This window comes from Myotis lucifugus, unplaced genomic scaffold, assembly GCF_000147115.1.
Source record: "Myotis lucifugus unplaced genomic scaffold, Myoluc2.0 scaffold_202, whole genome shotgun sequence".
Taxonomy (NCBI): domain Eukaryota; kingdom Metazoa; phylum Chordata; class Mammalia; order Chiroptera; family Vespertilionidae; genus Myotis; species Myotis lucifugus.
Genome location: NW_005871250.1, coordinates 659,991 through 714,568, shown reverse-complemented (window position 1 = coordinate 714,568; position 54,578 = coordinate 659,991). Strand labels below are relative to the sequence as shown.

The window sequence follows — 54,578 nt, the reverse complement described above, 5'->3', positions numbered from 1 at the left end:
CCAAATTTTTTAAACTTAAACTATATAGATAGGTACATTGTTATTAACTTAATTAGAGTACTCCTAAGGCTTAGAAAGAGCCACACTCAAGAGGCCAAAGAGCCGCATGTGGCTCGCGAGCCGCAGTTTGCCGACCACTGCCCTAAGAGGAAGGTCCAGAGATGAGACAAGAGAAGATATAAGATAAACAGATAGATTTAGTGAAGAAGGAAGAAATGAAGGAAGGAGAGGGGAGAGGGGAGGGAAGGGAAAGGAAAGGATGGAGGAAGGAAGGAAAGAAGGGAGGAAGGGAGGGAGGGAGGGAGGGAGGGACGGACAGAGGGAGGGAGAAAAGGAAGGAGGGAGGGAAGGAGGACGATGGTAGTTGTCACTCTTAAAAATTTGAAGAAAATGTTGGGTGGCCTCAGACGTATCAGTCAAGTGGGCAGGAGGTGGGGTGGAGTAGGGCAGTGTGAGCTTGGATTGGAGGCTGGAGGAGATTAGAGGACCCGATTTCTGACTAGCTCAGAAGGGATGGCAAGGAGCTCCCAGCTGGTAGACCTGCTGGTCCTCCCATTCCTGACCCCCCATTCCAGGTCTCCAGGCTTCCTGGTGCCAACCCACCCTTGGCTCTCTGGGCCCCAACTCTTTGTTTTCCAGAGCCTCCCTGGGGATGTGAAGGTGAGGGAGGGCAGAGGGTGGGTGGCCTGTGGCTACCGCTACTAACAATGCTGCTTCCGGGTATTTTGTCCCTGGTGGAATAGGATATTTTTGTTGTTGTTGTTAAGGTCTCGGCTTTCTAGAGTATTCTAGTAGTGACTGAAGGCTCTGAGAGCCAAAGTCTTCACACCCCGGGTCGGCTAGGAATCAGCAGACCGTGTGTCTGAGACTGGAACCAGCAACTCGTTAGTATTGATAATTGCATTGTTTCTGAAATCATTCTCAGCAGATGGTACTTGGAGTATGGAAAGGGAGGAAAGGAGCGAAAAGAGGAGGAGAGAAATAAGAACAGGGAAGGAGGAAGTGAGCCGGCAAATCTCAGAAGGAGGGAAGAGGGGTAGGTGCTAAAGCAGAATGTGTGCCCTCCCTGCAGCCCACCTGGAGGGTTGAGGAGCTGGGTGAGGAGATTCAGTTGTTGCCTCTGGGTCAGGAGAAGTGCTAGGAGCCTGCGGTCTCCATGCAGGGACCCATCCTCGTCCTCACATATCTGGAGGCGGGCTCTGGAGGATGAGCGACAAACTCACAGTTTATACTTCATGTCTAAGGTAGACTTGTGGTCAGGAGGAGCATCTGCTCCTTCTTGGGGGAGTGGGTCAGGATAGCCCTGCTGGGCTGGGCTAAGTCAAGGTCTGCTCTTTTGATAATCAGAAGGCTCCAGGCCAACTATAGCAAGAAGAAAAGATCCTGAAGGCACAGTATGTAAGAATGTCAGTACTAGGTCCTGGCTGGGTAGCTCAGTTGGTTAGAACGTCATCCCGATATGCCAAGATTTCAGATTTGACCCCTGGTCAGGGCACATACAAGAATCAACCAATGAATGCATAAGTAAATGGAACAACAAATCAATGTTTCTCTCTCTGTCTTTCTCTCAAATCAATAAATTTTAAAAAAAAATGCCAGTGTTGGAAGGAATCTTAAAGATCTTCCAGACAGAATATATCCCTTCCTCTTCCCTGTCTCTGTGGCACTTCTTGCAGACAACATGCTGTATTATAATTTATTGGCATACATCTATCAAAAACAACAACAACAACAAACACGCTATGTTGCATTGCCAAAGCATGGCCTCTAGCTGGGGTAGAGTTACTGAATGTCCGTGAGTGTTTGTTTCACCTAGTCTTACCCCCTTGTTTACTGATGAGAAAAAATTAGTCCAAAACACTGGAGAAACATACCAAACTTGCTCAGGCTAATAACACACTGGAGGTTTAGCTCCAGGCTGGGGCATTCAGGCCAAGACATGAAGGCTTTCCACAGTGCACAGCGAGAGAACTGAGTTGCAACACACAGTGTATCCTGCACAGGGTAGCTTGGCAGCTACACTGTGGAAACAGCCTTATAAGCAAAGAGATTTACAAGAGTATCTGGTTAAGGAGGCAAGTCCCCCAAAGATGCTCTAACCCTGAGGAAGAGTGTACGAGGTACCAGCTTTCCTCTTTGCATTAAGAAGTGGTCCCTTCTCCTCCATAAGGGAGTTGCCCTTTGAATCCTCTCAGATATGCTCAGAAAGAACCTTAAGTAGAGTCAGGCCTCCAGGTGAGTGGCTGAGTTGGGTATCAGGGACGATAAAGGGTCAATCTTTGAATTAACCCTTTGTATAAACACCCTTTAAACTTTGCTCAGACAAAAAGAGAGAAGGTGAAATACTCCTGGAGGCATTTCCTCTGAACACCAGCCCCCATGTATGTTCTTGAAAAGGAAAACAGGGCTCTGTGACCAAGAAGGATGGATAAAGGCCACTTTCTAAACCTGCCCTGGGGGAATGGCCACATGCATAAGCACACTAAAGGCACTGAGAAATCCTGCAGTGAAGAATCCGGTTGAACTTTGTGCAAACCAGTATTGCACATAATTATGTCGCCAGGGAACACTTTGTTCCCTGTCACCCTCAGGACAATGGCTCTCAGGCCTTTTTGTTCACAGCACACTTTCAGGTTCTGGAATTTGGGGCAGCACACTTGAAATCGGTAATGTGGGCAATGCGCATGGGAGGGGCTAGTATTTACCAAGGTCTCTCCCTGGGGCCAGAACTGGTAGGGTTCACTCAGTGCCCCTTAGCTGGAGGTTGACTTGACCTTGTCTCTGCTTTATATATTCCCAAAACCAAGTCCCCACCTATTCCGGAAAAGTCTTCATTGAAATGCCTTGTTATTGCATTATTCAGCTGACCCCACTCTTCAAAGACGCTTAGCTCTAAGTTCTCCCCACCAGGCATCATTACAACAGTGTGATGTGCAGCTGAAGCAAAAGGAAATTTCTCGCACCCTGAAAAAAGTTTGGTAGCACATCTGTAAATGATTTAAACCACACAGCCTGAGAGCACTGGCCCCGGAAATGGTATTCCAAGAAGTAATCCAGGAGGGCTGTTAAGAGGAGGCATTCCTGCAGAGTTCGCTCGGGCTGGCCCTTGCTTCTCAGAGGCATGGAAGGCTGGTTGGGGCTGCTGGACCCCTGGAAGCCAATGTCTGGCATCCTCTGAAGCACAGAAACAGAAAGTAGCATCAAATCCTGTCAATGAAAGAAACATCCAAATCTGTAGAGAGTTTTTATGAGTTTATTTGAGCCAAACGGATAACAATTCCTGGGAAGCAAAACCGCAACAGATTGAGATGCTCTGGAGAATGGCAGTTTTCCCACTTATTTTGTACATTAGAATCCAAGGAGGAGACGCAATAGGGTTACATGAAATCCACTGGTGTAGAGTAAGGGGGCGGGAGAAAGCAAAGTGGGGAAATCGCTGAGACTGAGTAAAAGTAAAACAGAGAAACACATACACCTTTACATCGGCGGGTACAGGACAGTGAGCATTTCCAGCACATAGAGATGGTATGTGGGCAGCAGATCACACGGAGGTTCTGTGGCCTGCCTCCTGGTGTCTGCTTTTGTACCCTGAGGGGCCAGCAAGGAAGAGTCCCCTGACATCTCAAAGGCATGTTATCCTAGATGCAAAAAGACTAAAGTCAGACACAAGACAAAAGGTTAAGATTGACCTTTGCCAAGGAAGCAACAGGCCTAGGGTGTGACTACGCTGTGACCCCCTCTTAGTGAGCAATTTTTATGTTCAGACCACCCCTATGCGGTTACTGTTGGTTTCTGAGTTTGTAGAACCTGCCATGCTGGCCTCCCCTGAGCCTGCCATGTTTAGTATGTGGGCCCTGTTTTGTCCACAATCCCATTTTCCTCTAATTATTTATTTATTTACTTATTCGTTTGTTTGTTTATTTTCTTTCCAATTCTTTAAATAGCAAATTTCATGGAAAGGGCTTTGGAGTTAATTTACTTAATTACATGCTTGTGATTGGTTATTTTTAAAGCAACCTTCCAGAAAATCACGCTAACCCTTAATGAATTCTCATTAGGGAAATTATGATGCGTAAAAGGACATCCGTCAAGAAGAGCAAAGACCCCTTGCATCCTCTTCCTGGCTCTGCCACTAGATAAGCAAGTGGCTTCAACCCTCTGAGGCTCACTTTCCTTCACAGCAAAAGGCTGAATTGGATTATGAAACTTCTAGACTATTTTCAATTCCGGTATGATTCTGATTTCTAGAAGGTGCGAGAAATAGTTCTAAAATTAATACATAGAAAGTAAATAAAGGATTGTGAACTGTTGGAAGAAAAAAAAAACTGGGCCAAAATGGAGTCACTTTCGCTAAGCCAGTTCACCCAACCAAAACAATAACAATCTAATGAACTATCTTTCAGCCTTTCCCAGGAGTGGAATTTTAAATTCATCCAGCTGGCCCGGCTGGAGTGGCTCACTTGGTTGGAGCATTGTCCCATGCACCGAAAGGTTGCCAATTCGATTCCCAGTTGGGGCACATATCTAGGTTGTAGGTGTGTCCCTGGTAGGAGGTATACAGAAGGCAACCAATTGATGTTTCTCTCTCTCTTTCTTTCTCGCTCCCTTCCTCTCTCTAAGCATGTCCTCGGGTAAGGATTTTTAAAAAATGAATAAATAAATCCATCAGTCTGGAGTCTTCTGATTGATACTGGTGAGGTAATCTACATGATACCACTACAGTGCCCTACCCCCCAAAGATGACCTGGCCTAAAAATAAACCTTTTTTTTTCTTTTGCTAATAACTCCCTTGCCCCACCCTCCTGTCTATAAAAACCTTCCATTTTGTACAACCCCTTGGAGCACCCTCCTAGCTATTAAATAGAATGTGCCATATTCACACATTGCTTAATAAAGCCAATTAGCCGAAACCGGTTTGGCTCAGTGGATAGAGCGTTGGCCTGCGGACTGAAAGGTCCCGGGTTCGATTCCGGTCAGGGGCATGTACCTGGGTTGCGGGCACATCCTCAGTAGGAGATGTGCAGGAGGCAGCTGATCGATGTTTCTCTCTCATCGATGTTTCTAACTCTCTATCTCTCTCCCTTCCTCTCTGTAAAAAATCAATAAAAAATATAAAAAAAAATAAATAAATAAATAAATACGGCACCCCTTCCCTTCCCCCATTATAAAAAAAAAAAAAAATAAAATAAAAATAAAGCCAATTAGATCTTCAGATTTACTCAGCTGAATTTTGTTCTAAGTTCTTCGAGGGCTATTATCTGTGTGGTCTCAGCATGGCTGTGAGCTAGGAGTTGCTATTACCTTCTCTCACAGATAGTAAGATGCGAATCTCTTGCAGAGGTCAAGGGGCTTGACCAGGACAACCAGGAGAGTAAGTAGGAATAAGCACTGGGATTTGAATCCTGACTCTAGAGCTGATGGATTTTCCAAAACATCAGGCTTAAGGGTATAGTGACAGATCTGTGAGTGTATCTTTCAATGACAGGAAATGTGTGTGAAAGAGAAATCTAAGAAAGAAAACACAAATACCTAAAGAGGGAAGATTTCTAAAAGGGGCTGATGCAAGAACAAAACTCAATCGTCCAGCCAGAGCACAGACTGGAAACTGCCTCGCGTAGGCCCCAGCGGTTGGACCGGGGTTGGTATGTTGCCCAGACGGTGGAGGTTCCGGGGCTGGGTTCAGGAAGGAGTGAAGTAAGCTGCAGGGCAATCCCCAGAGGGAGGAAGCTGGCAAGTGTCCAAGGGAAGGTGGTCCGAGCCTGACCATGAAAACTTAGAAGCCTTGCATCTCCCAGCTACTTGGAAGCCTGGAAGTCATCCCATCCAACCTCCCACCCAAAGCAGGAATTCCCTTTCAGCACCGGGTGGGTGTTTGGCTGAGTGCTGCAGAGGTGGAGCTTGCTGTTTGTGAGACGGCCTTCTCTATCAGACAGCTGGACACCCGAACAGAACAGAAAGCTCCCTTCCTTTTCATGGGACCAAGTAGCCTGATGGTGATTTCTACCAGGTTCTGCCTCCAGGGGTCCCAAAAATTACCTGGGACCCCTTTCCTATGTTAGGCTTCAGGAATTAGGAGACTAGCTGAGCCTTTTACTACCAAGCTAGAGACTGGCTCCTGCAGACGTTCCTCATGGGGCAGGTCTTGTCCCATCACCCTCTCAGTCACCATCCTGTCAGCATTATCAGACTGGCCAAGGCCCACATGCTGCAACCTTTGCGGTGGGCTTCAGGATCTGAAGGAGGGGCCGACGCACAAATGAAAATACTATACAATAAATATGAATTTAGAAGGCTTGGGGGGCCAGGTGGAGAACTCTCTCTTGGAGAGGCACACCGACTTCTGACCATCTGTTTTTTATTTACTTGAATACACATTTGCCCTTTAGCAATGCATACAGGCATATCAAAGGTAAAGTTTGGTAAACAGTAAAAGGATTATCAGGTTAGGGAATTGCCTTGAGCCATTGAGCCCACAGCAGGGCAATATTAGCTGATTTTCAGCCCTGCTGAATATCCAAGTTCATTGGCCTCCCAATGGGTCTTTTTGTATTAATATGCTAACTACTGTTGGTTTTAGCCTCTGGTACCCACAGCTTACCTTGGTGTCTGGGGAAGGACCTGGTTCAGGGCCTGCCATGTGATATAGGCACAATGTCATTGATTATTTGAAAAGAATTGAACAAGGAAACTGCAAGAGGAAAATATGGCAAAAGATGAGAGCCTGGGCCCTTCACAGCGTTGCTTAAACAGCCTCTATGTCCATCTGCATATCTGGGGCCACTTTCCAGATCTTTCCTGGGAGGAGCCATTTTCCCCCCAAGGTGCATTTGGGACACAAGGACACTGATCCCTGCTGAAGACTTGAAAGGAGTGTTTTGGGGATCAGCATTATGACCCCAGTACTGAGCCCAGGGCCTGGCCCATAGTAGCTACCAAAGAAACACTGAACAAATGAATGAGCTTATTGTGCACCTACTATGTGTCAAGTTCGGGCATGTATTACACATATTGCCTGGTTCAAACCTTACAACTTCGTGATTAAAAAATTAATACACCCATTTTACAGATGAGGAAAGTGAAAATCCAAGAGTTGAGGACGCTTACTCAAAGTGACTCAACTGGTAAGTTGAAAAGCCATGATTCAAACCCAGACTTGCTTATTTCTAAAACCCATGCATTTAACTGCATCATATTGCCTTTAAGGCAAAAAAGGAAAAGACAGACAGGCAGAAGGCAGATGAAAAAGACAAAGAAACTGAAAAAGAAAGAGCATGTGAAACAGCCTTGTGAACTGTGGAGTTCTCTGTAAAAGGAAGCATTGGGGCCAGTGTGAGAAATCAGGGGTGGAAAACTCCAGATTTGGATGTGCTTGCTTGGCACGCAGAAGTGTTTGGGGCAGAGTTTTTACAGCTCTGGAGCTCCCTGCACTCACAGGCACCGGAAGACACTCACCTCTTTCTCCAGCGGCTGGTTGGCAAGCCCAGCTTTGCCCCCATCCAGGTCAGAAGACCTAGGCCAGGCCAGCCACAAAGTCCCCCAGGTTGTACCTGGCCCCTTGGCATCCCCTCCTCCATCCAGGCATTTCCTCCAGGCCTTGCCTAGTCCACTATGTCCCTTGGACGCCAGCAAGGACACCATTGTATGACTTTTGTCCCAGTTTAGGCCACAAGGGTTTTACAGAGCATGTGTCTCGTGACCAACTTTGTCCTTAACTCCTAAAAGAAACCATAGCTGGAATCCCCTATCCCAGCTGTGCATATGCTAATGGGGGATGCTGAGGCATGGAGGCCGCTGCACACAGGGTACCGTCTCTATGTATATCAGGTGCTCCCCAGCTCATTCCCTTCAACGCAGCGGAGCAATCAGACTTACAAAGCAATCCAAACCTCATCCCTTCCCTGTTCTGCTTCAGACCCTCCTGGCTGTGCTTAGAATCCCCACTAAACTCCCATGAGGCCCGCCAGATCTCCTGCCCCACTCCTCGTGCCCCCCAGCTCCCGCATGGGCCAGTGTTCAGAGCCTCATGCCTATTCCCCTACCTGTCCTGAGTCCAGGCTGGTCCCTCTGCCCAGACAAACTGTCTCCTTCTCTCCATGGACCAACTCTCCTCCTTCTACCTCAGGCCCTCAAGGCAGCCACCACTCAACCCCAGGCCAGGTGGCGCCCGTTGTTATAAGTCCTGAAAGCAACCTTTAATCCTTCCACGTGCTTTTAATTGTTTGTTTAAAATCCATCTCCCCTGACAGACTGTAAGCTCCATGGAACCGCAGACTGTATCTGCCATGTCCACAGTCCCCTCCTCAGAGCTGTAGAACCACAGAGGAAATATCTGAGGGTGTGAGGCATGCTAGCCGGCGGTGGGCCTGGCTGGCGGCATGCTTCAGGCCACTGGCTCCCGCTCTCTGGGCCTCAGTTTCACCAACTATAAAATGGGCCAGGTAAGCCCTGAGGCCTCTGGCCCTGCTCATGTTCTAGGTTCAACAACGGAAGAACTCTCACAGTGAGGCAGCAGCCAAAGATAATTTTAGAGCGATCCCACCCGTGAAGGAAGACCCTGGGAATGTGACTCCCTCCCGTGGTACGGGCTGTGTTTACAAAACAAACCCAAATCATCATAAATCATTCCAAGTGGAGCTGCCTGGGTTGAAGCAAGAAGACAAAAATACCTCTGGGCACAGCTCCTCCGGGCCCCCACCCAGCCCCAGAGGAGCAGGGCCAGGCGCGGTGCCCTCTGCAGAGCCGGGGCCTGGCTTTCCTTTGTAGTCCGGGCCCCTCGGTGGAGCGCTTCTCCTTCCCTCCAGACACCTAAGCCCTGCTGGTACCTTCAGTGTCCGGGGACCTTGCAAAGAGGAAATCACCTAAGAAGACCCGGGGTTGACTCCAAGGTCAGCCACGTCTGAGCTGTGTGTCGCCTTCACAAATGTTTCCTCCGTTCTGACCCGAGCTTTCCTCTCTGTCAAATAGGGCTTCCAACACGGCTCTAATGACCTTGGGATGACTTTTGGCCCTGGTTTCCTCCTTGGTTGCTGAGTAAAACGCGGCCAACGGGAGTCAGCATTTCATCTCTAACAGGGAACCGGTGGTGTGGTCCCCAGGTCAGTGCATTGCCTAGTCTAGCTCAGCTGGCCGTGAAGGGAGATCTAATGCAAACCTTCCCCCAGGTCCCCGAGTAGGGAGGGGCCCTAGGCCTTAGCCAGACCCAGTCCCAAGAGATGCCGCTGCAAGACCGTCTGGGCCCCTGGGATTCTGGGGCCTTGAAGTCTCAGCGTAGCTGAGGGTTCAGAGCGTGTCCTTTGAGGCCAGCCGGGCCTTGGTTGAGTTTCTCTCGGCTGCTGACCAGCTCTGTAAGCTTCGGTTTCCCCTTCAAGGAAACAGAGTTGACTGGCCTAAAGCATATAGCTTTGTAAGCATGTCCCATGTTAGGCATTAAAAAAAAAATTAGTGTCATTAGGGGATCAATGGTGATGGAAAATAAAATTCAATTCAATTAAAAAAAATAGGGATATTGTTATTGCCGCTGTCATTTTTATTCCAGGGCCAGGACCCTGCCTATGCCTTCACCCCACCTCCACACACCTGGGTCTTCCCTCCATCCCCCGCATTTTCTTTCTACTTCTGCCTTGTCTCACCTGCCTCATCCTCCTCCCTGTTTTCCTCTCTAACAACTCTGTGAGACAAACATTTCTCAGTTTACCTTAGTTTACTCATATTGCTCAGGACATACCTCTGGAAACAAAAGTTCTGGACAAAGCAGTCTTGCTCAATGATTGTACCAAATGCAAGTGTCTTTATGGGACACTTGGGCATCTGGGTGCTGTGGCACAGGAAATAGATTCCTGGACTATTTGGAGTTGAGATTTTTAGACCTGGCTTGGCCACTAATGACAATTGCAATTTCACATCCCTGAAATCTTAGTCTTCTTATCTGTGAAACTAAAACATCTATTTTTTAAAAAAAATTTATAAGCCTTTTTCCTAGCTAGACAAAACCCCATCCCTCTGAGAAATCTTTTGCAGAATCTCAATATATAAAATATTTAACAGAATAACTGCTCTGGATATAGGCGGTATCATACATATATAGGTGATACACACACACACACACACACACACACACATATCTATCTATCTATCTATCTATATATATATATATATATATATATATAGAGAGAGAGAGAGAGAGAGAGAGAGAGAGAGAAGAGAGAGAGCATAATATCCAAATCGACCAAATGACCAAACAGCAGAACGACTGTCCGGATGACCTTCCGGACGACCACGCTATGACACGCACTGGTGCCAGGACAGCCAAGGCAGATGCAATGCGATTGGTCAGGGGGCCCTGCCATCATCCCACAATCACCCCACAGATGGAGGCCCTCTGCGGGGCGATCGATGGAGGGCTCTGTGATCGATCACCCCACAGAGGGAGGCCCAGGACACCGGCTGGCGGGGTGATCGATCTGGGGAGCGGGGGGAAGGTGGCTCTGTAATCACCCCAAAGAGGGAGGCCCAGGCCACTGGTCTGTGACACCATGGTGGGTGTGCGGGGCCAGCCAGCCATCTCCCTGCAGAGGGAGGCCCAGGCCAACCAAGCGATTGCACCCCATGCCTGTCAGCCACAGAGAAAGGTGAGTGTTGGCAGGGGACAGTACTGCACAGATGGCAAGCAGTGGCAGTGGCGGGAGCAGGGCCAGCTGCCAGCAGCCAGAAGAAGGAAAGCCCCAATAGGCCCTGATTGCTGGCCAGGCCTAGGAACCCTACCTGAGGGGTCCCGGATTGTGAGAGGGCACAGGCCGGGCTGAGGGACACTCCCTCCCATGCACAAATTTCATGCACTGGGCCTTTAGTATATATATATATATATAAAAGCCTAAATGACCATTAAGTCTGAATGACCAGAATGACCGGTCAACCGGTTGCTATGACATATACTGACCACCAGGGGGAAGACACTCAATGCAGGAGCTGCCCCCTGGTTGTCAGTGTACTCCCACAGCGGGAGTGCCACTCAGCCAGAAGCCAGGCTCACAGCTGGTGAGCGCAGCTGTGGTGGCAGGAACCTCTTCCGCCTCCATTTCAGCGCTACCGGGTGACAGCTGCAGCGGCAGGCGCAGCAGGGCGGATGAGCCCCTTAGCTGCCGCTTTGGCACTGCTACATCCCTCAGGGGGATGTCGGACTGCCAGGTTTTGGCCCGATCCCCACAGGCCAAGCAGGAATCAGGTTGAAACCCGGAAGTCCGACATCCCCTGAGGGGTCCTGGATTGCAAGAGGGCGCAGGCCAGGCTGAGGGACCCCACCCATGCATGAATCCGTGCACCGGACCTCTAATATATATCAGGCTCTGGCCTGGTAGCCTTCCTGGACTTCACACAGTCTTGCCCCTTCCCCTCACCCCCAGGGCAGTAGAGAAGTCCCTCTGCACATACCCATAGGCATCGTAAAGCCCTGCTTACATAACTCGTGCCTCAGTTTCCTCCCCGTGTTGAATGGGGAAAATAACTAGTCCTCACAGTGTTGGTTGTAGGAATTAAATAAATTAATATACCCTTGGCACAGTGCCTGGACTACAGCAAGTGCTCAATAACATTGAAGCATCACTATTATTACTACCGCCACTCAATTGTTACGATGTCTCTCAGCCAGAAGCCTTAGGAATCTGCGATCATTAGATGCACCGCACAAATGTGCCCACGTATAGAGATTGTAAATTATGCCCCCACCCGCCGTCCCACCACCACTGTCCTCATGGACATAAGCAGAGATGGGATGTTATTTCACAAAGTGGAAAAATTCTGTTTCTATTGAAAGCTGTGTTTTGTAAAACAGTATTTCACTATTCCTTTCACTCCTTGATTCCTTTGACAAGCATTAACAGAGCTCCCATTCTGCGTGCCAGGGTTGGTGCTAGGAATATAAATAGAAAAGACAAGTAATGGGAAGAGAGAACACACATTAACGATGCCAGCCAGTCTGTGTTCTGCAGCTGGCGACCCAGGCAGACATTCATCCAGCAAATATTTATTGTGCAACTACTACGAGCCAGGCAGCTTGCTTGGGAGCAGCAACGATGAAGAAAGACCAGCCCCTACCCTTGTGGGGCTCGCTTTCCAAGGGGTATGGAGAAGAATTTCATAGAAAGAAGCAGAGGATGTGGGGGTGTGGGAGGTAGAGTGGGGGAAGGGAACGCAGCCCCACTGAGAACAAGATAAGGCTTCAGCAGAGATCCATTCCAGAGAGGGACCAGGGTGTGGCCCCAGGTGAGGTGGGGCAAAGGGAACGGCGTGTACAAAATTATTTATCCCAGGGATTTCCAAGAACACTACTGTTTGCCTCTATTAACTCGCTCCTAGGAGGACAGGCTCACACTCTACTTTTTTGGGAACCAATTTTTTAATGTTTTAAACACGCTGTTCTATAAACAATTATTGAGGGGACATGTGACATAAGCAATATGATTTTAAACTGATCTTAGCATTCATCTTCTCCTCATGGTAATAAATAGGCCGGGGTCTTGTTCCACAGAATGTTTCATTCTGGGAAGCTGGCTCGAAAACAATTAATTGCGTTGGAGGGAACCTAAGCATGAGTTTGAATGTGGTGCACAGCAAAGAGCTAAAGATCTGGAGAAGACCGAGTTCAGACCCCAGATTCTTACTAATTGAATTTCTTCTCTCCGAACCCTTTTTTAATCACAAAAACAGGAATCACACATGACATAACTGATGTACAAGTGACCGACAGGTGCTAAGGCACAGAGAAGCCATTTGTATTTATGTCAATAACTTCCTTTCTTTGTTTCTATGATTCCCTTGCCCCCAAGCATGATGAAATAAGATTATATTCGTGGCACCTGTATGTTTTTTGTTAAGAAGAAAGGATCGCTCTAGCTGGTTGAGCTCAGTGGATAGAGTATCGGCCAGCAGACTGAAGGGTTGCAGGTTCGATTCCGGTCAAGGGCATGTGCCTCGGTTGCAGGCTCGATCCTGGCCCTGGTCGGAGTGTGTGCAGGAGGCAACCAATTGATGTGTCTCTGTCATATAATGTTTCTTTCTTTCTGTCTCTCCCCTGCTTTCCACTCTCTCTGAAAAAAAAGAAAAAAAAAAAAAAAACAATGAAAAAATATCCTTGGGTGAGGATTAACAAAAAGAGAGAGAGAAGGAAGGATCCATATCTAACGATGGCCTTGTATTTGTCTTGGGCTCACAAGTCACCAAGAACTCTCCAGTACAACCTGCCAAGGAAGCCCATCCCAGCCAGGAGCCTCCTCTACCCTTAAATTCCCGGGGGAGTAGGCTGGGCTCTCGCCTCTGCTTAGAGACAATCCCCATGAGCCAGATTCCAACTTCCAGGACCCTGATCTCTGTCCCCCACACCCTGGCACTTTCACACCAGTCGACCTCATCCCTGTCCTTCACACTGTCCTCGCCTTCTCCATCCCAACCACCATGCCAGCTTTCCCCCCCTTTTTTTCACATCTGAATCCACCACTTCCAACCTGTTTGTCTTTAGAGTAAGATCTCCATGCCTCACATCTTATTTTTTATCCATAAAAAAGGATCTGATAGAGGAACCTACCCCATAGGGTTGTTTTCAGGGTTAAAGGTGATTGTCAGTTTTTAAAATATTTTTATTGATTTTTATTTTATTTTATCTTTTCCATCACCATTTATCCCCTCTATGCCCTCCTCCCCCAACCCTCCCAATCACCACACTGTTGTCATGTCCATGAGTGCTCTTTCTCTTTATTTTGTCAATCTCCCCACCCATTTTTATTGATTTTAGAGAGAAAGGAAGGGAGAGAGAGAGAAACATGTATCAGCTACCTCCTGCACACCCCCTACTGGGGACCTAGCCTGAAACCAGACATGTGCCTGGCCCAGGAATCGAACCAGGGACCTCTTGGTGCATGGGACAGTGCTCACCCAACTGAGCCACACCAGCCAGGGTGGTGAGTGTGCGTTTTAAGGAGGTGAGTGTGCGTTTTCAGGACTTCATACAATTGAAGAAAATTGTCAGTTCTCGGAAAGTATTTACTATTGTTACTATTCCCCATTTTTTCTTCCTCCCTCCCTCCTCTTACTTCCTTCTTCCCTATTCTGACCCTTTTCCCTCTTCCTGTCCACTCCCCCTTCCTTCTCCTTCCCTCTCTCCCTTCCCTTGGCCTGGTGTGCCCCCGCCTCCCCTCACCCTGACAGCTTCCCCAGCCGTGAGTCATGGGAGTTTGCTCCCACACTGGCTCCCGAAAGCCTCCGGCTGGCAGAGGCGGACACAGGCCCAGGCGGGAGGCGGCGGCTGCCAGGCCGGGATTTGCCAGAAGGAGCGGCCTGGTGCTGGACTCGAGACACTTCTAGGACTTGAACACGCATTTATGGAGCCATCAGCTGTTATTTTGGGGAACTATAAGAGGCCTAAAGTCCCCGAGGACTGGGAGAGGATAAACATTGTATTGCCCATCTTTGCTAAAAGGGGAGAAAGATTGATTCTGGTCATTTTAAGCCGTTCTTTTAATATCTGGGAAACTCTCCCCCAAGTCCTCTCCCAACCTGCGAGGGCCAGGGCTCTCGGCTGAGCCTGCTCATTTCTTTCCCAGTTTGAATCTGGCATCGGGCCCTGACACCCATGGCCTTTTCCTCGCTTCTCTGCTAGACGCCGAGCTCCTGGAGGGCAATCCTCTGTCCCCTTACACTGAACTGACAGCCCCGTGCACGCGGTGAAGAGCATGGCCCCTTGGGGACAGGAACTGGCTCAGAACTTTGTCTATGTCCCCAGCCGACAGCACAGAAGCCAGGACTCCTCACAAACCTGGGGACACTCTGCAGCCTAAATCTAAAGTCCCCCACACGGAAACAGGCCAGAGACACTCAATGCCACAGCCATGGGTGTGGCTCGGATTGACCTCAGGTAACCCCAGTTCTCACTGATGTGATACCTGATTATAATTAGGCTTTTCCAGTGAAGAACAAGCCAGCTCCTCCCTGTCCTGCTAAGGAGGCTGTACTCTGTGGAAAGCTCATTCCCCCACAGGGAGTGGCTGGTGAAAGATAATATTGCCTTTGGTCTTCCTCTTCTCCCCACAACAATCGGAGGGGCCTTTCCTTTTCCCGTCGGCTGGTTGGCAGCCCCTGATTCCACTTGTGCGCCTCAGATCTCCCCTCCACGAGGGCTGCGTGGCTCGGCCAGCAGACCGGGGGGCCGTTGTTTTCAGATTTCCGTGCCATCTGGGGTGAGCAGCTTGGCATCTTGTTGAGTGTCTTGTTCTCCTCGAGCACTTTGTGGACTTGCCTCCACCCCCACAGAACTGGACCCAGTGTAATCACAAGGGCCCTTCAAAGTGGAAAAGACAGGTGAGGAGGTCAGAGTGATGCCACGTGAGAAGGACTCAACCCAACTGCTGACCTGGAAGATGGAAAAGGGGCCACGAGCCAAGGAATGCAGACCAGCCTCTGGAGGGAAACACAGCCCTGCTGGCATCTTGACTGCAGGCCAACGAGGCCTGCGCTGGACTTCTTAGCTACAGAGCTGTGAGATGATGAATCTGTGTTGTTTAACAAGCCCCTGAGTCTGTGCGCCTATGTTACAGCCGCCGCCATAGGAGACAAACAGGCCGTGCATGTTTGTGGAGGGGTTGGGCTGGAAGTGATTTCAGGGGCTTTTCTACCTTTGACAGCCTCTGAGTGGGGGCTCAGCCCTAATAAACAGTTCTTCCTAGAGCTGGGAAGGAGCACAGAAATAAGTGGCAAGAAGTTACTTGTCGCTGGAACATAACAAGGGATCAGCCCAGGGCCAGAGTCTCAGCTCACACCTGTCTACCCACACCCATTGCCCTCCTGGAGCCCCCAATCCAGCCAGCAGGGCCCCTCCCACCCCAGGATCCCCTCCTCAGGCCGGTGGCCTGGAGCCAACAGAGACATTGAACAGCCAGCCTCGCACCCATCCTCACAGCTCTGGTCCCTGCAAAGCTGCCTTGTTTGTGCTCTTTTATTTTTTATATATTTTTAAATTGATATTTAGAGAGAGAGGGAGAGAAATAGATAGAAATATGGATGAGAGAGAAACATAGATTAGCTGCCTCCTGCACGCCCCCTACTGGGGATCCAGCTGACAACAAGGGCATGTGCCCTGACCGGGAATTGAACCAGTGACTTCTTTGATCATAGGTTGACACTCAACCACTGAGCCACACCAGCCGGGCATGACCATTTTATACACTCTTTAGATATATCCATATATCATAGATTCTAGACATGTGTGAAAGGAAGGATTCATAGCAAACTGACTGTAGTATTACCTCCAGGAAAGCACCTGAGATCAAGATGGGGAAGGGGGACAGTGGGAAAAAACAAACAAAAAAAAAAACCCCAAAAAACTTTAAATTTACCTCTATTCTATTGTTTTAAGTTCTCACGAGGAAAATATATTCATATATTACTTATATAAGTACAAATTACCTTTAAGATGAACATCAAAATGAAAAAAGGAAATAAAACTGGAAACTTATGTTGTAACTCTATGTGGAAGCATCTCAAATGTCCAGCTAAGCGGTTGTGCTTCGTGCTGTGGCAGCAAGAAGCTAAGGGTGATGTGTGAATGGTCATGACCAGGCCCATCTGGGTGGGGACAGCGCCTGCTCCGAGGGTGGGTGCAAGGCCTGGATGAATAGACAGACATACGATGCCCAGGAGAGACTCTGACATCCTTCCTTCCTTCCTTCCTTCTCATCCTTCAGAGATGAACCTAAATAATAGCAGGTCAGTGACATCTTCCATGGCCTGTCCCTCTAAGTCCTTCCCCCAGCCCACTGTGCGTCTCCATCAAAGTTTCCTGTTGGACTTCTTCAGAACTCTCATCACAGTTTATAATCACACCTGTGGGCTGGTTTTTTATTTTTATTTTTACCTGTTACTTATTTTTCCCACCTGGTCACAAGTATATAAACATCACAAAGGCAGAGATGGACCGTGTTGTGTCCACTGCTGTTTCCCAATGCCCAGTAGAGTCCCTGGCACAAGGTAGAGGAAGAATAGCAGTAGTAATAATAATAATAGTAATAGCTACTATTTATTTAGCACTTACTAGGGGTCAGGCATGTTTTTACATGCTTTACATAGATTAATGCATTCAAATGTCATAATAGGCCTTTTGAGTGGATTCTAATATCATCCCCATTTTACAGATGAAGAAACTGAGGCATAGAAGAGAGATTAAAAAACTTGACCAAGGTCACACAGTTTGTGTCAGAGCTGGGATTCCATGACAAAATCTTATTGACTGATGAATGAATTAATTAACACAATGCTGATTTGTGGTAACCCTGAAATCCTTATAAATAGTGAAAATTGCTTTAGAACAAATGAGAATGATTAGCCTAATGGGTAGAGTGTTTGTAGGGAGGTCACAGACCTCAGGAGGAGAGGCAGCTATTTTCCATTAGAGGCAGGCCTGCAAAGAGGAGAAGGGTGCGCTGGCAGAGGCACGGGGAGCTCACCCAGCTCCAGACCCCATTTCCTGGTTCTTTAGAGAATGCTCCCTGCTTTGGCCAGAGCTTTGAGAAAAGAGTTCTGGGACCAGCAGAAAACCAGCCGCCCTGAGGAAGGCGTCGAAGTATGAGAAGCCAGCCTCTGAGTCAGGCAACAGATTTCTGTCTTGTCTTGTCCTTTAGCGGCCAGACCTTCCTGGAAGCCACGTCTTACCGAGTCTTATTAGGTGGATGCCAGCAGCTGCCAGCCGTGCCTCCGAGTGTGCAGATGTCAAGAGGAAAAACAATCACAGGATGAGGCAGCTAAACTCAGCGGGTCCCCACCATGTGCCAGGGACTGTGGAAGGGGCTTCAGGTAAATGATCTCCCTCAATTCTCATAGCAACCCAGGAGGCTCCTTCAACACTCATTTTGTCAGTAGATAGTTATCAAGCTCCTGCTACCTTGATGAAGTAAGCACTATTTTTAATTCTGTTTTACAGATGAGGAAAGAGACTTGGAAAGATTAAGTAATTTGCCCAACTCAGATATTGGCAGCCTTAGAACTTGAACTCAGGTCTGCCCGATGCCAAAACCCTCCTTCATTACCTCTACTCTAAATTGTCTTCTAAATTTGAAACTATCATGTACTTCTATGTGTCAGGTACCATACCATAATCAGCATTAGGAATTATTCAATGAGGTTATGTCACCTGGCCCATAATAAATGGTCAGTAAATATTAGTTGTGTTATTCTGCACATTATCTATATATAGAAAAGGCTAAGTGACTGACTGTCCGCGCACTGGCAATTTAAAAATAAACGTTGACTTGCCCATGTGTGATACATCTAAAGCTCCCATTGAATTTCTTAATAGTATTACTCCTTCAGGAATGCCATGTCATAAATTAAAATTGAAAGTAGGTGCCATCATCATGCTACTGAGAAATCTTAATAGTAAATGGGGTCTTTGTAACGGTACTACATTTATTATCAAAAGAAGGCGACCTAAGATAATCGATGCTGAAGTATTAACAGGATCTGCAGAAGGAGAGATTGTTCTGATTCTAAGAATTGATTTGTCCCTGTCTGACACTGGCCTCCCATTTAAATTAATTCAAAGACAGTTTCCCGTGATGCCAGCATTTGCGGTGACTATTAATAAATCACAAGGACAAACTCTAGACAGAGTAGGAATATTCCTACCTGAACCCATTTTTGGGCATGGTCAGTTATATGTTGCTTTCTCCCAAGTTTGAAGAGCGTGTGACGTTAAAGTAAATACTTCATCACAAGGGAAATTAGTCAAGCACTCTGAAAGTGTTTTTACTCAGGGGATGTCCGATTGCCCACAGGGATAGGGCCTAAACCGGCAGTTGGACATCCCTCTCACAATCCAGGACTGCTGGCTCGCCTGCCTGCCTGCCTGCCTGATTGCCCCTAACCACTCCCCTGCCAGCCTGATCACCCCCTAACCACTCCCCTGCCAGCCGGATCGATGCCTAACTGCTCCCCTGCTGGCCCGATTGCCTCCAACTGCCCTCCCCTGCTGGTCTGATCGCCCACAACTGCCCTCCCCTGCTGGCCTGATCGCCCACAACTGCCCTCCCCTGCTGGCCTGATCGCCCACAACTGCCCTCCCCTGCTGGCCGTTTGTGGCAGCCATCTTGTGACCACATGGGGGTGGCCATCTTATGCAAGGGCATGGCAGTCAATTTGCATATTACCTCTTTATTATATAGGATTTTCATATACATTTTACTAATTGTCTTTCATCTCTGACACTTCTATTATAGAGAAAGGGCAAATAGTGATATTAAAATATTTCTTCTAATTAATTTCCTTTCAATGTGCACAAATCTGTGCACTGGGCCACTAGTATATTTATATATTGTGATGGTTAATTTTATGTGCCAATTTGGCGAGCCCACAGTACCCGGACATTGGGTTAGACACATCTGGATACTGCCGTGAGGGTTATGTGTTAGATCAGGTTAGCTTTGTTTCAGTAGCCTGAGTAAAGCAGATTACCCTCCTTCCTGGGTGGGCCTCATGCAATCAGTCGAAGGCCTGAATAGAAAAAGACTGACCTCCCCCGAGGGAGAGGGAGATCTGCCTCCGGTGGCCTTCGGCTCCAGCTGCAACGTCAACTCTGCCCTGGATCTGGATCCGCTGGCCTGCCCTGCACATTTTGGAATTGGCAACCTCCACAATCACATGGGCCAATTTCTTAAAATAAATCTCTCTCTTTCTCTCCCTCTAATATTCTAGAAATTTAGCTCCTAATGAACATTACAGCCTATAATTGCCACCAACATCTTCACTTGTATGGAAAGAGCTGATTTTCCTAATTTGGCTAGAAATTAATTAGAGATTAATCCTAGATCTGCCCATTCCCTTCTCTCTCTGGGCCTCTTTCTCACCCACAGAAGGAGGTACTCAGGACCCTTTCATGGACAAAACCCCTGGCAGTCGGGTCCTCCCTTTGCACTTCCGTAGCTCAGTGCAGGCAGTGACAGTGGAGGGGCCCCAGTCCAGGAGCCAGAGATCCTGTGGGCTGGTCGCAGGTCACCACTCACACACCAGCCAGATGACCAGGGCCAGATCCCTTCCCCAGGTCCCAGCTATAGTTCCCTCCTCACCAGGACAGTAATGAAAATAATTACTGAGAATTATTGCAAAAATCAACATAAAATCCTGTATGTGATATTAGTTTATTAATGGCAGGTATTATTTTTTTGTTAATCCTCACCCAAGGATATTTTTTCTATGTATTTTTTGAGAGAGAGTGGAAGGGAGGGAGGCGTGATAGGAGGGAGGGAAGGAGAGAGAGAGAGAGAGAGAGAGAGAGAGAGAGAGAGATGGATGTGAAAGAGACATTGACTGGTTGCCTCCCGCACACATCCCGACTGGGGCCAGGGATGGAACCTGCCACTGAGGTACATGCACCGGGCCACTCGTATATTTATATACTGTGATGGTTAATCTTATGTGCCAACTTGGCCAGGCCACAGTACCTGGACATTTGGTTAGACACATCTGGGAATCAAACTCTCTCTAACCACTGAGCACACTGGCCAGGGCATGACTGGCAGTTTTCCACTCTCAGAAAGAGATAAATAAGCACAAGCAGTGTCCGGGCTCTGCATCAGGGCAGGGTCGGCCCTGGGTGCCCTCTGGAGTCCGCCAGGATGGTTTAGTCGCTGTGCATGTGCCTGGGAGCTTCTGACAAGGTCACAGGAGCCCCGTCGATGGCAGAGTCATCTCAGCTCCAAAAGCTTGGTCTCCTTTTCTCTTCCTAACAACCCCATGAGGTAGGCAGCCAAGGAGGAAGGGGTTAAACTCGTGGCCACACACCACAGCAGAGGCCAAGCTGAGCTCCAACCCATCTGAACCCGAAGTCCAGGGTCTGTCCCGCCCCATCACCAGCGAAGCCCAGCTCACAGTCAGATGTAACCTAATGATTCAGGAGCCAGGAGAGCCCAGTGACTCAGCCCCAAATCCTCATTCTAAAGCCAAGGCCTCTCACCATGGCGGAGGACCTGGGAGACAGAGGAAGACCAGACAGAGAAATCAATTTGAGAAAAAACAGGGAAAGCATCAGAAAGATTCTAATCAGAGAATCTGGCCGCCAGCAGAGCAGAGAATCATTTATCAAATGTCGCCCAGAATGCAAACTTGATGTATCACTTTTCCTGTTATCTTGGGGTTTGAGGGAAATGAAATACATTTTCATATGACTAAACTTGGGCACCAACTCGTTCTGTGACATTGAGCAAGCCTTTCAGTATTTCTGAGCCTCAGTTTTCTCTACCATAAAAAAGAAAAAGAAAAGATGGTACCAAATCAGGCTCCCAGGCTTCAGGCATTAGACTTCTGGGGTCCTGATTTTCTCCATGCGTGGTAACCACAGTTATTCTCATTGACCTAATATTGTTTTTATGTGTGTTTGTATATTTAAAAAGGAAATCCCCGCCTGGTTGGCATGGCTCAGTGGTTGAGCCAGGAGGTCACGGTTCATTACCGGTCAGGGCAGATGCCTGGGTTGCGGGCTCAATCCCCAGTGCGGGGTGTGCAGGAGGCAGCCGATCAATGATTCTCTCTCATCATTGATGTTTCTCTCTCTTTCCCTCTCCCTTCCTCTCTGAAATCAATACAAAAATATTTTTTTTAACAAAAGGAGATCCCCTATCATCTTCTAAATGTAAAAACAGAGCCTCTTGCATTAATGATTCATAATGAATACATAATTGCTAGGATTTTAAAATTCTTGCATGGCAGACCCCAAGAGAATTCCTCAGACTGTCGGTGGGAGTCACGGCCTCCAGCTCTGCATCCCCCCAGTGAGACCCCTGCATCCCTGCAGCACTGCTGAGTCTCAGGGTGCCTCCTGGCCCCCCAGCCAGGCTGGGTCCCTCAGCTCATCCCTATGGAGGCGACGGCTGTGCTTCCCTGTCATCATCAGACAGCCCGTCACTCTCTGCTCAAAAACAGTGGCTGAGCCCACAGGCTGCGGGACCGGGTTTGAGCAGCGGTGCCAGAGCCACTCTCTGTGTCAGCCTTGTCACCTCAATCACACTGTCACTTCACTTTATCCTTAGAAGGAGGCTAATTTTTCTTCATTGGACAGAATCTTGAAAAATTATCAGTAATTTGGGTGAGAAAGGTAATATGGCATCCCAGAAAGTTGAAATCAAGGGAAGAATTTGTCAAGAGCAGAGACAAGGGGATGGTCACTTCATTCAATAGAATTTCCTTCCTTCATGCTATTCAATATAATCATGACGGCCACAACTGGTATTTACTTAGTGGCTACTATTGTGTTAAGTGCTTTTTAAGCATGATTTCATTTCATTTTCACAATCATTATTATTATGTGAAGAATTTACAGATGAAGAATTAAGGTCCAGTGAGATTACCTGTCTCATCCAAGGACACACCTAGAAGTAGCAGAGACTTGACTCCAGGGCCCATGCTCCATCCCCAAGGGCAGGGGCTCCTGGACCAGGCACCGTGGTCACTACTTCTCCAGGCCCGAGCTGACCACCCACTCCCCCGATAGGCTCCGCCAGTGACCAACTGGGTACGGTTCCTGATAAGACACTGAAGCACATGCCTTATTGCTTTTGCAACTGTCCACTTCCTTTTGAGTCGCTCCCCCCCCCACCCCCCATCTTGCTATCTTTTCCTTCCTGATCTTTCCTGTGAGCATCACCAGGTTCAATGACCAGAGCACAGCCTTCATCTTCATGCCACAGCAAGCCAGCACCCTCCCCCTCCAAGGCCTGTGCCACAAAGCCCAGGAAACCTGGTGGCTTCCAGAGTTCCAAGGTGGCACCGCAAGGAGAGAGCATCGGAGAGGAGCCAGCTTCCTCTGCTATACAACTGCTCCCTGCATGAAGCGTCATCTGAATGAGTACTAACAGGATGGCACTGGGCATAGAGGGGGGAGACCCAGGCTTCCTCTTGGCCGTGCCACGAGGTTGCTGTCTCTGGGCCTCGGTCTCCTCACTGGCAACATGGAAATGACCAGCTTGTCTTACAGCTGTGGCGGGGATACAGAGAGTCCGTGGACAACACTCATGTATACATTTGAAGTGTACATGCAGGGAACATGTCAGCAAACCCACGTAAACAATTATGATGAAAACCAAGGCCTCTTTCTGGCATTGGAGCCCACCTTTTCCCCTTCTTCCCTTTCATGGGGCGTGGCTTCCTTTAATGCTGACCTCCTGCTCACGCTATATTTACTTTGTCTTCCCAGTCCCTCTGGATGCCATCTCCTCTCTCTGCTTCCATGCAAATGATAGGGAGTCTTTGGGACCCAAATCCAATTCATTGTCCTTTCGGATCTAACATCCTGGGCTTCTGACTCAGCATGACCAGCAGTAGCCACCGCATGAACAGACCTGCAGCCTTTGCGCTTCTCTCCTCACCTCTCTATCCCTTCCTCAGGGATCCCTGGCCAGCCTGGGACAGATGACAGGTGAATGGGTCAATTTGGACAGCCCAGCCACCTACTCCAACTGCCCCCATGATTGGAAAATGATGGACAAGCCAAGGGCTAGAGCAACAGATCAAGGAGATAAGAGTTCTGAGTGAAATATTCCTTGTCAAGAGCCAAGACATGTGCCTGGCGCAAGGCATCTCCGCCTGAGCCCCTTTTCCAGCTCAGAACAAGGGATCGGAGAGTTCCCTAACCCAGTGGTCGGCAAACTGTGGCTCGCAAGCCACATGCGGCTCTTTGGCCCCTTGAGTGTGGCCACAAAGTTTCAATCGCACTGAACGTGTGCGCCCGCACCTGGTATTTTGTGGAAGAGCCACACTCAAGGGCCCGCAGTTTGCCGTCCACTGCCCTAACCCCACGGATGGCTGTCCTGGGCAGGAGCCATGAAACTGTAGCCTCCACAGCAAACTCAAGGGCATCAGGTTTTTAGCTGCAAATAGGGAACACTGGGTCTGGGCTCACCTGTCCCAGGTGGACAGTGATTATAAATCTGACAATAAGTAAACAGTTTAACCTGGAGGAGCTTAACCCTAGGCTTTGAAATTTAATTCTTTGTGCCTCCTGACACAAGTCTTCCCCAATCTCCCCACCCTCTGGAAACTAAGACTGCCACCTTCCACAAAGCTGAATTCTAGGTGTTCCTAATGAATGAATGAATGAATTAGTCGGTGAAGCACAAATAGATGTGACCCTGAATTAGGAAAATTAACACACATGACAGAACTCCATTGGAGTGAAAATTCACATCCCAAATGGTTGACTCTTTAGCTCTATGTGCATTGTGGATGTAATTTGAATGACAAAAATTGAGTTTAGCCCCAACTTTTCTGGAATACACATAACAGAATATAAATCAAGGCCAATTGGAAGCCTGAATCATAAGTCCTTTCTACAGAAAGGTCAAGGGTAACAATTTCCAGACTTTAATATGCATCAGAATCACCTGGAGGGCTTGTGTTCCTGCAGGTTTGGGGCCTTTCTCCAACCTGCCTTATCTCTGGGGTGGGCCAGGGGTCTGTATACTTAACCAGCTCCGTGCCTGGAGGCCTGCAGTCTGAGCCACACAGAGGGAGGCTGGGGGCTGGGCCTTAAGGCTGCAGTCCTCTTGCCTGAATGCAGCTTCCCCAGAGCTTGCAAAGCATGGAGGGTCAGTCCCTGGCCGCTGCCCGGAGGAGGCATCAGTGCAGACACCCCTTTTCACCCAAGAGTTGGACCCCCTCCTGTGACTGAGAAATCTGCCCATGAGTACCCCGGATATAACATACAAGCCCCTCTTAATCAGCAGGCTCAGAAGTCTTCTCCCATTATGTGGATGGGAGGACAGTGGACAAGCAGAAAACACTTGCCCAACAGCAGCTGGCGGCCCCGATGGGCATGTGCGCAGAAGCTGGTCTTTGGGTCGCTCGCCAGTGGCTGCTCAGCCTCCAGTTCTCTGCTAAGTGGCCCTTCCTTCAGGTGTGACCATGAGAAAGAATCAGGGCCCCGTCATAGCCTGTTCTCAAACTTGGCCTTCGCCTTCTCACTAATCATGGTGGGTAACTGCATATCACTCCTCGATGTTCATCGTCCCAGCTGGACGGTGGACTCCGTGAGACAGTGACCGTTTCGTACATGGGGATTTCCAGCACCCACCCCAGTGCCCAGCACATAGTAGGGAATCCATAAACATTTATTGGATGGATGGACAGACTAGTGACAACGGTCTGCCCTACGTAATAGAGAACACGAACATTGAAAAAGAGGGGTTGTCCACGGCTAGGAACAAATCTACACCGTGGGGCCAAGTCTACACCACTAAGGCAGAGGGAACTCTCTCAGGTCTCAAAGTCTGGGATTGGACCAAACGGGCTCTGACGAGCCTTCCCACTCACAACAGTCTATATATGTTTAAGTTTTATTCGATGAGTCTAGGGGATGGAGAGACTAGAAAGTGGCTCAACAGTAAACTTCCACTTTTCGAAAAGGGGTGGGGGTCCCTGAGGCCACCCAGCTTTATGGTTTCACATCGCCCTCTAGTGACCAGGACATGTCACTATGGCTTGTGATTGAAAAACAGCTTAAGTTTATAGGCCTGGCTTGAGTATAATTAATAATTTGCATATGTATGAGATGCATTAAATCCATTGAGACGTCATTTAGCCATTCAATGACACTCAGTGCCTAATATGTGCTTGGGACAGTGCCCGGTGACAAGATACAGCAATGAGCCTGTCGGATCTGTCCCCTGCCCTGCGTGTATCTTACAGGGGGCGTGGGCATTCAGTGATCACACAACACTGGGTGAAATTCCGCTGCGACAAGTGTGGGAAGGAAACATACAGAGTGTGAATAGAGAGTGTGGACCCTCAGGAAGGCTTCTCTGAAGAAATCATGCTTAGCTTGGAACTGAGTGATGAGAATCAGTCAGGCAGAGGTGGGAGGGAAGGAAGAGGCAAAGAATTCTCGGTAAGAAAGCTCTGTGCGCTTGAGGAAGAGAGAGAAGGCAGGTGCACATAGAGAAGGGCACAGGAAGACAGTGAAGACGTGGTATCATCACCACCATCACGTTCCCATTAATGGGACATGAGTTGCTGTGGTGACAGCTTCTGGATAGTGACAGAGAAAAGGAGGCGGGGTGGCCAGGGTGGATTCTGCAGGACAGAGGGTGCCGTGGGGACAAACACCAGGCAGGACACGCAGTGGCCTGTGGGAGACGCGGGAGCACACAGCTGCTCCAGCCACCAGAGCTCAGGAGCAGCTGCTGGGAAGTGTGTGAGAGGTCACCAGGGCCTCCCTGTCCAGGAGAGAACACAGGCCCGAGGGTGATGGCCTCACAGCAGTGAGTGACACCTCCTCTCCCTCCTCCCTACACTCCGGTGTGGAGGAGCTCCCTGCTCCTAAAGGCGCCAGCCCGCCTACCCTCCCCACCAGCCTCAGACACACCTCCAGGTCACTGAGGGAAGGTCCTCTCTCAGCCTGTGAGTACTTCCGTCCTGGGATCCATCTGCCATTATCCTGGGGGTGGTGCTCCAGGGGCCACTTGGACGAGCTATGCATCCCACTGGACCCTGCCCTCCCTCCATGCCCCTCCATCCAGACACACAGCAGCTTCCACGCTGAACTCCTGCCATCTCTCCCCCTTGGGGCTCACCCACAAACTCTTCCCCTTTCAGGTCCCCTTTCCCTTCCTCCTAGCCTGTCCAACGGCCGCTCATTCTCCAGGTCTTAGCTTAGACACCTCCTCTCCAGAAGCCATCCACGTCCCCACCCCCTGACCTCGCCTTCTGCACGTCCCCATTGGAGCATTTTGATTGCCTGTGTCCTTTCCATCGCTCCAGCAGACATGAGCACGTAGAGGTCAAGGACTATGCAGATCCCATTTCTCCTGTATCCCCAGCAGCTAGAAGGTGCCCAGAACTATTCCTTAAGTAAATAAATGAAGGAAAATAAATTACAGGTGCTCCTCAATTTATAATGGGGTTAAGTTTCCATAAGTCCATGGTAAGTCAGAAATGCATTTGCTACACCTAACCTGCTGAACATCATAGCTGATAACCTCCCTTAAACGTGCTCAGAACACTGTCATTACTGGGACATAACCCTATCGTAAGTCAAGAAGCATCTGTAATTGCCATCTTCTCACTCACACCAGAAGCAGGAGACACGGACGGGTGTTTTGCAGACATGATGGGATGCAAAACCAAAACACAATATCCAAAACAATGCTGGCAACACAGCGGTACACTGCCAAGAATCAGCTGTTTACCCTCGTGATGGCGGGGCGGTCGCTGCCCAGCGTCAGGGGAGGGTATGGTACCACATACTGCTAGCCCAGGAAAAGACCAAAGTTCAAAATTCAAAGTACGGTTTCTACTGGATGCATATTGCCTTCACACCATGGCGAAGTCCAAAAATCGCTCTGTGAAACCGTCGCAGGCCGGGACCCTGTGTAGTCTAACCCGGGTCGCCTGCTGTTCACCGCCCTGCAGTTTCCCATTTCCATCAGGCCACCCTCCCTGCCCTCTCTGTCTAATGGGGCCTGCTCACTGCATTATCTGGATGAGAGAAAGAACACAGTCCCAGCCCAGGCAATGACTCCTCAACCTTATTACTTGTAGCAGCTGTTGGTGTCCCCTAACCTCCCTGGGGAAGGCGGAGGGAGAAGTGCTTCAGGCCTATTAGACATTCCAGCCACCACCAGCACTTGTTTTCCTGGTGACTAAGAGTTGGACTTCTTTCTTGCCAACTTCCACAGCATTCGGAGGCTTGGATCTCTCAGGGTGAGTCTACAAACCATCACAGACCCCAAGGCCAAAAGCCTTACCTGAGGTAGCCCCACTCTGAATGAGCTTATTCCCCACGCTGCATGAAAAAGGGACCGCTGCTTCTGTTCAGTCCATGGCAAAGGCCTGCTGTGTGCCAGGTTGTCTTAGGTGCTTTGGGTCAGTGGAGAATATATTTTTCTCCTGCCCTCTGCAGAGCTAATATTCTAGCAGGAAATACAGAACTAAGCAGCTTATTACACGATTATTCAATGACAATTGTCATGTAAACAGAGGAGGAAAAGTGCTAGGGGCCAAGAGAACACAGCCTGAGTGACCTGGGGTCACCTGGAGGTCAGGGCAGCAGCCCTGAGGCTGTGACCTTTAGGATGAGAGCTGAGGATGAGCAGGTGTTAGTTAGGCAAAGAAGGGGAGGGCATGTGCATATGCAATGTGTGTGTGAGCACTTGTGTGGGTGCATGCAAACACGTGCGAGCATATATAACCATAGATGTATTGTGTGTTGTATGTGTATGCATGTGTGAGTGTATATGTGCCACATATAGTGTCTACATGCATGTGCGTGCATATGAATGTGTGCACGTGTGTGTACATGTGTGTGTCACTCATGTGTTATGTCCAGGTGTGCAGGTGCATGTGTGTGTGTCCCAAGAGCACGTGTGTCTCTGGTAGAGGCTGTGAAGGATATTTCAGGGCTTCTCTATACAGAGCAGTGGAGCAGTGGTTCTTAAACCTCTCTCAGCTGGTGGATCACTCCAATAACAATAAGAGCTACTCCGTGTTCACTGTGCTGCCGTCATTGAGCCAGACTCTTAAAGTGTGTTCTCTCATTGCTCCTCCAGCAGCCCCGGGAGGCAGCCACGGTTACCGCCCCATTTTGCAGAAGGGGAAACAGAAACTCAGGGAGAAAAGGGGACTTTTCCAAGGTGGCCTAGTGAGTTAGTGTGGAGCTGTGATTTGGAGTCTGTGACTCCAGAGCATGTACTCTAACCCACGGAGCTCTTTCCTGTCACCAGGGCAAGGGACATGTGGACCAGCCCTATGGCAACACCCTCCCAGCGGTGAATGGAAAAGGTCTTCAATGAAGCCCGGCCTCAGTTCAGAGTCACATGACCTTGGTAAAGGCCCTCCCTCTCTGTGCCCTGCCATCCTATGGGGGCAGCTTGTGTGGGCTCTACCACCCACACTGCAGGCAGGTTATGTCATCTCTCAAAAGCTGTTTCCTCATCTTCAAATGGACGTGATAATGGCGCACTCCAGACAGTTGTAGGGATCCAGTGAGTTCACACACACACAATGTCCAGCCGGGGACTGCCTGGTAAGCAGGCTCACTACACTGTCGCTGTCACTGATGCTGAGGAACCCAATGGCCCTGCGGTCCAATGTCCATTCTGTCTCCTAGTGGTCATGTGACCTTGGCAAAAATTACTTAGCTGTTGAATTTTCCTCACTTATCCTCACTGGTACCAACTTCATAGGATTAACTGAGGAATAAATGAGCTAAGGCACTTAGCACAACGTGTCCTGCAAGTGCTATTTACATATGTTGTATTATTTACATGTGTTGTGCAATATTATAAACAAGAATCATTTGGGGTCTAATTTTGTCCCAGTTCAGGGTTTTAGAAGCAAATGCAAGGATGCATCTGGTTTGACAGGTTTGCTAGATATTGGAATGTTCGTAAAATTCTTTCTAAAAACCAGACCTGGCTCATGGGTCAATGGAAAGTCAGTCTCCCTTTGGCTCTGAGGCTGGCAGTTCAGTCCAGTTTATTCTGGTGCTGGCTCACAGTCTGGCCAGGTTCAGGCCATGACCATGAGTAAGTGATTCCCCTTGCCAAACACTATAATCATGGTCATATTCTAAATATTTATACTACAAGAAACCAAATCTGCCCAACCTTCAGAGGTCACTCACTCACTCAGTGGAGTTCATTCATTCATCCAGCTCTGAATTATTGGCCATGCACCCCATGCCAGGCAGTGGGTATGCTGGTGGCTGGTGGCTGATGGGATAGGAACCTTGGTCAATTTGGGAGAAAACTGAACCAGGGTCCTGAGGGATGGTACTGCTCCTGGGCTGTGCAGAGCCCCAGAAAGAATGGAGGCCTGTGTGTCTTGCAGGGGGGCCTGTCCCAGCTGGGAAAGCTTAGGGTCATCTCAGCCACCACATGCATTTGCCAGGTGGGGAAACAGGAGCCCAGAGAGAGAGGGAGCCGCTGAGCTCGCTCTCCTGACTCCTGGGCCATCCCTCTCACAGTGAGTCCCTGCCGCACTCCCAGGACTTCTGGCCCACCTCAAACAGAATAGAGGGTCCCAAGACATTTAACCCACAAGCAGCCTCAAGCATAGTGACAGTAAGAATAAAAAAGCAGCCTCACTAATAACTGTATTTACCATTTACTAAGCGAGGACTTGGTGACAGGGACTTTGTGAAGCATTTTATATGCCTATCAATTTAATACTCAAAATTACCTCATTGCGTAGGTCATTATTACTGCATTTTACAGAAGAGCACACTGAGGCTCAGAGAGGGGAGGGGATTTTCCCAGGATAACACAGCTAGAAGTTGCAGAGCCACAATTAATCTTCACGCTGCCTGACTTCAAACTCCATACTTGTGGCCACTATGCAATGTCCCTCAGTAAGATACAAGGCACAGGGTACAGCCTGGCTACCCGCTCCTCCTGAGCTCACCCAGGCTGGCAGTGGTTTGATGCATGCAGCCAGGAGGAAGGAAGGAGGAGCAGCAGGAGAGTAGCAAAGAGGTTTGAAATCTAGTCGTAGGATTGAGCACCCACTACAATATAGGACTGTGCCCAGCTCAAGAGTAATGAATATGGAGAGTGATGGAGAGCTCATTGTCTGGCAAGGAGAGGGAGGGACAGTGCACAGACCACTCCAGTGCCTGTCCTAGGCTTAGGGAGGCACCAGGTGCTGTGAGACAACTTATGTCATGTGACATGGAGCCAACCATTTCCTCTCTTCTAGAGAGGGAGTCCAGTACAGTGAGTAAGCGCATGGCCCTCTGGAGCCAGAATGCCCCAGGGTTAAATCCTAGCTCTGCCTCTTACCAGGCATGTGACCTCATACAGTATTAGCATTTATTGAATGTCACTTTTCGCTTCTATAAAATCGGGATAATGATACCTACTTTCTAGTGTCATTATGAAGACTAAATGAGTTACTATTTGGAAGGCACTCGGAACAGTACCTAACCCATAGTAAGAACTGTTACAATTTTTAAATTATGTAATTTGAAATAAGATATTTTGGGCCATAAAAGAGCAGAATACCTGACCCACAGTGGCTTTAATAAGAAAGTTTCCTTAGCATCTCCCATAACAAAAGCCATCTGAAGGGCAATGGCTCCAGGCTCACAGATGTCCCAAGGAACTCAGAATTTTCTCCTCCCCGCTCCCAATATCCTCCGGATATCATTGACACCTCACCTCATGTCCCAAGATGGCTGCAAAGCTCCAACCATCACATCCTCACAAAGCCACATGGAAACAAAAGGGAGAGACACGGAAACTCTCTTGAACATAATGCTTTCTTATGAGGAAGGAAAACATTCCCTAGATGCCTCCCAGAAGACTCCCCTATCTATCATTAGCCAAAATAGGGTCATGTGGTCACCCCAGCCGCTATGGAAGCTAGAAAAGCAAGAGTCTGGCATGTTCAGTCACTGCCCAGAGCGAGGCCCCACAGCAAGGAAGATGGGAGGAAGAAGAGCCGTTCCAGGGGCAGTCAACCGGCCTTGCAGGATAGTCTTGGGAAGAGAACGTGAGAAGACGTACAGGGATACTGTGAGTCAGCCACTTCCACTGCACACGTGTGAGATATTGTTCTCATAAACGACAATAACAACAGCAATGCGAATCCCTGTGGATTAGAGGTAGAGTCCACAGAAAAGCAGGATGCCAATAAGTCCAGGTATTTCCCCACGGACAGGGCCGGCAAGGGAAACATGAAAGGAAGCCAACTGCCTGAGCGCCCTGACCACCGAAACTGACATTGTATGACCTCGTAATAACTCAGGCCCAGGGAACAATTGGTCACTCACTTCCCCTCTCAGTTGGGTAGGTTATAAATAGGCCCCGAGAGCATGAAAATGAAGTAGAATTCCTCCAAGAGGAAAAAAAACTTTTATTTAGAAAACAGTTGGATGGGCCATTTTGTAGTGAAAAGTCAGCCCTCTGACTACAGTCTCCAGCAAGAATCAACTTTTTCTACAGAGGGCCAGAGAGCAAATATTTTAGGAATTGCAGACAATATGGTCTCTCTAGCAACTACTGCACTTTGTGAAGTGTGGAAGCAACCATGGACCATATGTCAACAATGGATGTAGCTGTGTTCCAATAAAACTTTATTTATATAAACAGGACAAGGACCAGATTTGGCCCCCAAGCTGTAGTTTGCCAACCCCTTTTCCACATGGCAAGTTACACAAAACAGCAGCCTAGGCCACGGGTCTCAAAGTCAAGTGCACATGGGGCCATGGAGTTAATACAGAGAAGCGAAGCAGGCTGGCTCGGGTCTGTGATGAACCCATGACTCAGAACTGGGCAGTTGCAAAAACCAATGTTGTCATATCCTCCAAATTTTTTTCAGGACAACCAGAAATGCAGAGAGCTTCCAATTTTTAAACGTTAGCAACCAATTCAAAATTTTAAACCTGATGCAGACCAAACAAAACTCATCTGGGGCTAGCACAGCTTGCGCGGGCAGCCAGCATGTGACCTTTGGCCTGAAAGATCATCCTCTTTGAGCAACGTGCTATGACAACCAAGTACACATGACACATTTGAGTGGCACGATCCAGGAAACTTAACACAAAGCCAGTCTGACCTATCGGGAATGGAATGCACAACACCACCATCCTGCCTGGGGGCCGGGCATATGTGGGAGCCCAAACCCAGAATACCTGGCAATTAGCCTGTCTGTTCCGTGTTTCTCTTCCCACCTCATTCATGCCCTGCTTCCTCTACACGGTGGTGACATCAGCAGTGTCTGGGACATCAGGCTCTGTGTCACCTTCCTCACACACACCTTCCCAGCACACCTCAGAGGAACCTTGAGGTCATGTGCACAAAAGCACTTGGCAAACCATAGAGCCATATACACTTCAACTTGACCGGTGTCTGGCTTCCACAGCCCCAAACGCTAACTCAGAGGCTCCTATAATGAGTATATTCCTTAGAGAGGGGTCCAAAACCCTTAGCACCACGGCAAGCAGGACAGACACACAGCAAAAGAACTCAACCAGCTTCCCTGCTGGTACAAAAGCCCTTCTGCTGTGTCCACAGTGCTCCCAGGAAGCTGGCACCACCTAAATGCCCCGGGCGGCAGACAGCTCAGCATGTGGCCCGTTTCCTTGGCTGTCTTTTAGCTGCTCACATACCTATTCAGTGACTTCTTTACTCTTCCCACCAGTTCCTGTAAATCTGAGGCATCCCAAGTACTTTGCTGGGAGCAACTCTGTTGCCCAGATGAGTTCTCCATCACTCTCCCACCTTTCTGCCTTTTTTCATCTCTCTGCAACCACCTTCAGCCATATCTTGGTGGGGGGGGGGGGGGGGGGGGCAGAGGGTGATGGGTGAGGGCAAGAGGACAAAACAAAGAAGGAGAGAGAGAGGAGCAGTGCAAGCCTTCTAGCTCAGACCTTGCCCAACCCCATGTCCACTGAATCCAATTCTGTTCAAATTAACTGCTGGATCAGCAGTTTTCCAATCTTTCCTCAATTTCTGTGCTTCGTCAGAGCTGGCTCAGGGACCCTGGTAGGGGGATGGAGAGGGATGTCACAGGGCAGGGGTGACTTCAACAGAGCAGCTCCATCTTATCTGTTTTGTGTACTATAGTCCCACATAAACTGTAATTGAAAAACTGATTCCAATGCTAAAGAAAATGTTTGAAAACTCGTGCACTAGCCACTGTGCCCAGATCAAAGCTCCCATATAGAAGAAGCATATAGGTTCACTTGAGGGAAGCGATATTATTTGGCAAAGGGTAACTCAGGAACAACTGGACTAAATTTTTGTTCAAAATAAAAATAGCTTTACTGAGTTTCAAATGGGGGAAAAAGTGTGTCCATACCATTCATAAATATCTATATATATAAAAGCCTAATATGCAAATTGTCCCCTCAGGAGTTCGACTGGGAAACCAGGAGGTCAATCGCTCACTATAATGTGAGCTGACCACCAGGGGGTGACGTGGAATGAAGGAAGGCCCGGCCAGCAGCCAGAAGGCCCTGATTGGCCCTGACCGCCAGCCAGGCCTAGGGACTCTTCCCATGCACAAATTTTGTGCACCGGCCTCTAGTCTGTTTATATCTGCCTAATGGCAACATGGAGGAACATGTATAAACTTTCACACTCCAAGTAGGTTATGAAGCATTTCTCAAAGCTGCCAGGAGGCTCTGCTCATTGCTGCTTAGTGGCTGGACCACCCTTGGGCACCCCAGGGACCATTGATGGGGCAAAAACTTGTCGCTCAATTTCAGCTTTCCCCGGTGTGGTCTGCGCATTGTTCCAGGGGATGGTGAACCCCAGGTCTTATGGGCGAGCACAGGGAGGAGGCTGGCAGGACCTTCCATGTGGAGCCCACAGGGAGAGGCCAGCGGGAGCGAGGGATGTGCTGTCAGCTGAGCTCACACAGCCTACTGCTGACTCAGCTGACGGCTCAAGCTGCCTGGAATTGCAGGTGTGAACTCTGCGCAGCTCTCAACACAGAGAAGGCATTAACCAGATCATTTTAGAATCGTACATTCTCAGACTGGCAGACACACGGCCTCTTTGAAACTCGGGCCTGGAGGGCACAGAGGCTTTGGTTCCATTAGAGTTAGGTTCCCGGGCTCTGCAGACAGAATTCAGGGCCCCTGGAAGGCTCTGGCTAAAGGAAATGGACTGCAGGATGTGGGCCAGCTCAGCTCACAAAAGGGGGCAGAGGAGAAGGTTTAGGATGAGCGCAGAGCAGACAGCAGACGTTACCTGACAGCCGGGCCCAGAACTGGAGCTATAATCAAGTCCCGAGGATTTCTGCTCTCCACTGATAAGCTCAGGATTCCAAGTCCCGGAAAGAAGAAGTTCCAGCCGAACCTTCCCTGCCTCACTAGTGTGGTTTGAAGAAACCTCCAAGCACTATAGCGAGAGAGGAAGACGTCTGATTTACCGGTCCGTCGAGACCATAAACACTGAGCGAGAGAACTCCCAAAGGCAGCCAGGGCTCTCGGGGAGTGGGCACGCTGCCTGGGACCATAAATAGTGGACCTTTACGACCATGCGCCGCGGGGCTGGCGGAGGATTGGCGGGGATGACCCACATAAAGGGCTACGTGTACTGCCTGGCACGCAGTGAGCCCTCCACTGCCAACAGTGCCTCTCGTAGCTCACCTAGACCCCCTCGACGGCGCGCCTGGCCAGCGGTGACCTCTAACCGAGACCCCTGCACCTTGCGGACCCTGATCCTAAGCTACCTCGAATGTAGAGACCGTTTGGCTGGGGAACTTTAGGAGGTTTACTGACCCCAAGTACATCTACGCCGTTGGGAGTCCAGCAGCATCCAGATGGCCAGACAGAGACTGTCGCGTGGATGCTGCTCTCATCATTCTTCTGATCACGGCCTATCTGCCGCCTGCCGCTCCTCTCCTCTCATCAGTCTGAGTGAGGTTCCGGGTTCTGGCAGGTTATCTTTATCACACCCTGAGGTCAGGAGAGGAGAAAAAGAAACTCTTAACAGAAGACAGACTCGGAGCCTCATCTCCTCCTCAATATTCTGCTGAGTCAGGAGCAGACTCCTTGGATCTTCCTGCCAAACCTCAAAAACTCTGGAAGCCTTTGCCAGGGAGGACACGCCCACCTGCTCCACTGCTCACAGCTACCGCCTATTACAGGGCGGCTGCAACCCTCTGGTGGCTTAATTGGAGGCATATTCTCACTTTAAAATCAATTGTGTGGAAAGGGGAGGGTAAATAGCAAGCCATTCTGCAGGGTCTGGCCCCTCAAAGCCCCCCTGCCTGGCGGTCATCCGCCGGGCTGATGGTGCAGACCTGAAGCTTGTCTCTGGGCTCACTTTCATTTCTATGTTGATATGTGATGGGAGCAGCAGGGCCCTCAGTCAGCAGCTCACGTCTTCAGCGTGGACACCTCTAGCTTCTCCCTCTAAGCCGGCCAGTTCCATCGTTTGCTCATTCAACAAACATATGCTGAGACCCACGAGGACCACTTCCAGCGGGAGGCGTAGAACAGGAATCCTGCTATTGTTCGTGGAGGGCCGCCGATGAGCGGACGCAGCTGTGGTGCTCTCTCCATGCGATTCCGCTCATCACCACAGCAGCCCTGCGGAGTCTCTCGCTCTATTCTTTCCGTAGTAACTATTTGTGCTGCTGGAGCCACTGGAAAGTTTTCAGTACAGTGCACTAATCTGCTCCCGTTTACCTTGCCCGTGATGCTCTGTTGCCCTCAGAAAAAGCTAATAAATGAAACCACGTGGCTGGAATTGGGCTGAGGGGCAGGCATGGCCCTGCCTGAAAGGGTCTCAAATACTCGGTCCCTCCCCGGTGAAGTCAAGCCTTTGCCTGCAGTGTGAGGCGGACCGATGAGAAAGCCCAGTCTTCCTGACCCACTGACTCCGCTTCCAGAGGCAGCAGTGCCCAGTGAGCACTGAAGTCAGAGCCCACGACAGCGCCTGGGGAGGAGGAAGTAGAAAGCGGAGGTGGGGGGTGGGGGGGGATCAGCGATGGCTCCCCTGAGTCCGATGGCCTCCCTTGGACCTGAGTTCGCCACCCAGCCCCTCAGATCCCCTGCAGGGCCCAGGACTCTGTGTTTGTGGGATCTGCCCACCGATGACTCTCCCGGCAGGACCAGCTGTTTGGCTGTGTTTGAACTGTCACCCAGCCAAAGCAGCTTGGTGGCACGCCCAGACTCCAGCCCAGCAAACACACCAGGCCTGGAGCCCGCGCCAAAACTTTTTAAATACATAATTTGAATCAAACAGCCAGTCAATTTAAAAATACTCCAAGCAAAGAGCCAATGAGATTTGGAAACAAGGAAAACTGAAAGTAAAAGGTAAATTGATGTAGTCATTCATTATTTAAACTTTTCCTTTCTTCAGGGAGGATTTAAGATGTCAAGAGCCAATTATTTTATGTTAAAAAAAAAAAAGCCAAAAAACAAACAACACCACAGCCATACTTGCAGGTCATCCAGACCAGGGTTTCCCAGCGTGCATGTACCGACCTCACAGTTTTGCCATATGCCAATACCACCTTCATAGGTTTCTTTAGATCAGGGGTGGGCAAACTTTTTGACTCGAGGGCCACAATGGGTTCTTAAACTGGACTGGAGGGCCGGAACAAGAGCATGGATGGAGTGTTTGTGTGAACTAATATAAATTCAAAGTAAACATCATTACATAAAAGGGTACGGTCTTTTTTTTTTTTTTTTAGTTTTATTCATTTTAAACGGGCCGGATCCAGCCCGCGGGCCGTAGTTTGCCCACAGCTGCTTTAGATGTTCTCATCTACAGACACACATGTAAGAAAAAACACTACATCACTGCCGTAAATGGGAAACCAGGATGACTTGTCATAGAAAGGTAACCATAAGAATAAATAAAATGAAAACAAAACAATCTGATTAAATCCTTATCTCGGTAGAGACAGACCGTCTAAGGAGGGCTGAGCCTGAGTCTGCTCTCATGCTGTAAACAGTGGTTCTCAACCTTGGCTGCACATTAGAATCACCTGGGAATCTTTTTAAAATCCTGATTTCTGGGCCTCATTCTCCGGAAATTCTGTTTCTTTGTTATGAGGTGGGGCCACAACATTAGTAACAAAGAAACAGAATTTCCGGAGGATGAGGCCCAGAAATCAGGATTTTAAAAAGATTCCCAGGTGAGTCTAATGTGCATCCAAGGTTGAGAACCACTACTGTAAAAAGGTGAGACCAGGTGTTTAAAGGAATTAGAGATAGATTAACGCCACTCGGAGACGTTCACCTGTCCTTAATCGGGAGGATTAAACTGTGCCCAATTTTCTACTCTGTGATTTAATTGTTTTTAATTTGTGATAATTAGTCACAGGTTTAAAGAAATCATGATCCAACCCAGCCCTCTCCTTTTCCAGAGGAAGCTGGGGCCCAGAGACAGGTGGCGACTTGTCCAAGGGCGCACAGCAAGTGAATGCACAGCCGGTACCCACCCCGAAGTGTGTTCGGTGAGACTGGGCCGCAGAGCCTTAAACCAGCACCCCTGGAAAGTCTTAAATTTCCTCTTCACTGTGACTGAAGACCAGGCTTGATCCACTTTATTTTGGATGAGAATAAACCAAAATCCTTCCCAAACTGGCAGAACGGGGATCCCTCTCACCAGCCCAGCTCAAAATGTTTCCTTTTTTTCTGCTTTCTCCAACCACTCCTTGTCCATGTGCTATAGAAGTTCTTGCAATAGAAATATCTACTAAGATCCCAGATAAAACCTAGAAAGTTTGTAGAGACTACTGAACATCCGAGAACTTAAATAGGATCCTTAGACAACCTGCTACAATAAGGGATTCAGGGGGACACCCAGCCCCACCCCATAAAGACTCTGTCCTATGAAAACTCTCAGTTGTGGGCATAGTGACTGTAACACTTCCATCAGACCAGGACAGAGAGGAGGGAAAAGTGCTCTCCCCACCGAGGTCACCTGCCATTGGCCTGCCCCCAATCCTCCCCAGAGCAGGGTTCAGCAGCGGCCCAGGGTAGTTACAGGAGCCATCAGCCTGCAAAGAAGGTGCACATCCGGACCCTCGCACCTGTGGCTTCTCTGGGAAGGTGAGGCCGGGCTTTCAAAGTTCCTCTCCCAGGACAGGAGGGAGCGAAAGGGACATGACAGGTCATGGAATCTGGCCGATGTTCCCTCTTTCCTTTGGAGGGGGCACAGGAATAGTTTAAGGCTCCTTGAGGGACTGAAATCCATGTTTTATGGTGACAAGGCTGGAGTTCAGCCTTTCCCTGCCTGGAAAGGAAGTCTGCTTAACCCCCAGGGTACACTGTACCCAGCTTATTATGTGAGCAGCACAATAGGCCGAGGCACCCGCCGTGTGAGCACCCACGGCCCAGACCTGACTCTTGGTCCTCATGTGGAAAGTGCAGGACTTCCTATGCCGCAGCAGCCGTTTCCTGAAATAGAACAGGATTTGAGGGAATGGTTTTCACTGGGTGGGCAGGGAAGGCCGAGTGTGGCTAGTTCATTCAGGGCGACTCAGACCCTGCTGCTGGCGCTGCTCCGGTTGGGCCTGACTTCCCTCCAGCGATTGCGGCTGTCAGATCCCCTCTCTGCCAGTGCTCATTGTCTGCCCTCCTGTTCGGTTTCTTGGGGAGGCCGTGTCTCTGTTCTTCCTCTCAGGCCATTTGTACTCAGTTCCAGTTTCTATTTTGAAATTGATTGCGTCTTGATCAACCGCTCACGTTCCTTTTCAGAACACCGAGAGGTGATCTGTTTCTCTCAACCGGAGGCAGGGCTGCTCCTGGAGCTGTTTTTGGGTTGGGTCATCGGCCCAGGTACCACCAGAATTAGCGGGGAAACGTGTATTGAGGGCACTGACTCTGCAAAGACCGCCTTGGACGAGCTGCATCACCCAGACTTCATCCCCACACTCTCCATCTCTGTCTCACATTGGCCTATTCGATCAACACTTAGGGCAGTGGTTCTCAACCTTCTGGCCCTTTAAATACAGTTCCTCATGTTGTGACCCAACCATAAAATTATTTTCATTGCTACTTCATAACTGAAATGTTGCTACTGTTATGAATTGTAATGTAAATATCTGATATGAAGGATGGTCTTAGGCGACCCCTGTGAAAGGGTCGTTCGACCACCAAGGGGGTCGCGACCCACAGGTTGAGAACCGCTGACTTAGGGAGTCCTGACTACAAGCCAGGTTCTGTTCTGAGACTATAGGCACGAAAAAGCCCGGTCCCTGGTGCCCAGATTACACCCCAACACGGAAAGCACTGTGGGGTGGCAGGGGGTCAGCCTCTCCAGCTCAGCTCACAGCTCTCCAGCCCTCCTCCCTTGCCTTGGCCTCATGTCCTTCATTCTGTTCCTGGTTGTCCTCTCTTCCTTCCTGTCTGGAATGAACTTTCCCCATCCCCCCACCTGGCCAGCTCCTCAGCATCAGTCAGCACAGCTACACGCCCTCCCCAAGGAGTTCTTCCCCATCTCATCATTTCCTGCGGCCACCCCACAGACACCCCAACGATCTCTGTCACGTCACCCCTTTCCTCCTGTATGCATGGCCACCGTCTGGCAGTACCTTGCTTATTTATTTGTGTATTGCATATTGTCTGTTTCCCCCAAATAAGATGTCATCTCCACGAGGGCGGGGACGGTGAACCTTGCCTTCATCGCTGTGTTCTCAGTGTCTACAACAGTCTTGGCACAGATCATATGTGCCAAGGACGTGACTTTAGGAGGTTGCCAGGCGACCAGGTATGCAGGTGAGCATTTCCCAAACAAAGACATGAAGCATTAGGGGAATGACGGGAGTGAGCAGGCGGTGGACGGACGGGGCGAAGGGATCCAAATGGAGGCTGAGAAAGTAGGCAGGGACCCTGTGGTCATAATCTGTGGATGTCAACCTCAAGAGTTTTGTTGTGTGTTTTTTCCCTCTGGGACAGTGATAGTCACTCATCAACTAAGCCTGAAGGAGCCATGACCTGCTCTCGGAGACGGCCTCTTGATTTCAATGGCGACGGGGAAGCCACGCCTGGCATAGGACAGGTGCTGAGATCGCTGCAATTGAACTGTGATCAGTTGGAGGTCATGGCTCTTGTCAAAACAGGCTGTGAGCATGTGGTCCAGAGGAGGAGAAAACACAGGCTGAAGAGGGGGAGCTTCTCAGGGGTCACCAGCTCCAAACACACAAATATCCTCAGAGGGAGGATGTGAGCTTGTCACCTGTCCTTAGGAATCCACCTGCCGACTCCATTCACATTCAGTTCTTGCTAAATATTTAATTGCTCACCCCATCTTCCAGCTGGGACAACCTCACTGGTTTCTACCAACCTGGTGGGAAGAATCCCCGCTTTGGAATCAGAAAAGCTGGACTTAAGTTCCAGAAACATTTTAAAAGCTGCCAAATATCGAGCCCTTGCTGTGTGCCAAACATTATGCTGAGTACATGACACACATTTTGTTTTATTTACTCTTCCAAGAAATTCTCTAACGCAGGCAGTAATATCGTCAGCCTCGTTTTGCAGGTGAGAAAAACAAGCCGAGGTTCCACAGCTCAGTTTTCAGCACTATAAATTGTTTCCTGATCCACGTAACGTAAACGAACATCTCACAGCAGGTGTGATCATGGAAATCAAGTGGGCCACCGTGTGAGTGTCGGGCGAGGCTCTGTCCTCCGTGGCCAGCGGCGAACACGTCACCGTAAAGCTTGTTAGAAACGCAGAGCTCGGGGCCCCTCTCCGAACTCCCCGAGCCAGAAGCCGCATTGTAACAAGACTCCCCGGACACGTGCGTGCACTTCAGTTTGGAGAAGCAGTGATGTAAGCGGTTACTAGCCCCCGCTGTGCATTGTTGAGCTGGTGTCTGACTCATTCCTGCCTTCTCAGCTTGGTTAGTAAGAGTCTGTTACCAACTTGATTACTTCTGGGCCAGTCCTCCTCCAGCTTTCATGGGACTACACATCAGCTGGGGTTCAGATTCCGATCCGGCGGGTCTGAGTGGGCCCGGGGTCTGCATTTCTAACATGCTCCCGGTAGCGCAGCCGGGCTCACAGCTCACTCTCTCGCGAGGAACCTGCCATCAGATAAGTGAATCAGCAAGGACGAAAGGCAGACCTTGTAGGTGGAATGAATTCAGGGGAGGCACCTCCAGTCCACAAACACATCCAGAGGGCAGACAGCATCTCCAGTCCTCCCGTGTTCTCAGCACCGAATGCTCTGTCACAGGGAGGCATGAGTCATCACTGAGTGAATGAATGAATGAATGAATGAACCTCAGTCAGTCCTCACCTCTCCCCTGCCTGACACTGCCCAGGGGCTTTCTAGGTCTAGGAAACCCCGAGAGGCTCACCATGGCCCCCAAAGCCGGATCTGACCTGGGTCCTGCCTCCTCTCTCATCCCTCCTTCTTCCCACACCCCCTACACACACACACACCCATGTCCACAACACTATGCTTCTTCTTGCTTCTCTAACACACTAAGCTTTTCCTTGCCTCGGGGTCTTGGCACCTGTCCTCCCGCGACCTGGAATGCCCTTCTTCCAGCTCTTCCCATAGCTGGCTGCTTCTCGTCATTCATAACTCAGCTCACATTTCACCTCCTCAGCAGCTGTCCCTGATGGACCCGTCTAACCTGTTGTACGCACACCCCACCCAAAACCCTTTATCGTGCTTTTCATTAGCCTTTATCAACCTGAAAATATTTCATTTGTTTACTTGCTTTTTTTTCTGATTCTCCTATCAGAAAGCAAATTTTATGAAAGCAGAGACCTTGCCTACAACCCCTGGCCCATAGTAGGTGCTCAATAAACAGTTGGGGAATAAATGGATGAATGCTCTAACACACACCAAGGAACCCATCATTTGCTTCTGTCTTTGCAATAAGGGAGGGAGAGACTGAGAACTATGTGAGGCCAGAAGATAGAGCCATCACTTCCTCCTGGATGAGGACATAGGGGTGGTAATCAGGGCAGACTCCCTGAAGGAGGTGGTATTTAAACTTCACCTTGAAGGGTGGAAAGGATTTTGACAGGGAATGAAAGGCAGAAATGGCCACCCCAGGCAGAAAGAACATCCTGGGCAGAGCCTGACAGTGCAGAGGTCGGGGGGGGGGGGGGGGGAGGCGGGAGTAGGGGGGTGCTTAGGGAACACAGTATATAGCTGATGGGTGGAGCCTTTCTATCTGGCCCATCTCTACCTGGCCCAGGACTCCAGGAAGAGACAGCCCCACTGTAGGTGTGACACAGTCTGGCAGGGCTCCTGCCTCTTAGAAACTGAGGTCACTGCCTTCCCTCAAGCAGGCCTTGGCCTCACCCTTAGCCGAGATGACAGAGCCCAACTCTCTGAAACAAGATATCAGGAGGGAACAGGTGGGCTTGGAATTGGCCCACCTCCCTCCAGTGGGCAGCTCCGAGGCTTGCCTAGCTCCCGTCCTCTTGTCTGTAAAGGGCCGGATAGTTGTAATTATTTCATCAACCTCCCATGATAATTTGCTTTAGGTCTAAGTCCTTGTTTATCTCTAAGCTCCGTAAGAGAAGGAACCACATCGGTCAGCCTTATCTTGGCCCTGTTCCCAGAGCTAAGGGCAGAGAGACTGGCTCCAAAACAGGTCTTCAGCAAGACTCGTTCATCTGTTCACCACTATTGATCAGGTTCCTACAACATGCTGGGCCTTGTGCTATACACCGAGGACACAGGAGTGTCACTCGGCAGTGAAGGCCTTTACCTTCTCAAGGGTAGAAGTCACATTCTACTTGGGGGCAACACATTCTAAAGCCTGCATTCTGCCAGTCTCATGGTGTGACCTTAGCAAGCCATTTCATCTTCCGGGCTGCACAGAAAATAGAAGTGGGGAGACTGAATCACAGAGTCCAGAAAATGTTAGTTGGAAGCCACTTCCCTCATCCAGCCTTTCTCTGGCCACGGCCTGGGCCCGAGCGGAAGAAGGTGGAAGCTCCTTGGTTGGGAGCAGCTGACGGTGGTGGAAGGATAGTTAAGGAGTGCTGTGGTGGGTGCTACCCAGAAAAAGAACAACCTGGTAAAACGTCCAGCGAGATGAGGTGGAGACTGGCACTGCCCGGGCCTCCGAGACATAGAACAGCATACCTGATGGCTGACAATGACCAGAGCAGGTAACAGGACCAGGGCCTCATGGAGAGATGGGTGGAAGCTAAGTGAGGTCCCCATCTGGGAGACACTGGGACCTAAATACAAAGAGACAATACATGTCAGAACTGAAGTCCAAGGTGGGGATCTGTTGGCTTCTGAAGGGGAAACCATGGCTCAAGGCCAAGGTGAGAGTCAGAACAGCAGCAAGTTGACTCAATGCTGTGAATCAAGCTACCTGGCCAGAGCCTTTAGGTCTCCCACCAAGGCTAGTCCAAAGTCACCGACACAGGGGTCAGGAACCGGAAACACAGCCCCCTTGGCCCAGTCCTCTGAGCATCTGGTCCTCTGGGTACCACCTCACTGGGCTAGATCCCAAGTCCAAACAAGATTTTCTAGACTTACAGCAGACACTGAGCTGGTTATTGAATTTGGTGAAAGGAGGAGATGATTTTCCCTTAACTGAGTCCTGCCTTGTGTCCTTGGGAATTGGACGGACATTTGGATTTTGAGCACCGGCCCATAGAGGAACTGGAGTGGCTTTTTCTGCCTCAAGTTCAAGCACCTCTGGGGTAGTTTTAATGGTAATATTAAAGTTCTGCTACATAATACCAAAGCAACTGGCCAGCTCAGACCAAAACTAATAAATAACAAATTGCTACTATTAATAGTGAATGAGTACTGTCTGCTCATAACATTCTTGGCGGGCGGGGGGGGGGGGAGGGGGGCGGGGGGCAGGCCATTCTGTTCCCACTCGAGGCCCCTCTACCATGTCACCCTGTGTTACACTTCAGGGCACTTACATTCTTTTCAATGGTAGTCCATCCATTTCTAAATGTCTTCCCCATCAGAATATAAGCCCCATGAGACAGGGAATGTGTCCGTCTTGTTTAGGGCTTTCTCTCCAGGGCCTAAAACCTGATAAATATTCAGGAAATACGTGCTGTATGAAGGAATGAGGCAGAGCTATGTGTTTTTAATCTCAATGGTGTATTTTGAGTGAAGACAAGGTGCGAATATATCTGATGCGGTCACTATCATCAGAGTGATGATGGAAATTAGCCTGGATGTGGGATTCAGGAGACATGAAGAAGGAAGAGTCAGTTATTAATGTTCATATTTCTATAGTTTGAACTGAAAAACACTGAGATGCCATCCCATCACTATCAAAGACGCAAAGACATAACACTTGGTTGCAGGCTGAGTGGTGAGGACCTTAGGAAAGAGGCCTCTCAGGTATGGTGAGAGTTTCCTTGAGTCAGCAGCATCTACTGAACCAATAATAGGATTCCCTTAGGATTCTGCTGCTGCATTTTTGTGGAATTTATCTTACACATATAATCACAAACACATGAAATAACATATGTATAAAGGTCGTTGTTGTAGTGTTGTTTATAATAAGCAAAGTATTGGAAACCATCAAAATTGCTGTAAAGAGAGTGAAGATGCTCATTAGATACTCATATGGAAAGTTTTCCAAGGTAAGGCCTCCAGTGAAAGACACAAAATGCAAAACAGAGTGTATTGAATGCTACAAGTTTTTTAGTGGGGAGTGGGCATGTCATAGAGTTTGGTTATACATACACAAAATATTCTTTGGATTCCAGGCTGCACTTAATTTGAATGAAACTACATGCTCTACACCGTATGTCCTGTTAGGGCATTGTGAGTTCTGTATTTTGCTTTAATTTTTTCATTAGTTTCCTTTTTTAAAAATTGCCACTTACCTTTTTGAGAAGCTCCCACCTTGTCTCAGATAAAGGTCACCTGGGCCCTGAAGATGACCATGACCTGGGATACGGTGGTGGAGGGACAGGCCAGGTCCTGAGTGGAGTCTGGCCCGCCAGAGGCAGAGAGCAAGGGGCACCAGGAAACACACTCACTGGGATGGGAACAGCCTCTCAGATGCAGGCGCTGAACCCCTGGACTCAGTTTACCCAGCTGGATGTCACAAGAACCAAATGTAGCTCCCTTCCCCCTCCCCTCTGACGCATGCCTGGGAGCTAAACTGCTCTGAGTAATCCGACGTTAGATGAGGTAACCAACACTGGTTTCATCTCGCTGACGTGAACACTCCCCTTCCAGTAACAGCACTACTTTCCTCGCTGGGAGTTCCCTGCTGCCCGCAGTCCACCTGCTGCGGCCCTGGGTCGCAGTGGAGTCTACCCCGCGGTCATCAGGCCCAGCGCTTTTGTGCAGAGCATTGGGAAATGAGCTGCTGTCACAATCAGACCCGGAGAGGAGGACTGTGAGAGCTGGAACGGGCAGTCACTGCGCTGAAACTGCACAAAGCTCAGGAAGGAGGGAAGCAGAGGCGGGAGGTGGCGACACCTGTGAGGGACAGGCTGCCTGCTCTTGGAACCGGCTGGGTTTCTAAGTCACATGAGCTGACACATTCTTTGTTGTTGTTGTTGTTAAATTTGAAACACAGATAAATCTTTCCCCCCCCACTTTATTATTCAGACTGTTTATGGTCTTTATGTTATTTGACTGTTGGTAGATGTCTCCCAACTCCCCCTTCCCCACTTTACCCACTTCCTCCCAGCCCCTGCCCCACCCCAGGCCTTCACCACACTAGTGTCTGTGCCCACTGCTTATGCATATATGTGTATGAGGTCTTTGGTTAATCTCTATGATCTCACTTATATGTGGAATCTAATGAACATAATCTGACAAACAAAATAGGTCCAGAGGCTTGGAGGCATGGAACAGACTGACAGATCACAGAGGGATGGGAGGGAGGGAGGGAAGAAGGGAAGAGGTTAACACATTCTTTTTTTTATTGTTATTATTAAGCCAGTTTAGATTTCGCCTTCTCATTTTCGCAGTCCCAAGGACCTGCACACACATGCCAACGCCAGTGGGCAGGTAGTGACTGCCTAAAGCACTCGAATGGGAAGAACCCTGGGCCTTTATCTGGGCTCATGAGGCACAAGGAAGGTATGCGGGGAAACAGAGAAGATGCGTAATTGGTGCATCCCTTTGACTAAGAAGTAACCCCTGACTCAGTCCTCTGCCTCATCTGGACGGGGCAGTGCTTCGTATTTTTCCAAAGGCTTGCTCGGTCTTTTAGGTTGGGGTATGGGAAGGAATTCGTCAGCCTGTGATCCCAAAAGGTAAATATCCACATTTACTTAGAGGTTTAGTGGGTCTCCCTGCCCTCAGAGAACCCAGGTTGGTGCCGTCAGTAACCATATTCCTGGTACCTGCCCTCAAATGACTTACACTCCTAGGGACGTGTCTACTTCCTGTGGGATCTTGCACGCTCGGCGTTCAACTCACCTCTCTGACCTCAGTTTGCAATCCTTATATGGTCAAAAGGAGTACTGATGCTGAAAGCATGAGGGATTACAGAGGCAGCATTTTAAGTTTACAAAACAGAGAAGAGGAAGTGAGTCCTAAGGACTAAGCCATGAAAGGTTACTAGTTGATTCTTTCTAAACTATTTTTCATGGTTCCCAGACTTGGACAAGCTGATCTGGTTAATGACAATTCTTCTCGATTCATTTTGACCTCATTTGCATCTTCAGAAAGTAGATGGTGCATAAGAAGAAGGAATGTGTTTTGCCCTGACCAGGTGACTCAGTTGGTTGGAGCATCCTCCCATACACCAAAAGGTTTCGGGTTCAATTCCTGGTCAGGGCACATACCTAGGTTGCAGGTTCGATCCCACATTGGGGCGTGTACTGGAGGCAACCGATCAACGTTTCTCTCTCTCATCGATGTTTTATTTATCTCTCTCTCTATCAATTAAAAAACAACAACATATCCTCAGGTGAGATAGAGGGGGAAAAAAAGAATGGGTGTTTTTCTGACAAAATTATTCACTCAAAAATTTTTAAAATCAAAAGACGCAAATATAAATTAATACTTTTTTGAGGCAGTCAGGTTATGAAGGTATGATTTACATACAGTAAAAAAAATTAAGATTTATTCTCTTAGCAAATTTCAAGTATGCAATACAGTATTGTTAATCATAGTCACCATGCTGTACACTGGGTCTCCAAAACTTATTCATCCTTCATATCCGAAACCCCTTGATCAATATTTCCTCATTCCCCTCCTCTGCCCCTGGCAACCACTGTTCTCTCTGCTTTTAAAAGTTCGATGTTTCTTAGGTTTCATATATAAGTGACATCATGCAGTATTTGTCTTTCTGTGTCTGGCTTATTTCATTTAGCATAATGTCCTCCATGTTGCTGCAAATGGTAGAATATTTTTTGCGGCATTATTCACAATAGCCAAGATCTAAAAGCAACCTAAGTGTCTGTCGACAAATGAATGGACAACGATGTGAGGCTATATATGTATAAACACACAATGGAATAGTATTCAGCCTTAAAAAGGAAGGAACTCTTGCCCTAGCCGGTTTTGCTCAGTGGGTAGAGCATTAGCCTGGAGACTGAAGGGTCCCAGGTTCAATTCTGGTCAAGGGTACGTACCTCAGTTGCAGGCTCTCCCTGGTCGGGGCTCATGCAGGAGGCAACCAATCAATGTATTTCTCTCACATTGATATTTCTCTCTGTCTTTCCCGCTCTCTTCCATTCTCTCTAAATCAATGGAAAAATATCCTTGGGTGAGGATTAAAAAGAAAAAAAGGAAGGAATTCTTTTTTATTTGAGTAGCAGTGTTTTGATCCAACCCTCATCAATCAACCCATGTGAAACTGGGTATGTTGCTTAGCTGCTGTAACTCTCCGTTCTTCATCTCTACAAGGTTTTGTGAGGATGAAGAGAACAATGTATCAGAAAGAGCTCTGGAATCATAAAGCAATGGAACATTAGGTATTAAGAACATAGACATGACTTCTGAGATTAAACAGGCAACCTTATCAAGCCCAGGTGTTCTTAAAACCTAACAGCATGGGCCGAGCAATTATTAAATGTTAGAACTAAAAGAAACTCCATGACCTTCCACCAAGTCCTAGCTGTTAATGATAGGAACGGAGGCCCTGAAAGGCCAAGGCCACACAAAGTTACTAGTTGCACAGCCAGTTCGAGAATTCAGAACTGCTGACCCTGTGCCCAGTGTGCTCATTAGCCTACACAACCTCCTTCTAACGGCTGGTTTGAACAGTGATCAGACACAACCAAACTTTAGGCCAGTCCCCACCATAATGGAATAATCAGACAACTCAAAGTAGCCCCCAAACACTCCCCATTACATATTCGTCTTACTTTCCTAACTCCCACCTTCATGCATTGTGTGTGTGTGTGTGTGTGTGTGTGTGTGTGTGTGTCTGCCCCGCTGAAAGCTAAATCAGCCAGGGTATGGGCCTCTATTAGCCATATTACCACATAGTGCCTGCCACATAGAAGTCCTTAATAAATGATTACCCAATGATGGTTAGGAAAATGGGCTTTAGTCAAATGATTTATGCTTACAACAGGTTTGACTTAATGACAGGTATCTTCTTTGACAAATTTTTAAGCCATTTGTTTGGGTGACGTGGAGGTTTCATGGGCCAAATCGGAGGGCAAGAATGGCTCAGGCAACCAGACAAGAGGGGCCTGAATCCCATTCCCATGCCGTAATCGCCTGGTCCTGCTCCGTCTTGCTCCTCTAAGGCACCCGTTGTCTAAACAGTACCAAGTGTTAACTTGCTAAATCAGTTACACCCAAAGGGTTGAGATTATTTAACAATGCACTCAGATGAGGTCATATCAAGAATTCTGAGGAGAGGCAGAGTTTTCAAAGAGTCCAGTTCCATGCCAAGGAGCTATTGTTTATGAAATGATTTTTGGAAAATGAAGGATTAACTCAGTAACTAATCTCTTTCATGGGAATTCATTATGCTTAATTCTCTAATTTGAAATTCTTGGTTTTAGATCCATTCCATAATGATGTTATTAGTCTCACTTTTTAGAAGAAACATGTGGAGCAAATGCTTCTGAATTTAATTGAAATGAAGTCTTAATTATTTTAACTCATCTTCATGGAGGAAACAATTCATAATTGCCAACCATCTTTGTTCTCAAAGATTGGTTCCACCTGCCACCATTGGGAATGTCCAGGAATATTCTCCTGGATTCTGAATTCCTGGAGGTCAGGGACTTCGGAGTTTTGTTCATTGGTGTATTCCTAGAGCCTGGGGCAGTGATAGGCTCATAGAAGGAATCTAATCATGATTTGTGAGTGCATAAATAATGTGGGGCTATTTGTCTAAGTTGAAACCCTCCTATGGCTTATTCAGGGAAAGATCAGACTGGGCCTCGAGCTCTTAGCCCTGTCCCAGTACAGACCTGTGACATCCATAGTCTCAGGCTAATTTATGGCACTTTCCTCAGAGCCTCCCTCTAGGACAGTGGTTCTCAACCTTCTGGCCCTTTAAATACCGACTTTGGCACATGGGCCACGAAGTTTCAATCGCACTGTACATGGTATTTTGTGGAAGAGCCACACTCAAGGGGCCAAAGAGCCGCATGTGGCTCGCGAGCCGAGGTTGCCGACCATGGTCTTAGGCGACCCCTGTGAAAGGGTCATTCGACCGCCACAGGGGTCGCGACCCACAGGTTGAGAACCGCTGCTCTAGGAGCACTGAAGTAACTGGATGCCAGGAACCACTGCAGAAACCAAGGGGAACCTGACAGGGATGGAGGTGGAGTGATTTTGGGAGAATTGTGAGATAAAGACTTAGATGAATGCAGGTCTGGTCACTCCCACACTGTGTGTGAAGCTCGCCAAATCACGTCCTCCCTCCAGACCTCATCCCCAAACTGAGGAGTTCTTTAGATCATGGGTTTTCTCATCTAAAATCCCCACTCTGTGGTCTAGAGTCAGTTTTTACACTGGGTGCACCCAAAGGTGAGCCCGTCTCCACCTCTGCCACTCCCCAATGCCCACAAGCGAGGCCTGAGCCTACTGCTGCACCTGCCTCTGGCCGGGGCCAGGTCGTGCATGCCCACTAGGGGACAGAGCTGACTGGCCTAGTATCCTTTCTGCATCTTAGAGATGAGGCCGATTTCTTCCAGCCCCACCAGGTAATAAACCTGGGCACTCTAGGAGTTACATGGTGGGAGGTTCAAGAAAACCAACTGGATTTTATGAAAAACAGGTAACAAAGTATCTTTCTCCTTTTTCCATGGAAATGAAAATAACTTTCAAAGATCCTACCCTCGATGGGAGTATCTGCTCTCCCAAAGCCCACTTGGTATCTGGTCTTCAAAGATGACCCCCAAATGAAACACATATCCCAGTATCCACACCACTGAGTGGCCCTCTCTCACACCTGCAGGCTACACCTGTGTCACCAACAGAATGCAGCGAGTGACACTGCGTGACTTCTAAGGCAAGGTCATAAGAGGGCTTGCAGCTTCCACTTTAATCTCCTGGAATGCTAATTCTTGGAATGCTCACTCCTGGGCCCCTGCCACGATGCTGTAAGAGGCCCAAGCTACATAGAGAAGAAGCCACATCTTGGCACTCCAGTTGACCACGGCCCCAGCTGAGCGCCCCGCAAGCAACCAGCATCAGCCACCAGGCCCACGAGGGCGCTATCGTGATGCTTGGCCCAGACGAGTCTCTAGATTGCTCCAGCTCCAGCTGCCATCTGACTGTACCCACATGACAGACCCCCAAGAGAGAACTGCCCAGATGAGCCCAGTCAACCCAGCAGACCAAAAGAGAGAATACGGTGTTGTTCCAAAGTTTTGGAGTCACTTATTATGCACAGTTAAAAACTATAGCCCAGCCCTAGCCGGTTTGGCTCAGTGGATAGAGCATCAGCCTGGGAACTGAAAGGTCCCAGGTTCGATTCTGGTCAAGGGCACATGCCCAGGTTGTGGGCTCGATCCCCAGTTGGGGACTTGCAGGAGGCAGCCGGTCCATGATTCTCTCTCATCATGGATGTTGATGAAATCAATAAAAATATATTTAAAAAATAAAAATAAAATAAAAACTATAGCCCAGCCAGCGTGGCTCAGTGGTTGAGTGTTGACATATGAGCCAGGAGGTCACGGTTTGATTCCCAGTCAGGGTACATGCCTGGGCTGTAGGCTCGATCCCCAGTGTGGGGTGTGCAGGTGGCAGCCAGCCAATGATTCTCTATTTCTTTCTCCCTCTCCCTTCCTCTCTGAAAAAATTAAATTAAATTAAAGATAAAAAACTACAACACTGCCCCAGATTCCTTTACAGGTTTCTATGACCCTAAGCTGCTCTCAAAAGCCATTTACACTCACTTATACAAGACTTGCCCTTTCTTAACAAAGGTTTTCAAATAGCTGGTTTTATTTTAAATGCCTGAAAATTAAATTCTGACGTTAGGATATTTTTTCCTATTGGATTTGCAAAGCTTTGCACTGGAAGTAAAACAATGAAGTTGAGTTCTTTAAATCCTATATAATAAAGAGGTAATATGCAAATTGACCCTCACATCACAAGATGGCCACCCACGTCATCACAAAATGGCCACCCTCACATCATCAGAAGATGGCTGCCCCCCTGTTGTCACAAGATGGCCACCCCCACATTGCCACATGGTGGCTGGCAGGGGATGGCAGTTGGGGGCAACCAGGCCTGCAGGGGAGGGCAGTTGGGGGTGATCAGGCTGGCAGGGGACCAGTTAGGTGTCAATCATGCCGGCAGGGGAGTGGTTAGGAGCCAGCAGTCCCGGATTGTGAGAGGGATGTCCAAGGGGTCCCAGATTAGAGAGGGTGCAGGCTGGGCTGAGGGACACCCCCTCAGTGCACAAATTTTGTGCACCGGGCCTCTAGTATATGATAAAATAGTTTTATAAACTTGGATCCAAACACATGTCAGTGACTATGGGTTTATAGCTCTTGTAAATATGTTTTTCAAAATTATCCTGAAGACAAGTATCATATGATTTCACTCATCTGTGGAGTCTAATGAACAAAATGAACTAAAATGCAAAATAGGGAGAGACTCATAATAGGGAGAGACTCATAGATAGAGAGCAGACTGACAACTATCAGTGGCAGGGAGGAGGGGTTGGGTATTGAGTAAAACAGAAAAAAATATAAATCAAGGCTTAATTTATGGCTTTGTTAATTGTACAGACTTAAGAAAGTGATGCTAATAATGCCGATTCTACTTAAAACTGTGTCAAGTCTGTAGCTGTTATATTGTGATGAGCACATCAAACAGGAAATGTTCTTTTAGATACAGCAAAAAAAAAAAAATCACTCATAATTGACAAATGAGTGATTTCCTAACTTCTTTGTTGTTTCACTTTCAGGTACTTGCTAATGAAAATACCAGCCAATATTCATGTCAAAACTATGCTTGCCACTCTACACACAAGAGTTCCATATAAATCAATGAGTCCATTGTCTTAGAACCAATTGCCTATATGAAATTTACAATAAAAGCATTTTTATTTTATTGTTATTTGTGAATTGTATGCTGCACACCCTTTATAAAAGGAAAATTTATAAACTTGAGTATGCATATACGCAAGTTGTCCAACAGGGGGCATATACATGCACACGTTTTTCTTTTTCAGAGAATATAAAGACTTAGCCACTTCCCTCCGACTACCCTCAGAAACCCCTCATCTCTTCCCACAAGACCACCAGGCCCTGCTGCAGCCACCAGGACCTTAGGCCAAGTGAGGTCACAGTGGGCCTGGGGAAGGGCCTGGAAGCTCCAGGCCGAGGAAAGGAAGGCCCGTGTTTACAGTGAGGGCCGGCTTCAGAATGGCCTTTGTGTGCTCAGGGCCTTTATTTATTTTCACACCAGCCTAAGGCCTTTGACCCCAGTTTGAAGTCAAACAACAGGAAGAAAGGTCCTTTTTTATTTCCCATAGGGATTGGCCACATGGTTTAGAGAGAACTTGGGGATGCTGTGAAGGCTTGGTCGGGTTATCCCAGAGCGCTGGAACCACAGCTCGTGTTAGAACTGGAACGGATGACCCATTGCCTCCTGGAGGCCATGCAGCCTGCGGAATCCCGCCCTCAGGCGGGTACCTCTCTGTTTCCTGTCATGCTGTTGTCCTGCAGGGGGCATACTAATTTATTTCATTATTTTATCCCCATATAATTTATACCCTAAATCAAGCACTGATTTCCAGGTCAGAGAGAACTGTTTCTTATTGTATGTGTGTTTTTAAACATATTTTTATTGATTTCAGAGAGGAAGTGAGAGAGAGAGAGAAACATCAATGATGAGACAGATTCATTGATTGGCTGCCTCCTGCACACCCCACACTAGGGATGGAGCCCTGACCAGGAATCAAACCATGACCTCCTGGTTCATAGGTCGATGCTCAACCACTGAGCCACACCGGCAGGGCAAGAACTGGTTTTGAGTCTTTGCAAGTGTGTTAACTACTTAGAGCCTTGACTCCTTCATCTGGGAGGTGGGGAGAGTAACACCTCTGTGCAGGGTCGTTTGGAGTGTCTCACCATTGCTGCAGGTGGATTATTAGCACAACGCCTAGTGGCGGGCAGTGCTCAGGGAAATACCATGTCCTGACTGCTCATAACTGCTCCCTCTGTGGGAATTAGGAAGAGGCCAGCGCATGTATAGCAACTCAATCTGAACAAATGAAAATGAAGCTTATTATTCTTAATAAATAGGCTTTTACTGAGCAGCTGCTATGGGTGGGAGTATCACCCAGTTTTCTAGTCACTCATGAGCAAAAAGCAGGTAGAGTATTGGTTTTAATACTTTCTCCCTCTCATGAGTGATAAAAGGGGTTGTTGTAAGCTGACTCCAAAGTTGCATTCATTTTTGTATTAACCAAATCTTTGTTGAGATTCTACTATGTGTCAGACACTGGGCTCGACTCTGGAAATGCAGAGGTGAGTGACCCAGACAAGGTCCCTGCTCTCATGAGGCCTCCGATCTAGGTGGGGTGCAGGGGTCATCTTTTAAAAATCCACACAGATAGTACAACTATGAACTATGATAAGTGCCCTAGAAGAAACGTATAGGGATCTCTAAGCACGTGCAAACAGAAGACCCTGATCTAAGAACGTAAGGAGAAAGATTTTTATATAACTGAAAGGGAAGGGAAGGAAGGGAAGGGAAGCGACGGGAAGGGAAGGGGAGGGGAGGGGAGGGGAGGGGA

The 54,578-nt window shown here is 48.6% G+C and overlaps 1 long non-coding RNA gene across 1 annotated transcript; it reads left to right on the top strand.

The window, feature by feature from the left end:
* The first annotated feature begins 17,562 nt into the window (after window positions 1-17,562).
* LOC106698600 lies at window positions 17,563-52,888 on the top strand. The gene is made up of 2 exons (XR_001349953.2): window positions 17,563-17,929; window positions 52,743-52,888. It is a non-coding gene; the product is annotated as an uncharacterized LOC106698600 (long non-coding RNA).
* Window positions 52,889-54,578: the final 1,690 nt, after the last annotated feature.